The sequence below is a fragment of the Hordeum vulgare genome, unplaced genomic scaffold (assembly GCF_904849725.1).
Source record: "Hordeum vulgare subsp. vulgare unplaced genomic scaffold, MorexV3_pseudomolecules_assembly, whole genome shotgun sequence".
In the NCBI taxonomy this organism is placed as follows: domain Eukaryota; kingdom Viridiplantae; phylum Streptophyta; class Magnoliopsida; order Poales; family Poaceae; genus Hordeum; species Hordeum vulgare.
In genome coordinates this window covers 78,367-142,373 of record NW_025422525.1, presented here as the reverse complement: position 1 = coordinate 142,373, position 64,007 = coordinate 78,367, and the positions used below count along the sequence as shown (strand labels likewise).

General features: G+C 43.9%; 4 protein-coding genes across 4 annotated transcripts; all 4 read left to right on the top strand.

Moving 5' to 3' along the window:
- The first annotated feature begins 10,606 nt into the window (after positions 1-10,606).
- Positions 10,607-12,116, top strand: LOC123418979. The gene is made up of 3 exons (XM_045107101.1): positions 10,607-10,670; positions 10,855-11,499; positions 11,581-12,116. The coding sequence occupies exons 1-3, from the start codon at positions 10,665-10,667 to the stop codon at positions 11,836-11,838; spliced, it is 909 nt and encodes a 302-aa protein (XP_044963036.1). The 5' UTR covers positions 10,607-10,664; the 3' UTR covers positions 11,839-12,116.
- Positions 12,117-25,531: 13,415 nt separating this feature from the next.
- Positions 25,532-27,041, top strand: LOC123418981. The gene is made up of 3 exons (XM_045107104.1): positions 25,532-25,595; positions 25,780-26,424; positions 26,506-27,041. The coding sequence occupies exons 1-3, from the start codon at positions 25,590-25,592 to the stop codon at positions 26,761-26,763; spliced, it is 909 nt and encodes a 302-aa protein (XP_044963039.1). The 5' UTR covers positions 25,532-25,589; the 3' UTR covers positions 26,764-27,041.
- An 11,996-nt stretch (positions 27,042-39,037) lies between these two features.
- Positions 39,038-40,541, top strand: LOC123418975. Its single transcript, XM_045107098.1, has 3 exons — positions 39,038-39,101; positions 39,286-39,930; positions 40,012-40,541. Exons 1-3 carry the CDS (start codon positions 39,096-39,098, stop codon positions 40,267-40,269), a joined length of 909 nt encoding a protein of 302 aa, XP_044963033.1. The 5' UTR covers positions 39,038-39,095; the 3' UTR covers positions 40,270-40,541.
- A 13,046-nt stretch (positions 40,542-53,587) lies between these two features.
- On the top strand, positions 53,588-55,097 carry LOC123418980. The gene is made up of 3 exons (XM_045107103.1): positions 53,588-53,651; positions 53,836-54,480; positions 54,562-55,097. Exons 1-3 carry the CDS (start codon positions 53,646-53,648, stop codon positions 54,817-54,819), a joined length of 909 nt encoding a protein of 302 aa, XP_044963038.1. The 5' UTR covers positions 53,588-53,645; the 3' UTR covers positions 54,820-55,097.
- Positions 55,098-64,007: the final 8,910 nt, after the last annotated feature.

Here is a 64,007-nt window from a genome sequence, read left to right as displayed (position 1 = left end):
CAATACCCTCTGCCCGGAAGATTTGGGACAATATACAACATGTTCTTTGTCCATATCTGCTTGAAGAAAATATATAACGTGATATGTCACATACTTTCTTGTTAAGTTACAAGAATATTTGCAGGCTGCCATCCAATTTGCTACATATTTTTATTTATTTTGCACTGTTATTTTTGTAGTGTGATATAAAAAAGAAGGAATGTACATTGTAGGGGGTTTGCTACGCGCTACATATATCTTACTCACTAGCAGTTAGTCAGCTTATATTCCTGTAATGCGAAATGGCACAATCATCTCATGCCATTTCAGGGGAGCAGTAGACGTAGCATCTATGCTATGGTCTGTAGCAGAACATTTATCAGTTCGATAAATATGCACTTCCAAAGTTCCTCGCAAGAGCATAGTTTTAGTGCCACAAGTATTATCTCCTGACCATACTTGAGAATTTCCTTTGGTCAGATTGAAGGCCTCATTCTTAGCTCAAACATGATGCTCTACTGAAAGTAGAAGAACATGACAAGCTGGGGTCGGCACAATCTCCTGCAAGACCACACCAAGGTTCATTACCTGAAGAAGACCGGCGTAGTAATCGATTGTGTAGATAACCGCAGTGAAGGAGATTCTGAGTCATCAACGTAGTACGGACACGCTGCACATGATGTCATTGTAGTACGGAGCGGCTATGACTGTAAGTGATGGTGGAGGTGTATATGTCAAATGATCTATTATGTAGGCATTTTCTTTAGGTGTGGTGTTTTATTTTAACCAAATGATGCTTGTTGTATAAGTTTCTGTCGGTAATGATTTGCGGTGTTGATCCTGTAGTGCGATTTGTTCCAGATGGCTCGATTGGAGTATTCAATTTTAACGAAGTTGTAGAGCAAATTGCATGAGCAAGCGGTTTTGCTTCATGAGTTAATAAAGGACACGGTAACAATGGCACATGAGACATCTGATCTTCCTTATTGGTTCGCGGGCATCATAGGCGGTGCAAACCTCGGCCTCTTTGATGCCGGTGGTATATCAACATGAATACTAGGGGTGGTGATTAGGAAGGAGAGCGGGATAGCTAGTGGGGGACTCCTCCTTGGCGATGCATGAGGAATTAGGGTGTGAAGGAAATAGGAAGCCATGACGAAGGTGAGATGGGTGTCATCCGATTTTAAAGAAGAGGGCTCCAATGAGAATTGTCCTGCTATGGAGGGAAACCGAGGGACAAGGGGAGAATTCGGCATGAAAATGGAAGAGCGCGTCATGGGGTGACGTTTTTGAGTCGGGATCGCATGTTTGGAGATAACATTGTGGATAGTCTGGACAACCACATTCTCGCTAACACATGGACTCTATTTGAGGGAGCCCGGAGTTTGTAGACAGTGTGCCTGTTTGATGTCTGAACACGCTCGAACGTACGAGTGAGAAATAAACCTCGACCTTGAAGATGACCTTATTTATTTATTTTTTAATTTATTTACATACATTGTAGCCCGTAGCAACGCACGTGCGTTCTAATAGTAATCTATAAATGGTCACTTTTACTTGAGAACCAAAAAATAGGTCATATGATTTGGACAGAAGTGGGTCAGTCACAAACGGGTACTCTCTCACCCCACCAAGCTAAGGCTTCCCTAGCGCCGCCGCCCCTGTCCCCCTCTCCTCTCACGTCTGACAGTCTCGTCGGCGACAAGAGGGGTGGCACGGTGACCCCGTACAACCCTGCATGCGTAGTGCACAATTCATTGACATAACACTCATGGAAGTCCTTCTGCATAAATATTACATCCCTCAGAGTAGTACAACAGAAATATTGCGGTCCACTAATATTACAGAACGCTTAATATTACAAGCCAAAAGTGCATAAACTGTTCAACCTCTTCCTCAGACATCTAATAAAGATCAAACGGTACGTACTCAACTTGAGATAGTTGACCTAACACTTGTAAAAGCTAACTGAGAAACATGATAGCCCAACAATTTAGATACTAGAGCTGCTCGACTAGGTTACCTTGTAATACTAGTCTACTCTCACTTTCAGTTACTCCTCTGATTCATCTTCTCTATTGTCATCAGTTCCGTATGCGATGATGTAGTCGACTCCTTCTACTCCTGCGCATAGATCTGGCGCTTTGTACTAGAATTCCTGGGGCCTTCGGTGCTCTGATCGTTGACATCATTGTTGACCTCCTCAAAATCTAAGCAAAGGGTCAATGGATGGGTTGAGTAACGAGGGTCACACAACAAGTTTAGTCAGCCCTCACGGGTTTGAGAATCAGTTAAGGTTCCTTTTCCACCGCGAACATAGTTTCTTTCGGGAACACGGATGTAACTGTCACAATTTGATACACTCTGCAGAGGTGCGCCACCTTTCCCAAAAGTAGCATTACCCCTGATACAAGTTTCACACTCCAGAGTGTGGTTTGTCATGTCTGAGATTCTTGGATACATTCCGAGTATTCTTCAACCCCACACATTCGCCCTTGTCGTGACAGATCAGATCCCTGGCCTACGTGGGCCCCAATCCATCTTTGTCACCCCACCCGAGACATCACTACCTTCATCGGACCCGTCGGGGAAAGTTCACGGCGTTCCCACGCACGTTGGTTGTATCAATGACCCAACCAGGCAGCGTATCCGGGAATATGTTATAAGGAAGAAGATACTTATGACCCTTCCGGCCCATACCAGAACCTTTGGTTGACGCGTAAATACGGCGCTCTATAAGCCGTGGAACAATTGTTATTAGTCCTAACTTTCCGGTAGGATGTGACCTCCACCACAACAATCAGTCTGTCGTTTCACCAACCAATCAATCAAGCAGAAATAAAATAAAGTTTTTAAAAGTACTGTAGTAAAATACTTTAGTTGATATGCAAGAATGAACTTTCCTTGAGACTGAGATAAAGTGAAGTCTAAATCTTTGAGTGACCCGCGAACTTCGGGTTCTGAAAATCAGCATCATTGTCTGATACGACAATGTTTAATATCCAAATTCATACTATTATGCATATAATGAGATGTCCTTTTTTAATCCCCAAAATTTGAGTTAAAAGTGTTTTTGAGAATTTTTCCTAAGTAAATGTGTATTATTAGGGTTTCATAAACATTTATAATGAGGAATAAACTTGTTATGATTTGAAATTCAAGTAGTTCATATAATTGACCTTTATAAAAAGTTTCCCATATATTTTCCTCAAGAAATTAATTTTAATAAAAATAATTTCAAGTCATTTCCACTTAAGGATCTTTGAATTTTTCATTGAAAGAAAAGTTTTCTTTAAGCACAAAACAAAAGTTATATTAAAATTGCTCATAAATTTAGGAGTGTGTAGCATATTTTTATTTATTTTTGGGTGTGTAGAATTTTGTGAGCAAATCATTGAAGTTTGAACGTTATTTGAATTTAACTAGATTTATCAAATTACCCTTCTGCCCTTCTGACAGTGGGTCCATCCACTTAAGTGGGCTGGTTCGGGTCAACCGACCCTGCCCCATCAGTCAGTCTCTCTCTCTCTCTCTCTATCTATCTATCTCTCTCTCTCTCTCTCCCTCCCTCCCTCCCCCTCTCTCTCTCATGCGCTCCCTCAGATCAGCCTAGACGAACCGGAGCAGGTTCTGCCAGGACCCCTACTAGCATCCCGTCCTACCAACGACTCTTGGCTTGATAGCAGGAGATGAGTTTGCAAGGCGGCTGAGGCTCTGGTCCTCCATCTGTTGCGCCGACGAGTCTCCTCGCCGACAAGATGCATTGCTCGTCTTCTTCGCCCGTGGGAGCGCCGCCGCTGCAACCCTAGTGCGACAAGTTAGATCCAGCCGGGACGGTCCCCCGCTCCACAGGACCCGTGACCTCGGACGCCGCCGGGCCTCTTGTGATAGCCTCAGACGGGACGGTAAAAAGAACCCATCTAAAAAATTGTCCTCATATAGGAAAAACGGCCAAAACTATCAAAGTCCGCAGGCGAACCGGCGAAACCACCCTACCTATCAAAGGCGTGCCTGGCTGCATGAATGGGCATAGCTAGAAGAGAAGGGATTGGATGGGCTTCTTGGGTGCATGCGTCCAACCATGGGGCGCGCGTGCATGGTGATCGATTGACTAGGTCCAATATGAAGAGACCCAGCCGATTGACTGGTCTGGGTGCAGCGTGCATACACATAAGCGCGAGCAAGGAACAAGGGTTGCTGGCTCGTTGCCGTGCCCGTCTATTTATACGATAATTGATAGGATTTTTTAATATATATGGACACATAAAATATATTATACTTGTACAAACATAACCTTATATTAGTCAATAAATATTGAAAGTCACATATATACTAAGATAAAAAAGGAAGGTGAGTTTGGTGCATATGTTCACGTGCCTCTCTACCAACAGGCCACCATGTTCCACAACATAGAAGAATTACGCGAGTTTGGTGCACCTAGACACTTCTTGTATGCAGTGTATCATAGTCACCTAGTTAGGATTTTATAATATATATGGGCACATAAAATATATTATACTTGTACAAATATAACCTTATATTAGTCAATAAATATTGAAAGTCGCATATATACTAAGATAAAAAAAAGTAAGGTTAACATACACAAATTGGCTTGGAATGACAACATACACATCCATGTATTCAGTAAATAAAACCAATCCATAGTGCCAAGACAAATAATAAGCCATGGCAAAAACGAACATGCAACATGGGATATGAATTGTCATTATAGATTGTATACATGGTGCATTAATGAAATGTTCACGTGCCTCTCTACCAACAGGCCACCATGTTCCGCAACATAGAAGAATTACGCGAGTTTGGTGCACCTAGACACTTCTTGTATGCAGTGTATCATAGTCACGGAGAAGAGTGCTAACAAGGATTTCAATTAATTAGGAAATCAAGTAACTGCTATACTAAATACCATAAATGGGATGCCCTTAGGTAAATTGGGTAGAGTAACAAAAATATGATTACATAAGCATAAATGAACATTTTTATTGTCAGTGGAACACTTACTGCTGCTTCATTTCGTATTCTCAAATATGATTATTTGTCGGGTTATCCAAGATTACGGACCGCTGCAATCAAGCGAAGCATGTGCAAATGGCACTTGTCCCCGGCTATGCGACGTGAGGTTTGGGTCACACCCCTCTCACTAGTAGGCAGCGCCAGCCGGAGGGAATCTGGCGTCGACCCGAGCGATTCCCTCCCGTGCATCATCGTGGAGATTTAAGAGGACAACCAAATCGTCGTCCATGATTTCTTTTGTTTTTCATATATCTTGCAAGGGTGTATGACATAAATGGCTCGCCACTCGCATGCTATAGATATTTGTGACGTGCATTGTACGGTCACGCCGCTAGAATTGGTTTTATCAGTGGCGTGCGCAAACGAAAGCACACAACTAATAACTTGTTATCAGTAGCGTGTGATCCCACACACCACCAGTAGCCATTACCTGTCGCATAATCAGTGGCGGTTCTAAATCAGGCCACTAAGGGCCAAATTGCCAGGCCACTGCTAAGATATTTCCTACTAGTGCGGGTGGCCCACTGCAATCATCAGGATAAGAATAAACATGTCATTCAAAGTTGAAACTTAAGAGATAAACATACATGCATTGGCCCCTTCGCAATCTGGTTTTGACACTCGCCTCATGTGCTTGCACCGGAACTTCCGTCGGACAATATATGAAGTTTGCCATCCCTCGAGACACTGCATTCCCCTAGTGTCGCTGGTGATCATGTCACTACTAGAAAAACGGCTATAGCTAATATGGACATTAATGACGCATCATGTATGTGATGCGCCACTGCTATATTGTAGTGGCGCATCACATATAGGTGCACCATTATTTGCCATATTACTAATGACGCACCTGTTGTGCGGTGCTCATTACTAGTTTTTGTCCTCGTCCCACACCCTTTCCAGACTTAGCAGTGGTGAACCAGGGGAAAGTGCGCCGTTACTAGTTTTAACTAGTAATGGCGCACCACACCTACGGTGCGCCACTACTAACAATCTTTGCTCTTATTACATGCAAAATGCCACCGACCCGACCCCAGGCTCCTCCCACACTCGACCCGACCCCAGGCTCCTCACGCACTCGACCAGGCTCCTCTCTCTCCTCTGTCGCTCGCTGCTTCTAGGGTTCGCCCCCCACCGCCGTCGCCGCGGCCGCCGAGGCCATCTCAGGCGATCTTTCCCTCCGCCCAAACCCGACGACTCCTCCCTCTCCACGGGCTCCACCCCTCCCTCGGCCCGATCCCAACGCCTCCTTCCTCCCTACGGGTCCATCCCTCCCTCGCCGCGAGCTCCTAGCCCGGTCCGGCCCCTCCGGCGACCCACTCCGGCGAACGGCGCCCCACCCTCATCCCCCCTCCCCATGGCCCGACTCTGATTTTTTGGAAGTGGTTTTCTCCTGTGAGCAGCTCCTCTGATTTGCTATGATGTGTTCTATAGATGTATTGATTGTATTGTGATGAAATGGCAGACAAAATTTTCATATAGATGTATTGATAGTATTGTGTTGATATGGCAGAAATAATTTTATTATAGGTGTGTTCATATGGCAGAAATGTAAATATAGTTTGTACTACTAGTTACACACATGGATGGTGGATAGATGGATGTATGCTGACGGTAGGTAGTACTCCGTATATGATTTGCTTGATGGATGGATTAGTGGTGCTAGTTGCTTGCTAGATGGATGGATGAATGGTGCAACTACGTAGAATTATTAGTCTAAGTTACTATCTCTATAGTAGATAGTAATATTTTCACCTAAAGTTTGTCCAAAGGTTATTCAATCCATCTAAAGTAATATATGTGGATAGGAGATAGTAGTAGTGTTTATCAGTAATTTTGGTATGAGGGTCTACCAATGCATCTAGGGGTTAAGAGACTTATAATGTTGCTATATCCGAGTGGCCTATGTTTTGGTATAAGAAATTTTGCAATATGGTTAGGCATGAGATGTTGTTCATAATATTCTCTATTTTACAGCATCTTTTGTACTTGTTCATTGTTGCTATATCCGAGTGGCCTATGTTTTGTCAGAATGTTGATTCATTTCCGTTTCGGCAAATTTCAGACGCTCCATATGTCCACTTTTTAGTAAATGTCATGCCCAAATTTTCTCTATTTTAGGAAATGTCCGACGACGAAGAGGAATTCGTTATGTGCGAATACAGCCAAGATAAGCACGGCCTTTGCGACACGCCTTACCTAGTTGATGATAGGCGCTTCAGCATCATGCTGGATGAGGACTTCGAAGTGGATACAGTAAGTCACAATGACAAGTCTTTATTCGTAATTAAGCATGACTTCTTTTGCTTCAACTTATAATTTTTATTTTTTACTATTCTACTAGCATATCCCCTGCGATGCAAGACATTATGTGTTGGATAAAATTGGTTTCAGTACTGAAATAAATATGGAGGTAAAGATAGTTCACTTGAGGACCGAGCATGGTTATACTTTTGCCGTAAAATTGTACAATGTAGACACCTACTCCTTTTTTGAATGCAAAACTTGGGTAGCACTATGCAAGGCTTATGCATTTGAGCCTAATATGCTTATCACCTTTGATATTCGTCCGGAAGATGAAATTGAAGGTAATATCGTCGATGTGCGTACGCCTCCAGTTCTACCATTATGTGAGTTTCTCCACCACATTTATTAAGTAATTTATATTTTTTATTTAAAAATAGTTGACAACTTATTTCCATTGATATCTTATTTTCATTCTTCAAAAAATGAACGGAAAATGGTAGGCAGAACCTATTACTACAATGATGAAGCAGAATTAACTTGTAAGGTGAAACATCTTCTTGTCGCATTTATCAATAATTTTGAGAATTACAATACCTATCAGCAAACTCCCCAACATTATGGTCAATATGTGCCACCAGTGCACGTGGTGAACTACGGTAACATGCATGGAGATTGCATGGTAAGATTTTCTACTATTACGACATCCATGCATATTTTGCATAAATTCTTGTAAAACTAAACTACATTGCTAGCTACAAAGCTAATACTATGTTTTTCAACAGAAAATCCCGCAAGATTGTGTGCCTCATCTGATGTTACCAAGAGGTCGCGTTGATGTTATGATGATACGACCAGCACGGCCAGGTCAGCCTATGTATCTGCATCACTCCTGTCCATACCGGATTTCTAAAACCGATGAAGTCATGACAATCAAAGATTGGAAAAAATGTATGGTCAATCGTAGAGAGCTACTCGGAAGCAACATTGTGCATAGGCCAAGAATTGGAGACAAGATCATCTCCATTCTCCATAATGGAGAGTCAGGGTCTATCTTGTTTTATGATATTCTACCTAAGCAGAGGAGTAGGTCCTAGGTACAATGTGTTATTATGTGCTACAATGTGTTAGAGTTGATGATGATGAGGAGGAGGAGTTGTGATTATGACTAGTGACCAACTTTTGTTATATGATGTCTCATTGACGAAAATGATATTAAATAGTATTGGCGGTAATGACTATGATGATTATTAGCTATTTCCGAGATGATGTGATGATGTGCTACAATGTGTTAGAGTTGACGATGATGATGAGGAGGAGTTGTGGTTATGACTAGTGACCAACTTTTGTTATATGATGTCTCATTGACTATGATGATTACTTCTACATCACTATGTATCACTATTTTCGAGATGATGTCATGATATTTTATGAAACTATTGTATAGAATATGTATAACTTACTTCTACATCACTTATATATGTATCACTATGATGAATTGTATTCGGAGACTAATCTTTTATTGTATTCGATAAATCTGTTGTTTATATGTTGTGCTGTTTATATTCTGTGTTGTAATGTATTTTGTAACCTCTGCAAATATCAGAAAAGCAAAAAAAATAATTCCTAATATTCATAGTAGTGACGCACCATATTGCATTTTAGTGGCCCACATAAATAAACACCTCAGTGGCGCATTATCTAAAAATACGCCATTAGTAACCCACAGCAGTGGCGCACTTGTAGGCCTAGTAATGGCACACCAGGTGATGCGCCACTGTTATGTATATTAACAGTGACGCACCATGCGTGCGCCATTACTATTTATTAGTAGTGGCGTGATAATAGTGGCGCACCTATAGTGCGCCATAAGTATCCAAAACATGTGCGCCACTAACAGCCTTTTTCTAGTAGTGTGTTCTGCGAGGGCTGCGATTCCTCAATATGTGTCCAGCAACCTAGACCCAGCATTTCGAAAATGAGAGGCAACGATAACTTCCGCGAACAGTGAGCCCATCTCGCTAACATCAACCAAGCGTAAATCATCATGCTGATGGAGAAACATGATGGCTTCCACCATATCGCTTCGCACGGAGAAGAAGAAACTTGACTGAGAATATGCAAAACCTAAGAACAAGGCCATGGGAATGTATTTGACTCTCTTTTAGACCAGCAATAAATTCGAATAGTAGAGGCACCATGATCAATTAATCCAGCTGTAGCTAGCTTCATAGGCTAAGTAAACGGGAATGCACGTGACTCATTTTGCAACCAACAACTAAGGCCTTCCGTAATGAGAGTATCTTAGCGCGGTATCATAGGCAATTTGCTTATGTGGCACCATAGTTAATGAAGAAAGAGAGTGTAGTTGTATCTTATATAACATACGGCTCTAGCATGAGATCATAGGCAAAAAAAGATGCTAGCCCAATCACAAGCAAGTATTAGCCCCAAAACATTTAATGCAACTTATTTTAGATACAACCTCTAAGAAACAATGCATTAGGATGGTTGTTTCTTAGATCCTAGTCATACCTAGGATAACACGCTAAGATACAATGCATTACGGAAGGCCTAATTGCAGCACGAGAAATCCAACTATAACTTGATAGGTGTCATGGGAATGCATCTGACTCATTTTGTGACCACCAATTAATTGGAACGGTACAATCAGCAGGCGCCATGGGAATGCATCAGACTCAATCCGTGACCACAAATTAGTTGGAATAGTACAATCACCACTGGCCAACAAGCAGTGTGGTCACCCATGCTCCATCTGGATCATGTTGGTGTGTAAAAGAGGAGGACACCGGATCATCAAGCCGCAAAAGAATTATGTGCTTCTTTTGTTGGCTGTGATTGATGTGAATACACGATAAAAAACTTGGATTAACCTAGCTAGCTTGTGAATTCGGAAATATTTCTCAACTATAATAACCGCAATGAATTGATTTTTTTTGTGAAGAAGTTCACATATTTCTAGCGTCAATGTTTTTAAATATTTCTATGGTCGCTTTGTCAGAATGGATGGGGTGTAACAATGTGATACTTTTTGTTGCCTCCATATAAATTTGTAAGAAAATCCAAACAATCTATTGAAAAAATGGTCCGGCGCCACAACGCGCGCCATCACGATCTAGTCGGTAGCGGGGTGTCATAGGCTTAGGATTCATTGAACCAACGGACTCTATAAGTCTAAGCTATTAATTAGTGACCTACTCACTCCATGCAATTAATAGCCTATGTGACTAATTGATGCCAACTGTAGCATGCAGATAGTATCATTGTTGGGCGCAAACTCGCTATAAATAGGCGGCCATGCCTGATCATACGATCCATCGCAACACACTCTCACACACACATACATTTCAGAGTTGGACTTGCAGTTGAAGTAGCTCCAGAAAAAGATGGCGGTAAGAAATATGGGTAGTATGTGCATGTAACCTCTTTTTCTTTACCGTAGCTGTTTTATATATACAAACATGGCACGCTTAAATACCAATGAATCAATTAGCTAGAGTTGGATGGATGTATACATGTATAGAGAAATGAAATGCATGTGCAGGATGTTGATTAATGAATTTGTGATGCATTTAGGTTGTGATGAAGGTTGGTGCATGGGGTGCACCAGACGGATCCCCTCAGGATATCAACGCCGAAAGCAGGCCCCAACGCCTAGAGAGCATCACCATCTATAGCGTCGAATCTCCTGGGGTATGCGGCATCAAAGGTTTCTCCTTCAAATACGTGGACCAGCAGGGGAGCAGCGTCAAGAGCGCCATCTGGGGCAGCAACAGCGGGAATCCCAACACCATTGAAATGAGGGAAGGCGAGCAGCTCAAGCTCGTGGGCGGCACCTTCGACAATGAGGGCATCGGATCGCTCACGCTAGAAACGAACACGACCAAGCACAAGACCTACGGGTATCCGGTGCAGGGAGGCGAGTTCAGCTTGCCGCTGCCGCAGGGGAAAGGCGAGTTGGTCGCCTTCTTTGGCCGCTCAGACGTGACCCTCAAGGCGTTGGGCGTCTACGTGAAAGGCTCGCCCGCCAAGGTCGGTAAGTGGGGCGCCAAAAGCGGCGCACCACGGGACATCAGGCCAGATGCCGATCCGTGCAAGCTGGAGAGCTTCACCATCCACAGCAGCGAGCGCATCCATGGCTTCTCCTTCACCTACCTTACCAAGAGTGACCAGGCCATTAGTGTCCCCCTCTGGGGCAAGAAAGCTGGAGAGGAGCATACCGTACGTTAATTAATTTCCTTTCTACTTGTCTACTATACAAGTATACTTAGTTAGTTTTTGCATGCTTGTGATGTGGTGCAGATTTTCATGAACCAAAGCGAGTACGTGAGCAGCATCACCGGCGCTTACGACACCTATGGCATCACCTTCCTCAATTTCGACACCAACCAGGGGGCTTCGCACACGTTCGGGCGCAACCCATCTGCAGGGACTAAGACCTTTAGCGTGCCGCTGCCGGACAACGGTGCACTGGATGATGCGGCCGCGGTCGCCTTCTTCGGCAGCTCCGGGGATAGGCTCGTCGCCATCGGCACCTACGTCGGGGTCGCGCCCGAATGAACCATCCACCTTGCTAGCAGCTCTACTCTATCCCATCGATCCCACACGTACGTACCTGCAGATCCTAGCACGTATGTACGTTCCAATTAAACCCCAGCTGCATGCTATGCTAGCTGGCTATGTGTGTGTTTGTACGTGGTGAATAAGGACGATGGGGTCCCACTTTGCGGGCTGCAGCTCGATCTACCTACTTTCAAGGGTAATGTGTGTGTTTGTGTATGTGCATGTAATAATGTGCGCCCATGGCTTGCAATAAAGTTGTACCACCCGTTTCCTTACACACATGTATCTGCTCCGTTGCTTTTACATCCTAAAGTTTTAGCACGGTATCAACATATCAACATTACACTCCCCCACTCCAAGGACCTAAAACTTCCCCGTAACGTTTATGTTATGCACATGGAAAAGAATGTAGGTGAGGCTCTTTTTAGCAACATCATCAACATCCCTCATAAGAAAATGGATAGTGTTAAGACAGATGAAAAGGACGTACACAATAATAATATTGAACCACAGACTGATAGTGATGCCAAGCCTACACCTAAAGTAATTGTTACAAATAATTTGTCACGATAATTTACAAGTAATCTTCCCTGAGCTCCATACACATATGTTTTCAATTGGCTTTTGTAGACTTTACTATATCTGCAATATTATCCCTTGTTATCAATAATAAGAAACGAATTACACCCTCCCATCACACACGGATGTAGCATTCCGTGTGCGTTGTGACATGCACGTCGGTTACACAACAACTTTAAAGCCGTTACCGAATTCTGCAGCCGTGTTCCTTGTATAGAATATCGCACACGATTTTTTTCATGACTAATCGTGTGCGAAATATCGCACACGGTTATTTCAACTTATCCGTCTTCGTAGTTTGACCATATCGTTCACGCCTTCACAATATCATTAACAAGGATCACCTCATGTTCCCGCCATTATATTGTTCTGTCTTCCCGCCTCCTTTTTCCGCCGTTCCGCCACCTTCCCGCTTCTTCTCCCCGCCGTTTCGCTGCTTTCCCGCCTCTCCACTCTTGCCTATTTGTACGAGTGCCGCCGCCAGAGCCGTGCGCTACGTCGCTACAAGTCCAAAAAGTCGATGAGATACCAAATTCTGAGTCCATTCCCTCACCGGCGGAGGCGATGCCCCCCCCCAATAAGATGGTCCAGCACAGGCCAGCAGGATCCCCAACTGCTTACCACATGCTAATGCCAAGCGCGACTCCTCGGTCATTGCCGTCCCCCCGGCTCGTCGTCCAATTTGGTCGAGGACACTGATTCGGCCACATCCGATTCATCGTGGACACTGTGTCTTAGTGATTATGAAGCTGACGATCGGAGGCTTGAGGAGACGTACCATTTGGTTCAGAAGTCTTCGGAGACTCCTCCAAGGCTGGAGGAGGAGCGCCGCCGCAAGGTGGGGCACAAGGGTGCCACTGCCCCACCATCCAAGCATCATAAGACCATCACCAAGAAGTGCAGCGCCTACGATGATGTTGCCGAGGCCTCGGGTACGGGCCAACCATACGCCGCCAACAATGCCGACACCTAGTGCCACGACGACGTCATCTCCTCTGATGAGCGGTTGAAGTACTTAATTATTAGTTCGTCCATTTCAAATTATCTGTCGAATTTTAAGTATCTTGTATATATATGTTTCATGCTACTTGACTATAGCTGTCCGTAGGAAAACCGAGACGACCAAGTTCCAAAAACGGTGATTCGTCCCTGGACAGGCTAGATGCTATGCATTTAATTTGGACTTTATTTGCGAGGTTTTTGCTGCCACGAGAACACAATATTTTCACCGTGCAGAGATTTGCTGAAGGAAAAAAAATTATGAGATGCTGAACAATTTGTAACATGGCACTGGAGGCTTTTACGTTCTTGTAAGAAAAAAAGACTTAGCGGCGATCTTGTCTTTGAAATGTTGAAAATCAATCCTTATGACACCTAGGGCTTAATCCACTTACATCAGTGTAAGGTAGTATGATCGCGAGGAACTGGTAACAATGATTTTTGAGATTGGTATCTCTATTCCTAATTTGGGAGTTGGTAGCTACCGCTCCCGGCTTATTTTCGTCCTTTTTTTATCCCACCTCTGACTCCATCCCCCCCACATAAAACCGATGGTGAAAAAAAGAACACGATGAAACCTAAGCACGTCCTTCGCCCCCGCACCCCAATCACCACATCTTTCCTTCCCAGCCTCCCCTTCCTACCGCCGCTCCTCCGCTTCGGCCCGGCCATCCAGGTGCCGCCGCGCCCCCACCAACCCCGTCGCCATGGCCTCACACATCGCCCCGTCCCGCCCGATGCCGACGCCGACACCGACGCCACGCCTCGCTCGCCTTCGTCGAGGTCACCTTGAGATCTCGCTCGGCCACGACTGCAACAACTCATGAAGCGCTTGGGGGCATGGGCTGCTGCCGAACTGCGGCAGCGTCGTAGGGGCCCATGTGGAAGCCGGGACGAGGACTGACACATCCAGATCATGGTCCGACTACCTACTAATCTTGATTCGTGTGGCCGTGGCATTTGAAAATTCAGCATTGGCCGGATGTATCCAGATCAGGTGCGAGCTGGCCGTGGCCCATGTTCTTCTCTTGATTCGGGTTGCCATGGTGAAGTACATGTCTATTCTCTTGTCATTACTCTGCTCTGACATGTCCTGCATGGCCGAGCGAGATCGAGGCTGGTCGCCGGTCATGTTCTCCTCATGTGCAGCCTCCTCACTAAAGCATCCAACACATGGTGGGATGTATTTTTAGCGTTTAAAAAACGTGCACTATCCTTTCTCATGCAACATATTTTCACCGCTGATTTGTGACCTCTCAATGAACATGAGGAGACCACATGCTAGCCAGAACAGAGTATATTTCAAAACAATATTTCTTTATGTACTCTCTCATGAAATTTTATTTTCAAAGACGTTCATTCATATTTTTTATGACCTCTTCATTCATGTCAATAGTAGTTACTTTGACAGAACAAATATGGTCTTGAGTACTTTTCAGAAAGGCAATACCCTCTGACCGGAAGATTTGGGACAATATACAACATGTTCTTTGTCCATATCTGCTTGAAGAAAATATATAAGCGTGATATGTCACATACTTTCTTGTTAAGTTACAAGAATATTTGCAGGCTGCCATCCAATTTGCTACATATTTTTATTTATTTTGCACTGTTATTTTTGTAGTGTGATATGAAAAAGAAGGAATGTACATTGTAGGGGGTTTGCTACGCGCTACATATATCTTACTCACTAGCAGTTAGTCAGCTTATATTCCTGTAATGCGAAATGGCACAATCATCTCATGCCATTTCAGGGGAGCAGTAGACGTAGCATCTATGCTATGGTCTGTAGCAGAACAGTTATCAGTTCGATAAATATGCACTTCCAAAGTTCCTCGCAAGAGCATAGTTTTAGTGCCACAAGTATTATCTCCTGACCATACTTGAGAATTTCCTTTGGTCAGATTGAAGGCCTCATTCTTAGCTCAAACATGATGCTCTACTGAAAGTAGAAGAACATGACAAGCTGGGGTCGGCACAATCTCCTGCAAGACCACACCAAGGTTCATTACCTGAAGAAGACCGGCGTAGTAATCGATTGTGTAGATAACCGCAGTGAAGGAGATTCTGAGTCATCAGCGTAGTACGGACACGCTGCACATGATGTCATTGTAGTACGGAGCGGCTATGACTGTAAGTGATGGTGGAGGTGTATATGTCAAATGATCTATTATGTAGGCATTTTCTTTAGGTGTGGTGTTTTATTTTAACCAAATGATGCTTGTTGTATAAGTTTCTGTCGGTAATGATTTGCGGTGTTGATCCTGTAGTGCGATTTGTTCCAGATGGCTCGATTGGAGTATTCAATTTTAACGAAGTTGTAGAGCAAATTGCATGAGCAAGCGGTTTTGCTTCATGAGTTAATAAAGGACACGGTAACAATGGCACATGAGACATCGGATCTTCCTTATTGGTTCGCGGGCATCATAGGCGGCGCAAACCTCGGCCTCTTTGATGCCGGTGGTATATCAACATGAATACTAGGGGTGGTGATTAGGAAGGAGAGCGGGATAGCTAGTGGGGGACTCCTCCTTGGCGATGCATGCGGAATTAGGGTGTGAAGGAAATAGGAAGCCATGACGAAGGTGAGATGGGTGTCATCCGATTTTAAAGAAGAGGGCTCCAATGAGAATTGTCCTGCTACGGAGGGAAACCGAGGGACAAGGGGAGAATTCGGCATGAAAATGGAAGAGCGCGTCATGGGGTGACGTTTTTGAGTCGGGATCGCATGTTTGGAGATAACATTGTGCATAGTCTGGACAACCACATTCTCCCTAACACATGCACTCTATTTGAGGGAGCCCGGAGTTTGTAGACAGTGTGCCTGTTTGATGTCTGAACACGCTCGAACGTACGAGTGAGAAATAAACCTCGACCTTGAAGATGACCTTATTTATTTATTTTTTAATTTATTTACATACATTGTAGCCCGTAGCAACGCACGTGCATTCTAATAGTAATCTATAAATGGTCACTTTTACTTGAGAACCAAAAAATAGGTCATATGATTTGGACAGAAGTGGGTCAGTCACAAACGGGTACTCTCTCACCCCACCAAGCTAAGGCTTCCCTAGCGCCGCCGCCCCTGTCCCCCTCTCCTCTCACGTCTGACAGTCTCGTCGGCGACAAGAGGGGTGGCACGGTGACCCCGTACAACCCTGCATGCGTAGTGCACAATTCATTGACATAACACTCATGGAAGTCCTTCTGCATAAATATTACATCCCTCAGAGTAGTACAACAGAAATATTGCGGTCCACTAATATTACAGAACGCTTAATATTACAAGCCAAAAGTGCATAAACTGTTCAACCTCTTCCTCAGACATCAAATAAAGATCAAACGGTACGTACTCAACTTGAGATAGTTGACCTAACACTTGTAAAAGCTAACTGAGAAACATGATAGCCCAACAATTTAGATACTAGAGCTGCTCGACTAGGTTACCTTCTAATACTAGTCTAGTCTCACTTTCAGTTACTCCTCTGATTCATCTTCTCTATTGTCATCAGTTCCGTATGCGATGATGTAGTCGACTCCTTCTACTCCTGCGCATAGATCTGGCGCTTCGTACTAGAATTCCTGGGGCCTTTGGTGCTCTTATCGTTGACATCATTGTTGACCTCCTCAAAATCTAAGCAAAGGGTCAATGGATGGGTTGAGTAACGAGGGTCACACAACAAGTTTAGTCAGCCCTCACGGGTTTGAGAATCAGTTAAGGTTCCTTTTCCACCGCGAACATAGTTTCTTTCGGGAACACGGATGTAACTGTCACAATTTGATACACTCTGCACAGGTGCGCCACCTTTCCCAAAAGTAGCATTACCCCTGATACAAGTTTCACACTCCAGAGTGTGGTTTGTCATGTCTGAGATTCTTGGATACATTCCGAGTATTCTTCAACCCCACACATTCGCCCTTGTCGTGACAGATCAGATCCCTGGCCTACGTGGGCCCCAATCCATCTCTGTCACCCCACTCGAGACATCACTACCTTCATCGGACCCGTCGGGGAAAGTTCACGGCGTTCCCACGCACGTTGGTTGTATCAACGACCCAACCAGGCAGCGTATCCGAGAATATGTTATAAGGAAGAAGATACTTATGACCCCTCCGGCCCATACCAGAACCTTTGGTTGACGCGTAAATACGGCGCTCTATAAGCCGTGGAACAATTGTTATTAGTCCTAACTTTCCGGTACGATGTAACCTCCACCACAACAATCAGTCTGTCGTTTCACCAACCAATCAATCATGCAGAAATAAAATAAAGTTTTTAAAAGTACTGTAGTAAAATACTTTAGTTGATATGCAAGAATGAACTTTCCTTGAGACTGAGATAAAGTGAAGTCTAAATCTTTGAGTGACCCGCGAACTTCGGGTTCTGAAAATCAGCATCATTGTCTGATACGACAATGTTTAATATCCAAATTCATACTATTATGCATATAATGAGATGCCCTTTTTTAATCCCCAAAATTTGATTTAAAAGTGTTTTTGAGAATTTTTCCTAAGTAAATGTGTATTATTAGGGTTTCATAAACATTTATAATGAGGAATAAACTTGTTATGATTTGAAATTCAAGTAGTTCATATAATTGACCTTTATAAAAAGTTTCCCATATATTTTCCTCAAGAAATTAATTTTAATAAAAATAATTTCAAATCATTTCCACTTAAGGATCTTTGAATTTTTCATTGAAAGAAAAGTTTTCTTTAAGCACAAAACAAAAGTTATATTAAAATTGCTCATAAATTTAGGAGTGTGTAGCATATTTTTATTTATTTTTGGGTGTGTAGAATTTTGTGAGCAAATCATTGAAGTTTGAACGTTATTTGAATTTAACTAGATTTATCAAATTACCCTTCTGCCCTTCTGACAGTGGGTCCATCCACTTAAGTGGGCTGGCTCGGGTCAACCGACCCTGCCCCATCAGTCAGTCTCTCTCTCTCTCTCTCTCTCTCTCTCTCTCTCTCTCTCTCTCTATTTATCTATCTATCTATCTATCTCTCTCTCTCCCTCCCTCCCTCCCCCTCTCTCTCTCATGCGCTCCCTCAGATCAGCCTAGACGAACCGGAGCAGGTTCTGCCAGGACCCCTACTAGCATCCCGTCCTACCAACGACTCTTGGCTTGATAGCAGGAGATGAGTTTGCAAGGCGGTTGAGGCTCTGGTCCTCCATCTGTTGCGCCGACGAGTCTCCTCGCCGACAAGATGCATCGCTCGTCTTCTTCGCCCGTGGGAGCGCCGCCGCTGCAACCCTAGTGCGACAAGTTAGATCCAGCCGGGACGGTCCCCCGCTCCACAGGACCCATGACCTCGGATGCCGCCGGGCCTCTTGTGATAGCCTCAGACGGGACGGTAAAAAGAACCCATCTAAAAAATTGTCCTCATATAGGAAAAACGGCCAAAACTATCAAAGTCCGCAGGCGAACCGGCGAAACCACCCTACCTATCAAAGGCGTGCCTGGCTGCATGAATGGGCATAGCTAGAAGAGAAGGGATTGGATGGGCTTCTTGGGTGCATGCGTCCAACCATGGGGCGCGCGTGCATGGTGATCGATTGACTAGGTCCAATATGAAGAGACCCAGCCGATTGACTGGTCTGGGTGCAGCGTGCATACACATAAGCGCGAGCAAGGAACAAGGGTTGCTGGCTCGTTGCCGTGCCCGTCTATTTATACGATAATTGATAGGATTTTTTAATATATATGGACACATAAAATATATTATACTTGTACAAACATAGCCTTATATTAGTCAATAAATATTGAAAGTCACATATATACTAAGATAAAAAAGGAAGGTGAGTTTGGTGCATATGTTCACGTGCCTCTCTACCAACAGGCCACCATGTTCCACAACATAGAAGAATTACGCGAGTTTGGTGCACCTAGACACTTCTTGTATGCAGTGTATCATAGTCACCTAGTTAGGATTTTATAATATATATGGGCACATAAAATATATTATACTTGTACAAATATAACCTTATATTAGTCAATAAATATTGAAAGTCGCATATATACTAAGATAAAAAAGTAAGGTTAACATACACAAATTGGCTTGGAATGACAACATACACATCCATGTATTCAGTAAATAAAACCAATCCATAGTGCCAAGACAAATAATAAGCCATGGCAAAAACAAACATGCAACATGGGATATGAATTGTCATTATAGATTGTATACATGGTGCATTAATGAAATGTTCACGTGCCTCTCTACCAACAGGCCACCATGTTCCGCAACATAGAAGAATTACGCGAGTTTGGTGCACCTAGACACTTCTTGTATGCAGTGTATCATAGTCATGGAGAAGAGTGCTAACAAGGATTTCAATTAATTAGGAAATCAAGTAACTGATATACTAAATACCATAAATGGGATGCCCTTAGGTAAATTGGGTAGAATAACAAAAATATGATTACATAAGCATAAATGAACATTTTTATTATCAGTGGAACACTTACTGCTGCTTCATTTCGTATTCTCAAATATGATTATTTGTCGGGTTATCCAAGATTACGGACCGCTGCAATCAAGCGAAGCATGTGCAAATGGCACTTGTCCCCGGCTATGCGACGTGAGGTCTGGGTCACACCCCTCTCACTAGTAGGCAGCGCCAGCCGGAGGGAATCTGGCGTCGACCCGAGCGATTCCCTCCCGTGCATCATCGTGAAGATTTAAGAGGACAACCAAATCGTCGTCCATGATTTTTTTTGTTTTTCATATATCTTGCAAGGGTGTATGACATAAATGGCTCGCCACTCGCTTGCTATAGATATTTGTGACGTGCGTTGTACGGTCACGCCGCTAGAATTGGTTTTATCAGTGGCGTGCGCAAACGAAAGCACACAACTAATAACTTGTTATCAGTAGCGTGTGATCCCACACACCACCAGTAGCCATTACCTGTCGCATAATCAGTGGCGGTTCTGAATCAGCCCACTAAGGGCCAAATTGCCAGGCCACTGCTAAGATATTTCCTACTAGTGCGGGTGGCCCACTGCAATCATCAGGATAAGAATAAACATGTCATTCAAAGTTGAAACTTAAGAGATAAACATACATGCATTGGCCCCTTCGCAATCTGGTTTTGACACTCGCCTCATGTGCTTGCACCGGAACTTCCCTCGGACAATATATGAAGTTTGCCATCCCTCGAGACACTGCATTCCCAAGCTTATGCTAGTGTCGCTGGTGATCATGTCACTACTAGAAAAACGGCTATAGCTAATATGGACATTAATGACGCATCATGTATGTGATGCGCCACTGCTATATTGTAGTGGCGCATCACATATAGGTGCACCATTATTTGCCATATTACTAATGACGCACCTGTTGTGCGGTGCTCATTACTAGTTTTTGTCCTCGTCCCACACCCTTTCCAGACTTAGCAGTGGTGAACCAGGGGAAAGTGCGCCGTTACTAGTTTTAACTAGTAATGGCGCACCACACCTACGGTGCGCCACTACTAACAATCTTTGCTCTTATTACATGCAAAATGCCACCGACCCGACCCCAGGCTCCTCCCACACTCGACCCGACCCCAGGCTCCTCACGCACTCGACCAGGCTCCTCTCTCTCCTCTGTCGCTCGCTGCTTCTAGGGTTCGCCCCCCACCGCCGTCGCCGCGGCCGCCGAGGCCATCTCAGGCGATCTTTCCCTCGGCCCAAACCCGACGACTCCTCCCTCTCCACGGGCTCCACCCCTCCCTCGGCCCGATCCCAACGCCTCCTTCCTCCCTACGGGTCCATCCCTCCCTCGCCGCGAGCTCCTGGCCCGGTCCGGCCCCTCCGGCGACCCACTCCGGCGAACGGCGCCCCACCCTCATCCCCCCTCCCCATGGCCCGGCTCTGATTTTTTGGAAGTGGTTTTCTCCTGTGAGCAGATCCTCTGATTTGCTATGATGTGTTCTATAGATGTATTGATTGTATTGTGATGAAATGGCAGACAAAATTTTCATATAGATGTATTGATAGTATTGTGTTGATATGGCAGAAATAATTTTATTATAGATGTGTTCATATGGCAGAAATGTAAATATAGTTTGTACTACTAGTTACACACATGGATGGTGGATAGATGGATGTATGCTGACGGTAGGTAGTACTCCCTATATGATTTGCTTGATGGATGGATTAGTGGTGCTAGTTGCTTGCTAGATGGATGGATGAATGGTGCAACTACGTAGAATTATTAGTCTAAGTTACTAACTCTATAGTAGATAGTAATATTTTCACCTAAAGTTTGTCCAAAGGTTATTCAATCCATCTAAAGTAATATATGTGGATAGGAGATAGTAGTAGTGTTTATCAGTAATTTTGGTATGAGGGTCTACCAATGCATCTAGGGGTTAAGAGACTTATAATGTTGCTATATCCGAGTGGCCTATGTTTTGGTATAAGAAATTTTGCAATATGGTTAGGCATGAGATGTTGTTCATAATATTCTCTATTTTACAGCATCTTTTGTACTTGTTCATTGTTGCTATATCCGAGTGGCCTATGTTTTGTCAGAATGTTGATTCATTTCCGTTTCGGCAAATTTCAGACGCTCCATATGTCCACTTTTTAGTAAATGTCATGCCGAAATTTTCTCTATTTTAGGAAATGTCCGACGACGAAGAGGAATTCGTGATGTGCGAATACAACCAAGATAAGCACGGCCTTTGCGACACGCCTTACCTAGTTGATGATAGGCGCTTCAGCATCATGCTGGATGAGGACTTTAAAGTGGATATAGTAAGTCACAATGACAAGTCTTTATTCGTAATTAAGCATGACTTCTTTTGCTTCAACTTATAATTTTTATTTTTTACTATTCTACTAGCGTATCCCCTGCGATGCAAGACATTATGTGTTGGATAAAATTGGTTTCAGTACTGAAATAAATATGGAGGTAAAGATAGTTCACTTGAGGACCGAGCATGGTTATACTTTTGCCGTAAAATTGTACAATGTAGACACCTACTCCTTTTTTGAATGCAAAACTTGGGTAGCACTATGCAAGGCTTATGCATTTGAGCCTAATATGCTTATCACCTTTGATATTCGTCCGGAAGATGAAATTGAAGGTAATATCGTCGATGTGCGTACGCCTCCAGTTCTACCATTATGTGAGTTTCTCGACCACATTTATTAAGTAATTTATATTGTTTATTTAAAAATAGTTGACAACTTATTTCCATTGATATCTTATTTTCATTCTTCAAAAAATGAACGGAAAATGGTAGGCAGAACCTATTACTACAATGATGAAGCAGAATTAACTTGTAAGGTGAAACATCTTCTTGTCGCATTTATCAATAATTTTGAGAATTACAATACCTATCAGCAAACTCCCCAACATTATGGTCAATATGTGCCGCCAGTGCACGTGGTGAACTACGGTAACATGCATGGAGATTGCATGGTAAGATTTTCTACTATTACGACATCCATGCATATTTTGCATAAATTCTTGTAAAACTAAACTACATTGCTAGCTACAAAGCTAATACTATGTTTTTCAACAGAAAATCCCGCAAGATTGTGTGCCTCATCTGATGTTACCAAGAGGTCGCGTTGATGCTATGATGATACGACCAGCACGGCCAGGTCAGCCTATGTATCTGCATCACTCCTGTCCATACCGGAATTCTAAAACCGATGAAGTCATGACAATCAAAGATTGGAAAAAATGTATGGTCAATCGTAGAGAGCTACTCGGAAGCAACATTGTGCATAGGCCAAGAATTGGAGACAAGATCATCTCCATTCTCCATAATGGAGAGTCAGGGTCTATCTTGTTTTATGATATTCTACCTAAGCAGAGGAGTAGGTCCTAGGTACAATGTGTTATTATGTGCTACGATTTGTTAGAGTTGATGATGATGAGGAGGAGGAGTTGTGATTATGACTAGTGACCAACTTTTGTTATATGATGTCTCATTGACGAAAATGATATTAAATAGTATTGGCGGTAATGACTATGACGATTATTAGCTATTTCCGAGATGATGTGATGATGTGCTACAATGTGTTAGAGTTGACGATGATGATGAGGAGGAGTTGTGGTTATGACTAGTGACCAACTTTTGTTATATGATGTCTCATTGACTATGATGATTACTTCTACATCACTATGTATCGCTATTTTCGAGATGATGTCATGATATTTTATGAAACTATTGTATAGAATATGTATAACTTACTTCTACATCACTTATATATGTATCACTATGATGAATTGTATTCGGAGACTAATCTTTTATTGTATTCGATAAATCTGTTGTTTATATGTTGTGCTGTTTATATTCTGTGTTGTAATGTATTTTGTAACCTGTGCAAATATCAGAAAAGCAAAAAAAAAATTCCTAATATTCATAGTAGTGACGCACCATATTGCATTTTAGTGGCCCACATAAATAAACACCTCAGTGGCGCATTATCTAAAAATACGCCATTAGTAAACCACAGCAGTGGCGCACTTGTGGGCCTAGTAATGGCACACCAGGTGATGCGCCACTGTTATGTATATTAACAGTGACGCACCATGCGTGCGCCATTACTATTTATTAGTAGTGGCGTGATAATAGTGGCGCACCTATAGTGCGCCATAAGTATCCAAAACATGTGCGCCACTAACAGCCTTTTTTCTAGTAGTGTGTTCTGCGAGGGCTGCGATTCCTCAATATGTGTCCGGCAACCTAGACCCAGCATTTCGAAAATGAGAGGCAACGATAACTTCCGCGAACAGTGAGCCCATCTCGCTAACATTAACCAAGCGTAAATCATCATGCTGATGGAGAAACATGATGGCTTCCACCATATCGCTTCGCACGGAGAAGAAGAAACTTGACTGAGAATATGCAAAACCTAAGAACAAGGCCATGGGAATGTATTTGACTCTCTTTTAGACCAGCAATAAATTCGAATAGTAGAGGCACCATGATCAATTAATCCAGCTGTAGCTAGCTTCATAGGCTAAGTAAACGGGAATGCACGTGACTCATTTTGCAACCAACAACTAAGGCCTTCCGTAATGAGAGTATCTTAGCGCGGTATCATAGGCAATTTGCTTATGTGGCACCATAGTTAATGAAGAAAGAGAGTGTAGTTGTATCTTATATAACATACGGCTCTAGCACGAGATCATAGGCAAAAAAAGATGCTAGCCCAATCACAAGCAAGTATTAGCCCCAAAACATTTAATGCAACTTATTTTAGATACAACCTCTAAGAAACAATGCATTAGGATGGTTGTTTCTTAGATCCTAGTCATACCTAGGATAACACGCTAAGATACAATGCATTACGCAAGGCCTTGCAGCACGAGAAATCCAACTATAACTTGATAGGTGTCATGGGAATGCATCTGACTCATTTTGTGACCACCAATTAATTGGAACGGTACAATCAGCACGGTTCATCCACCTGTAGCTTGATAGGCGCCATGGGAATGCATCAGACTCAATCCGTGACCACAAATTAGTTGGAATAGTACAATCACCACTGGCCAACAAGCAGTGTGGTCACCCATGCTCCAACTGGATCATGTTGGTGTGTAAAAGAGGAGGACACCGGATCATCAAGCCGCACAAGAATTATGTGCTTCTTTTGTTGGCTGTGATTGATGTGAATACATGATAAAAAACTTGGATTAACCTAGCTAGCTTGTGAATTCGAAAATATTTCTCAACTATAATAACCGCAATGAATTGATTTTTTTTGTGAAGAAGTTCACATATTTCTAGCGTCAATGTTTTTAAATATTTCTATGGTCGCTTTGTCAGAATGGATGGGGTGTAACAATGTGATACTTTTTGTTGCCTCCATATAAATTTGTAAGAAAATCCAAACAATCTATTGAAAAAATGGTCCGGCGCCACAACGCGCGCCATCACGATCTAGTCGGTAGCGGGGTGTCATAGGCTTAGGATTCATTGAACCAACGGACTCTATAAGTCTAAGCTATTAATTAGTAACCTACTCACTCCATGCAATTAATAGCCTATGTGACTAATTGATGCCAACTGTAGCATGCAGATAGTATCATTGTTGGGCGCAAACTCGCTATAAATAGGCGGCCATGCCTGATCATACGATCCATCGCAACACACTCTCACACACACATACATTTCAGAGTTGGACTTGCAGTTGAAGTAGCTCCAGAAAAAGATGGCGGTAAGAAATATGGGTAGTATGTGCATGTAACCTCTTTTTCTTTACCGTAGCTGTTTTATATATACAAACATGGCACGCTTAAATACCAATGAATCAATTAGCTAGAGTTGGATGGATGTATACATGTATAGAGAAATGAAATGCATGTGCAGGATGTTGATTAATGAATTTGTGATGCATTTAGGTTGTGATGAAGGTTGGTGCATGGGGTGCACCAGACGGATCCCCTCAGGATATCAACGCCGAAAGCAGGCCCCAACGCCTAGAGAGCATCACCATCTATAGCGTCGAATCTCCTGGGGTATGCGGCATCAAAGGTTTCTCCTTCAAATACGTGGACCAGCAGGGGAGCAGCGTCAAGAGCGCCATCTGGGGCAGCAACAGCGGGAATCCCAACACCATTGAAATGAGGGAAGGCGAGCAGCTCAAGCTCGTGGGCGGCACCTTCGACAATGAGGGCATCGGATCGCTCACGCTAGAAACGAACACGACCAAGCACAAGACCTACGGGTATCCGGTGCAGGGAGGCGAGTTCAGCTTGCCGCTGCCGCAGGGGAAAGGCGAGTTGGTCGCCTTCTTTGGCCGCTCAGACGTGACCCTCAAGGCGTTGGGCGTCTACGTGAAAGGCTCGCCCGCCAAGGTCGGTAAGTGGGGCGCCAAAAGCGGCGCACCACGGGACATCAGGCCAGATGCCGATCCGTGCAAGCTGGAGAGCTTCACCATCCACAGCAGCGAGCGCATCCATGGCTTCTCCTTCACCTACCTTACCAAGAGTGACCAGGCCATTAGTGTCCCCCTCTGGGGCAAGAAAGCTGGAGAGGAGCATACCGTACGTTAATTAATTTCCTTTCTACTTGTCTACTATACAAGTATACTTAGTTAGTTTTTGCATGCTTGTGATGTGGTGCAGATTTTCATGAACCAAAGCGAGTACGTGAGCAGCATCACCGGCGCTTACGACACCTATGGCATCACCTTCCTCAATTTCGACACCAACCAGGGGGCTTCGCACACGTTCGGGCGCAACCCATCTGCAGGGACTAAGACCTTTAGCGTGCCGCTGCCGGACAACGGTGCACTGGATGATGCGGCCGCGGTCGCCTTCTTCGGCAGCTCCGGGGATAGGCTCGTCGCCATCGGCACCTACGTCGGGGTCGCGCCCGAATGAACCATCCACCTTGCTAGCAGCTCTACTCTATCCCATCGATCCCACACGTACGTACCTGCAGATCCTAGCACGTATGTACGTTCCAATTAAACCCCAGCTGCATGCTATGCTAGCTGGCTATGTGTGTGTTTGTACGTGGTGAATAAGGACGATGGGGTCCCACTTTGCGGGCTGCAGCTCGATCTACCTACTTTCAAGGGTAATGTGTGTGTTTGTGTATGTGCATGTAATAATGTGCGCCCATGGCTTGCAATAAAGTTGTACCACCCGTTTCCTTACACACATGTATCTGCTCCGTTGCTTTTACATCCTAAAGTTTTAGCACGGTATCAACATATCAACATTACACTCCCCCACTCCAAGGACCTAAAACTTCCCCGTAACGTTTATGTTATGCACATGGAAAAGAATGTAGGCGAGGCTCTTTTTAGCAACATCATCAACATCCCTCATAAGAAAATGGATAGTGTTAAGACAGATGAAAAGGACGTACACAATAATAATATTGAACCACAGACTGATAGTGATGCCAAGCCTACACCTAAAGTAATTGTTACAAATAATTTGTCACGATAATAAAGGAACTGGTAACAATGATTTTTGAGATTGGTATCTCTATTCCTAATTTGGGAGTTGGTAGCTACCGCTCCCGGCTTATTTTCGTCCTTTTTTTATCCCACCTCTGACTCCATCCCCCCCACATAAAACCGATGGTGAAAAAAAGAACACGATGAAACCTAAGCACGTCCTTCGCCCCCGCACCCCAATCACCACATCTTTCCTTCCCAGCCTCCCCTTCCTACCGCCGCTCCTCCGCTTCGGCCCGGCCATCCAGGTGCCGCCGCGCCCCCACCAACCCCGTCGCCATGGCCTCACACATCGCCCCGTCCCGCCCGACGCCGACGCCGACACCGACGCCACGCCTCGCTCGCCTTCGTCGAGGTCACCTTGAGATCTCGCTCGGCCACGACTGCAACAACTCATGAAGCGCTTGGGGGCATGGGCTGCTGCCGAACTGCGGCAGCGTCGTAGGGGCCCATGTGGAAGCCGGGACGAGGACTGACACATCCAGATCATGGTCCGACTACCTACTAATCTTGATTCGTGTGGCCGTGGCATTTGAAAATTCAGCATTGGCCGGATGTATCCAGATCAGGTGCGAGCTGGCCGTGGCCCATGTTCTTCTCTTGATTCGGGTTGCCATGGTGAAGTACATGTCTATTCTCTTGTCATTACTCTGCTCTGACATGTCCTGCATGGCCGAGCGAGATCGAGGCTGGTCGCCGGTCATGTTCTCCTCATGTGCAGCCTCCTCACTAAAGCATCCAACACATGGTGGGATGTATTTTTAGCGTTTAAAAAACGTGCACTATCCTTTCTCATGCAACATATTTTCACCGCTGATTTGTGACCTCTCAATGAACATGAGGAGACCACATGCTAGCCAGAACAGAGTATATTTCAAAACAATATTTCTTTATGTACTCTCTCATGAAATTTTATTTTCAAAGACGTTCATTCATATTTTTTATGACCTCTTCATTCATGTCAATAGTAGTTACTTTGACAGAACAAATATGGTCTTGAGTACTTTTCAGAAAGGCAATACCCTCTGACCGGAAGATTTGGGACAATATACAACATGTTCTTTGTCCATATCTGCTTGAAGAAAATATATAAGCGTGATATGTCACATACTTTCTTGTTAAGTTACAAGAATATTTGCAGGCTGCCATCCAATTTGCTACATATTTTTATTTATTTTGCACTGTTATTTTTGTAGTGTGATATGAAAAAGAAGGAATGTACATTGTAGGGGGTTTGCTACGCGCTACATATATCTTACTCACTAGCAGTTAGTCAGCTTATATTCCTGTAATGCGAAATGGCACAATCATCTCATGCCATTTCAGGGGAGCAGTAGACGTAGCATCTATGCTATGGTCTGTAGCAGAACAGTTATCAGTTCGATAAATATGCACTTCCAAAGTTCCTCGCAAGAGCATAGTTTTAGTGCCACAAGTATTATCTCCTGACCATACTTGAGAATTTCCTTTGGTCAGATTGAAGGCCTCATTCTTAGCTCAAACATGATGCTCTACTGAAAGTAGAAGAACATGACAAGCTGGGGTCGGCACAATCTCCTGCAAGACCACACCAAGGTTCATTACCTGAAGAAGACCGGCGTAGTAATCGATTGTGTAGATAACCGCAGTGAAGGAGATTCTGAGTCATCAGCGTAGTACGGACACGCTGCACATGATGTCATTGTAGTATGGAGCGGCTATGACTGTAAGTGATGGTGGAGGTGTATATGTCAAATGATCGCATTTTCTTTAGGTGTGGTGTTTTATTTTAACCAAATGATGCTTGTTGTATAAGTTTCTGTCGGTAATGATTTGCGGTGTTGATCCTGTAGTGCGATTTGTTCCAGATGGCTCGATTGGAGTATTCAATTTTAACGAAGTTGTAGAGCAAATTGCATGAGCAAGCGGTTTTGCTTCATGAGTTAATAAAGGACACGGTAACAATGGCACATGAGACATCGGATCTTCCTTATTGGTTCGCGGGCATCATAGGCGGCGCAAACCTCGGCCTCTTTGATGCCGGTGGTATATCAACATGAATACTAGGGGTGGTGATTAGGAAGGAGAGCGGGATAGCTAGTGGGGGACTCCTCCTTGGCGATGCATGAGGAATTAGGGTGTGAAGGAAATAGGAAGCCATGACGAAGGTGAGATGGGTGTCATCCGATTTTAAAGAAGAGGGCTCCAATGAGAATTGTCCTGCTACGGAGGGAAACCGAGGGACAAGGGGAGAATTCGGCATGAAAATGGAAGAGCGCGTCATGGGGTGACGTTTTTGAGTCGGGATCGCATGTTTGGAGATAACATTGTGCATAGTCTGGACAACCACATTCTCCCTAACACATGGACTCTATTTGAGGGAGCCCGGAGTTTGTAGACAGTGTGCCTGTTTGATGTCTGAACACGCTCGAACGTACGAGTGAGAAATAAACCTCGACCTTGAAGATGACCTTATTTATTTATTTTTTAATTTATTTACATACATTGTAGCCCGTAGCAACGCACGTGCATTCTAATAGTAATCTATAAATGGTCACTTTTACTTGAGAACCAAAAAATAGGTCATATGATTTGGACAGAAGTGGGTCGGTCACAAACGGGTACTCTCTCACCCCACCAAGCTAAGGCTTCCCTAGCGCCGCCGCCCCTGTCCCCCTCTCCTCTCACGTCTGACAGTCTCGTCGGCGACAAGAGATGTGGCACGGTGACCCCGTACAAACCTGCATGCGTAGTGCACAATTCATTGACATAACACTCATGGAAGTCCTTCTGCATAAATATTACATCCCTCAGAGTAGTACAACAGAAATATTGCGGTCCACTAATATTACAGAACGCTTAATATTACAAGCCAAAAGTGCATAAACTGTTCAACCTCTTCCTCAGACATCAAATAAAGATCAAACGGTACGTACTCAACTTGAGATAGTTGACCTAACACTTGTAAAAGCTAACTGAGAAACATGATAGCCCAACAATTTAGATACTAGAGCTGCTCGACTAGGTTACCTTCTAATACTAGTCTAGTCTCACTTTCAGTTACTCCTCTGATTCATCTTCTCTATTGTCATCAGTTCCGTATGCGATGATGTAGTCGACTCCTTCTACTCCTGCGCATAGATCTGGCGCTTCGTACTAGAATTCCTGGGGCCTTCGGTGCTCTTATCGTTGACATCATTGTTGACCTCCTCAAAATCTAAGCAAAGGGTCAATGGATGGGTTGAGTAACGAGGGTCACACAACAAGTTTAGTCAGCCCTCACGGGTTTGAGAATCAGTTAAGGTTCCTTTTCCACCGCGAACATAGTTTCTTTCGGGAACACGGATGTAACTGTCACAATTTGATACACTCTGCACAGGTGCGCCACCTTTCCCAAAAGTAGCATTACCCCTGATACAAGTTTCACACTCCAGAGTGTGGTTTGTCATGTCTGAGATTCTTGGATACATTCCGAGTATTCTTCAACCCCACACATTCGCCCTTGTCGTGACAGATCAGATCCCTGGCCTACGTGGGCCCCAATCCATCTCTGTCACCCCACCCGAGACATCACTACCTTCATCGGACCCGTCGGGGAAAGTTCACGGCGTTCCCACGCACGTTGGTTGTATCAACGACCCAACCAGGCAGTGTATCCGAGAATATGTTATAAGGAAGAAGATACTTATGACCCCTCCGGCCCATACCTGAACCTTTGGTTGACGCGTAAATACGGCGCTCTATAAGCCGTGGAACAATTGTTATTAGTCCTAACTTTCCGGTACGATGTAACCTCCACCACAACAATCAGTCTGTCGTTTCACCAACCAATCAATCATGCAGAAATAAAATAAAGTTTTTAAAAGTACTGTAGTAAAATACTTTAGTTGATATGCAAGAATGAACTTTCCTTGAGACTGAGATAAAGTGAAGTCTAAATCTTTGAGTGACCCGCGAACTTCGGGTTCTGAAAATCAGCATCATTGTCTGATACGACAATGTTTAATATCCAAATTCATACTATTATGCATATAATGAGATGCCCTTTTTTAATCCCCAAAATTTGATTTAAAAGTGTTTTTGAGAATTTTTCCTAAGTAAATGTGTATTATTAGGGTTTCATAAACATTTATAATGAGGAATAAACTTGTTATGATTTGAAATTCAAGTAGTTCATATAATTGACCTTTATAAAAAGTTTCCCATATATTTTCCTCAAGAAATTAATTTTAATAAAAATAATTTCAAATCATTTCCACTTAAGGATCTTTGAATTTTTCATTGAAAGAAAAGTTTTCTTTAAGCACAAAACAAAAGTTATATTAAATTTGCTCATAAATTTAGGAGTGTGTAGCATATTTTTATTTATTTTTGGGTGTGTAGAATTTTGTGAGCAAATCATTGAAGTTTGAACGTTATTTGAATTTAACTAGATTTATCAAATTACCCTTCTGCCCTTCTGACAGTGGGTCCATCCACTTAAGTGGGCTGGCTCGGGTCAACCGACCCTGCCCCATCAGTCAGTCTCTCTCTCTCTCTCTCTCTCTCTCTCTCTCTCTCTCTCTCTCTCTCTCTCTCTCTATTTATCTATCTATCTATCTATCTCTCTCTCTCCCTCCCTCCCTCCCCCTCTCTCTCTCATGCGCTCCCTCAGATCAGCCTAGACGAACCGGAGCAGGTTCTGCCAGGACCCCTACTAGCATCCCGTCCTACCAACGACTCTTGGCTTGATAGCAGGAGATGAGTTTGCAAGGCGGTTGAGGCTCTGGTCCTCCATCTGTTGCGCCGACGAGTCTCCTCGCCGACAAGATGCATCGCTCGTCTTCTTCGCCCGTGGGAGCGCCGCCGCTGCAACCCTAGTGCGACAAGTTAGATCCAGCCGGGACGGTCCCCCGCTCCACAGGACCCATGACCTCGGATGCCGCCGGGCCTCTTGTGATAGCCTCAGACGGGACGGTAAAAAGAACCCATCTAAAAAATTGTCCTCATATAGGAAAAACGGCCAAAACTATCAAAGTCCGCAGGCGAACCGGCGAAACCACCCTACCTATCAAAGGCGTGCCTGGCTGCATGAATGGGCATAGCTAGAAGAGAAGGGATTGGATGGGCTTCTTGGGTGCATGCGTCCAACCATGGGGCGCGCGTGCATGGTGATCGATTGACTAGGTCCAATATGAAGAGACCCAGCCGATTGACTGGTCTGGGTGCAGCGTGCATACACATAAGCGCGAGCAAGGAACAAGGGTTGCTGGCTCGTTGCCGTGCCCGTCTATTTATACGATAATTGATAGGATTTTTTAATATATATGGACACATAAAATATATTATACTTGTACAAACATAGCCTTATATTAGTCAATAAATATTGAAAGTCACATATATACTAAGATAAAAAATGAAGGTGAGTTTGGTGCATATGTTCACGTGCCTCTCTACCAACAGGCCACCATGTTCCACAACATAGAAGAATTACGCGAGTTTGGTGCACCTAGACACTTCTTGTATGCAGTGTATCATAGTCACCTAGTTAGGATTTTATAATATATATAGGCACATAAAATATATTATACTTGTACAAATATAACCTTATATTAGTCAATAAATATTGAAAGTCGCATATATACTAAGATAAAAAAGTAAGGTTAACATACACAAATTGGCTTGGAATGACAACATACACATCCATGTATTCAGTAAATAAAACCAATCCATAGTGCCAAGACAAATAATAAGCCATGGCAAAAACAAACATGCAACATGGGATATGAATTGTCATTATAGATTGTATACATGGTGCATTAATGAAATGTTCACGTGCCTCTCTACCAACAGGCCACCATGTTCCGCAACATAGAAGAATTACGCGAGTTTGGTGCACCTAGACACTTCTTGTATGCAGTGTATCATAGTCATGGAGAAGAGTGCTAACAAGGATTTCAATTAATTAGGAAATCAAGTAACTGATATACTAAATACCATAAATGGGATGCCCTTAGGTAAATTGGGTAGAATAACAAAAATATGATTACATAAGCATAAATGAACATTTTTATTATCAGTGGAACACTTACTGCTGCTTCATTTCGTATTCTCAAATATGATTATTTGTCGGGTTATCCAAGATTACGGACCGCTGCAATCAAGCGAAGCATGTGCAAATGGCACTTGTCCCCGGCTATGCGACGTGAGGTCTGGGTCACACCCCTCTCACTAGTAGGCAGCGCCAGCCGGAGGGAATCTGGCATCGACCCGAGCGATTCCCTCCCGTGCATCATCGTGAAGATTTAAGAGGACAACCAAATCGTCGTCCATGATTTTTTTTGTTTTTCATATATCTTGCAAGGGTGTATGACATAAATGGCTCGCCACTCGCTTGCTATAGATATTTGTGACGTGCGTTGTACGGTCACGCCGCTAGAATTGGTTTTATCAGTGGCGTGCGCAAACGAAAGCACACAACTAATAACTTGTTATCAGTAGCGTGTGATCCCACACACCACCAGTAGCCATTACCTGTCGCATAATCAGTGGCGGTTCTGAATCAGCCCACTAAGGGCCAAATTGCCAGGCCACTGCTAAGATATTTCCTACTAGTGCGGGTGGCCCACTGCAATCATCAGGATAAGAATAAACATGTCATTCAAAGTTGAAACTTAAGAGATAAACATACATGCATTGGCCCCTTCGCAATCTGGTTTTGACACTCGCCTCATGTGCTTGCACCGGAACTTCCCTCGGACAATATATGAAGTTTGCCATCCCTCGAGACACTGCATTCCCAAGCTTATGCTAGTGTCGCTGGTGATCATGTCACTACTAGAAAAACGGCTATAGCTAATATGGACATTAATGACGCATCATGTATGTGATGCGCCACTGCTATATTGTAGTGGCGCATCACATATAGGTGCACCATTATTTGCCATATTACTAATGACGCACCTGTTGTGCGGTGCTCATTACTAGTTTTTGTCCTCGTCCCACACCCTTTCCAGACTTAGCAGTGGTGAACCAGGGGAAAGTGCGCCGTTACTAGTTTTAACTAGTAATGGCGCACCACACCTACGGTGCGCCACTACTAACAATCTTTGCTCTTATTACATGCAAAATGCCACCGACCCGACCCCAGGCTCCTCCCACACTCGACCCGACCCCAGGCTCCTCACGCACTCGACCAGGCTCCTCTCTCTCCTCTGTCGCTCGCTGCTTCTAGGGTTCGCCCCCCACCGCCGTCGCCGCGGCCGCCGAGGCCATCTCAGGCGATCTTTCCCTCGGCCCAAACCCGACGACTCCTCCCTCTCCACGGGCTCCACCCCTCCCTCGGCCCGATCCCAACGCCTCCTTCCTCCCTACGGGTCCATCCCTCCCTCGCCGCGAGCTCCTGGCCCGGTCCGGCCCCTCCGGCGACCCACTCCGGCGAACGGCGCCCCACCCTCATCCCCCCTCCCCATGGCCCGGCTCTGATTTTTTGGAAGTGGTTTTCTCCTGTGAGCAGCTCCTCTGATTTGCTATGATGTGTTCTATAGATGTATTGATTGTATTGTGATGAAATGGCAGACAAAATTTTCATATAGATGTATTGATAGTATTGTGTTGATATGGCAGAAATAATTTTATTATAGATGTGTTCATATGGCAGAAATGTAAATATAGTTTGTACTACTAGTTACACACATGGATGGTGGATAGATGGATGTATGCTGACGGTAGGTAGTACTCCCTATATGATTTGCTTGATGGATGGATTAGTGGTGCTAGTTGCTTGCTAGATGGATGGATGAATGGTGCAACTACGTAGAATTATTAGTCTAAGTTACTAACTCTATAGTAGATAGTAATATTTTCACCTAAAGTTTGTCCAAAGGTTATTCAATCCATCTAAAGTAATATATGTGGATAGGAGATAGTAGTAGTGTTTATCAGTAATTTTGGTATGAGGGTCTACCAATGCATCTAGGGGTTAAGAGACTTATAATGTTGCTATATCCGAGTGGCCTATGTTTTGGTATAAGAAATTTTGCAATATGGTTAGGCATGAGATGTTGTTCATAATATTCTCTATTTTACAGCATCTTTTGTACTTGTTCATTGTTGCTATATCCGAGTGGCCTATGTTTTGTCAGAATGTTGATTCATTTCCGTTTCGGCAAATTTCAGACGCTCCATATGTCCACTTTTTAGTAAATGTCATGCCGAAATTTTCTCTATTTTAGGAAATGTCCGACGACGAAGAGGAATTCGTTATGTGCGAATACAACCAAGATAAGCACGGCCTTTGCGACACGCCTTACCTAGTTGATGATAGGCGCTTCAGCATCATGCTGGATGAGGACTTTAAAGTGGATACAGTAAGTCACAATGACAAGTCTTTATTCGTAATTAAGCATGACTTCTTTTGCTTCAACTTATAATTTTTACTTTTTACTATTCTACTAGCGTATCCCCTGCGATGCAAGACATTATGTGTTGGATAAAATTGGTTTCAGTACTGAAATAAATATGGAGGTAAAGATAGTTCACTTGAGGACCGAGCATGGTTATACTTTTGCCGTAAAATTGTACAATGTAGACACCTACTCCTTTTTTGAATGCAAAACTTGGGTAGCACTATGCAAGGCTTATGCATTTGAGCCTAATATGCTTATCACCTTTGATATTCGTCCGGAAGATGAAATTGAAGGTAATATCGTCGATGTGCGTACGCCTCCAGTTCTACCATTATGTGAGTTTCTCGACCACATTTATTAAGTAATTTATATTGTTTATTTAAAAATAGTTGACAACTTATTTCCATTGATATCTTATTTTCATTCTTCAAAAAATGAACGGAAAATGGTAGGCAGAACCTATTACTACAATGATGAAGCAGAATTAACTTGTAAGGTGAAACATCTTCTTGTCGCATTTATCAATAATTTTGAGAATTACAATACCTATCAGCAAACTCCCCAACATTATGGTCAATATGTGCCGCCAGTGCACGTGGTGAACTACGGTAACATGCATGGAGATTGCATGGTAAGATTTTCTACTATTACGACATCCATGCATATTTTGCATAAATTCTTGTAAAACTAAACTACATTGCTAGCTACAAAGCTAATACTATGTTTTTCAACAGAAAATCCCGCAAGATTGTGTGCCTCATCTGATGTTACCAAGAGGTCGCGTTGATGTTATGATGATACGACCAGCACGGCCAGGTCAGCCTATGTATCTGCATCACTCCTGTCCATACCGGAATTCTAAAACCGATGAAGTCATGACAATCAAAGATTGGAAAAAATGTATGGTCAATCGTAGAGAGCTACTCGGAAGCAACATTGTGCATAGGCCAAGAATTGGAGACAAGATCATCTCCATTCTCCATAATGGAGAGTCAGGGTCTATCTTGTTTTATGATATTCTACCTAAGCAGAGGAGTAGGTCCTAGGTACAATGTGTTATTATGTGCTACGATTTGTTAGAGTTGATGATGATGAGGAGGAGGAGTTGTGATTATGACTAGTGACCAACTTTTGTTATATGATGTCTCATTGACGAAAATGATATTAAATACTATTGGCGGTAATGACTATGACGATTATTAGCTATTTCCGAGATGATGTGATGATGTGCTACAATGTGTTAGAGTTGACGATGATGATGAGGAGGAGTTGTGGTTATGACTAGTGACCAACTTTTGTTATATGATGTCTCATTGACTATGATGATTACTTCTACATCACTATGTATCGCTATTTTCGAGATGATGTCATGATATTTTATGAAACTATTGTATAGAATATGTATAACTTACTTCTACATCACTTATATATGTATCACTATGATGAATTGTATTCGGAGACTAATCTTTTATTGTATTCGATAAATCTGTTGTTTATATGTTGTGCTGTTTATATTCTGTGTTGTAATGTATTTTGTAACCTGTGCAAATATCAGAAAAGCAAAAAAAAAAATTCCTAATATTCATAGTAGTGGCGCACCATATTGCATTTTAGTGGCCCACATAAATAAACACCTCAGTGGCGCATTATCTAAAAATACGCCATTAGTAAACCACAGCAGTGGCGCACTTGTGGGCCTAGTAATGGCACACCAGGTGATGCGCCACTGTTATGTATATTAACAGTGACGCACCATGCGTGCGCCATTACTATTTATTAGTAGTGGCGTGATAATAGTGGCGCACCTATAGTGCGCCATAAGTATCCAAAACATGTGCGCCACTAACAGCCTTTTTTCTAGTAGTGTGTTCTGCGAGGGCTGCGATTCCTCAATATGTGTCCGGCAACCTAGACCCAGCATTTCGAAAATGAGAGGCAACGATAACTTCCGCGAACAGTGAGCCCATCTCGCTAACATTAACCAAGCGTAAATCATCATGCTGATGGAGAAACATGATGGCTTCCACCATATCGCTTCGCACGGAGAAGAAGAAACTTGACTGAGAATATGCAAAACCTAAGAACAAGGCCATGGGAATGTATTTGACTCTCTTTTAGACCAGCAATAAATTCGAATAGTAGAGGCACCATGATCAATTAATCCAGCTGTAGCTAGCTTCATAGGCTAAGTAAACGGGAATGCACGTGACTCATTTTGCAACCAACAACTAAGGCCTTCCGTAATGAGAGTATCTTAGCGCGGTATCATAGGCAATTTGCTTATGTGGCACCATAGTTAATGAAGAAAGAGAGTGTAGTTGTATCTTATATAACATACGGCTCTAGCACGAGATCATAGGCAAAAAAAGATGCTAGCCCAATCACAAGCAAGTATTAGCCCCAAAACATTTAATGCAACTTATTTTAGATACAACCTCTAAGAAACAATGCATTAGGATGGTTGTTTCTTAGATCCTAGTCATACCTAGGATAACACGCTAAGATACAATGCATTACGGAAGGCCTTGCAGCACGAGAAATCCAACTATAACTTGATAGGTGTCATGGGAATGCATCTGACTCATTTTGTGACCACCAATTAATTGGAACGGTACAATCAGCACGGTTCATCCACCTGTAGCTTGATAGGCGCCATGGGAATGCATCAGACTCAATCCGTGACCACAAATTAGTTGGAATAGTACAATCACCACTGGCCAACAAGCAGTGTGGTCACCCATGCTCCAACTGGATCATGTTGGTGTGTAAAAGAGGAGGACACCGGATCATCAAGCCGCACAAGAATTATGTGCTTCTTTTGTTGGCTGTGATTGATGTGAATACACGATAAAAAACTTGGATTAACCTAGCTAGCTTGTGAATTCGAAAATATTTCTCAACTATAATAACCGCAATGAATTGATTTTTTTTGTGAAGAAGTTCACATATTTCTAGCGTCAATGTTTTTAAATATTTCTATGGTCGCTTTGTCAGAATGGATGGGGTGTAACAATGTGATACTTTTTGTTGCCTCCATATAAATTTGTAAGAAAATCCAAACAATCTATTGAAAAAATGGTCCGACGCCACAACGCGCGCCATCACGATCTAGTCGGTAGCGGGGTGTCATAGGCTTAGGATTCATTGAACCAATGGACTCTATAAGTCTAAGCTATTAATTAGTAACCTACTCACTCCATGCAATTAATAGCCTATGTGACTAATTGATGCCAACTGTAGCATGCAGATAGTATCATTGTTGGGCGCAAACTCGCTATAAATAGGCGGCCATGCCTGATCATACGATCCATCGCAACACACTCTCACACACACATACATTTCAGAGTTGGACTTGCAGTTGAAGTAGCTCCAGAAAAAGATGGCGGTAAGAAATATGGGTAGTATGTGCATGTAACCTCTTTTTCTTTACCGTAGCTGTTTTATATATACAAACATGGCACGCTTAAATACCAATGAATCAATTAGCTAGAGTTGGATGGATGTATACATGTATAGAGAAATGAAATGCATGTGCAGGATGTTGATTAATGAATTTGTGATGCATTTAGGTTGTGATGAAGGTTGGTGCATGGGGTGCACCAGACGGATCCCCTCAGGATATCAACGCCGAAAGCAGGCCCCAACGCCTAGAGAGCATCACCATCTATAGCGTCGAATCTCCTGGGGTATGCGGCATCAAAGGTTTCTCCTTCAAATACGTGGACCAGCAGGGGAGCAGCGTCAAGAGCGCCATCTGGGGCAGCAACAGCGGGAATCCCAACACCATTGAAATGAGGGAAGGCGAGCAGCTCAAGCTCGTGGGCGGCACCTTCGACAATGAGGGCATCGGATCGCTCACGCTAGAAACGAACACGACCAAGCACAAGACCTACGGGTATCCGGTGCAGGGAGGCGAGTTCAGCTTGCCGCTGCCGCAGGGGAAAGGCGAGTTGGTCGCCTTCTTTGGCCGCTCAGACGTGACCCTCAAGGCGTTGGGCGTCTACGTGAAAGGCTCGCCCGCCAAGGTCGGTAAGTGGGGCGCCAAAAGCGGCGCACCACGGGACATCAGGCCAGATGCCGATCCGTGCAAGCTGGAGAGCTTCACCATCCACAGCAGCGAGCGCATCCATGGCTTCTCCTTCACCTACCTTACCAAGAGTGACCAGGCCATTAGTGTCCCCCTCTGGGGCAAGAAAGCTGGAGAGGAGCATACCGTACGTTAATTAATTTCCTTTCTACTTGTCTACTATACAAGTATACTTAGTTAGTTTTTGCATGCTTGTGATGTGGTGCAGATTTTCATGAACCAAAGCGAGTACGTGAGCAGCATCACCGGCGCTTACGACACCTATGGCATCACCTTCCTCAATTTCGACACCAACCAGGGGGCTTCGCACACGTTCGGGCGCAACCCATCTGCAGGGACTAAGACCTTTAGCGTGCCGCTGCCGGACAACGGTGCACTGGATGATGCGGCCGCGGTCGCCTTCTTCGGCAGCTCCGGGGATAGCCTCGTCGCCATCGGCGCCTACGTCGGGGTCGCGCCCGAATGAACCATCCACCTTGCTAGCAGCTCTACTCTATCCCATCGATCCCACACGTACGTACCTGCAGATCCTAGCACGTATGTACGTTCCAATTAAACCCCAGCTGCATGCTATGCTAGCTGGCTATGTGTGTGTTTGTACGTGGTGAATAAGGACGATGGGGTCCCACTTTGCGGGCTGCAGCTCGATCTACCTACTTTCAAGGGTAATGTGTGTGTTTGTGTATGTGCATGTAATAATGTGCGCCCATGGCTTGCAATAAAGTTGTACCACCCGTTTCCTTACACACATGTATCTGCTCCGTTGCTTTTACATCCTAAAGTTTTAGCACGGTATCAACATATCAACATTACACTCCCCCACTCCAAGGACCTAAAACTTCCCCGTAACGTTTATGTTATGCACATGGAAAAGAATGTAGGCGAGGCTCTTTTTAGCAACATCATCAACATCCCTCATAAGAAAATGGATAGTGTTAAGACAGATGAAAAGGACGTACACAATAATAATATTGAACCACAGACTGATAGTGATGCCAAGCCTACACCTAAAGTAATTGTTACAAATAATTTGTCACGATAATTTACAAGTAATCTTCTCTGAGCTCCATACACATATGTTTTCAATTGGCTTTTGTAGACTTTACTATATCTGCAATATTATCCCTTGTTATCAATAATAAGAAACGAATTACACCCTCCCATCACACACGGATGTAGCATTCCGTGTGCGTTGTGACATGCACGTCGGTTACACAACAACTTTAAAGCCGTTACCGAATTCTGCAGCCGTGTTCCTTGTATAGAATATCGCACACGATTTTTTTCATAACTAATCGTGTGCGAAATATCGCACACGGTTATTTCAACTTATCCGTCTTCGTAGTTTGACCATATCGTTCACGCCTTCACAATATCATTAACAAGGATCACCTCATGTTCCCGCCATTATATTGTTCTGTCTTCCTGCCTCCTTTTTCCGCCGTTCCGCCACCTTCCCGCTTCTTCTTCCCGCCGTTTCGCTGCTTTCCCGCCTCTCCACTCTTGCCTATTTGTACGAGTGCCGCCGCCAGAGCCGTGCGCTACGTCGCTACAAGTCCAAAAAGTCGATGAGATACCAAATTCTGAGTCCATTCCCTCACCGGCGGAGGCAACGCCCCCACCCCCCCCCCCCCCAATAAGATGGTCCAGCATAGGCCAGCAGGATCCCCAACTGCTTACCACATGCTAATGCCAAGCGCGACTCCTCGGTCATTGCCGTCCCCCCGGCTCGTCATCCAATTCGGTCGAGGACACTGATTCGGCCACATCCGATTCATCGTGGACACTGTGTCTTAGTGATTATGAAGCTGACGATCGGAGGCTTGAGGAGACGTACCATTTGGTTCAGAAGTCTTCGGAGACTCCTCCAAGGCTGGAGGAGGAGCGCCGCCGCAAGGTGGGGCACAAGGGTGCCACTGCCCCACCATCCAAGCATCATAAGACCATCACCAAGAAGTGCAGCGCCTACGATGATGTTGCCGAGGCCTCGGGTACGGGCCAACCATACGCCGCCAACAATGCCGACACCCAGTGCCACGACGACGTCATCTCTTCTGATGAGCGGTTGAATTACTTAATTATTAGTCCGTCTGTTCCAAATTATCTGTCGATTTTGGAGTATCTTGTATATATATGTTTCATGCTACTTGACTATAGCTGTCCGTAGGAAAACGGAGACGTCGAACTTCCAAAAACGGTGATTCGTCCATGGACAGGCTAGATGCTATACATTTAATTTGGACTTTCTTTGCGAGGTTTTTGCTGCCAAGAGAACACAATATTTTCACCGTGAAGAGATTTGCTGAAGGAAAAAAAATTATGAGGTGCTGAACATTTTGTAACATGGCACTGGAGGCTTTTACGTTCTTGTAAGAAAAAAAAGTCTTAGTGGCGATCTTGTCTTTCAAATGTTGAAAATCAATCCTTATGACACCTAGGGCTTAATCCACTTACATCAGCGGTGTAAGCTAATATGATCGCGTGGAACTGGTAACAATGATTTTTGAGATTGGTATCTCTATTCCTAATTGGGGAGTTGGTAGCTACCGCTCCCGGCTTATCTTCGTTCTTTTTTTATCCCACCTCTGACTCCATCCCCCCCCCCCCCCCCCACAAAACCGATGGAGAAAAAAAGAACAGGATGAAACCTAAGCACGTCCTTCGCCGTCGCACCCCAATCACCACCTCTTTCCTTCCCTGCCTCCCCTTCCTACCGCCGCTCCTCCGCTTCGGCCCGGCCATCCAGGTGCTGCCGCGCCCCCACCAACCCCGTCGCCATGGCCTCACGCATCGCCCCGTCCCGCCCGACGCCGACGCCGACATGTCCTGCATGGCCGAGCGAGATCGAGGCTGGTCGCCGGTCATGTTCTCCTCATGTGCAACCTCCTCAATAAAGCATCCAACACATGGTGGGATGTATTTTTAGCGTTTAAAAAACGTGCACTATCCTTTCTCATGCAACATATTTTCACCGCTGATTTGTGACCTCTCAATGAACATGAGGAGACCATATGCTAGCCAGAACAGAGTATATTTCAAAACAATATTTCTTTATGTACTATCTGATGAAATTTTATTTTCAAAGACGTTCATTCATATTTTTGATGACCTCTTCATTCATGTCAATAGTAGTTACTTTGACAGAACAAATATGGTCTTGAGTACTTTTCAGAAAGGCAATACCCTCTGCCCGGAAGATTTGGGACAATATACAACATGTTCTTTGTCCATATCTGCTTGAAGAAAATATATAACGTGATATGTCACATACTTTCTTGTTAAGTTACAAGAATATTTGCAGGCTGCCATCCAATTTGCTACATATTTTTATTTATTTTGCACTGTTATTTTTGTAGTGTGATATAAAAAAGAAGGAATGTACATTGTAGGGGGTTTGCTACGCGCTACATATATCTTACTCACTAGCAGTTAGTCAGCTTATATTCCTGTAATGCGAAATGGCACAATCATCTCATGCCATTTCAGGGGAGCAGTAGACGTAGCATCTATGCTATGGTCTGTAGCAGAACATTTATCAGTTCGATAAATATGCACTTCCAAAGTTCCTCGCAAGAGCATAGTTTTAGTGCCACAAGTATTATCTCCTGACCATACTTGAGAATTTCCTTTGGTCAGATTGAAGGCCTCATTCTTAGCTCAAACATGATGCTCTACTGAAAGTAGAAGAACATGACAAGCTGGGGTCGGCACAATCTCCTGCAAGACCACACCAAGGTTCATTACCTGAAGAAGACCGGCGTAGTAATCGATTGTGTAGATAACCGCAGTGAAGGAGATTCTGAGTCATCAACGTAGTACGGACACGCTGCACATGATGTCATTGTAGTACGGAGCGGCTATGACTGTAAGTGATGGTGGAGGTGTATATGTCAAATGATCTATTATGTAGGCATTTTCTTTAGGTGTGGTGTTTTATTTTAACCAAATGATGCTTGTTGTATAAGTTTCTGTCGGTAATGATTTGCGGTGTTGATCCTGTAGTGCGATTTGTTCCAGATGGCTCGATTGGAGTATTCAATTTTAACGAAGTTGTAGAGCAAATTGCATGAGCAAGCGGTTTTGCTTCATGAGTTAATAAAGGACACGGTAACAATGGCACATGAGACATCTGATCTTCCTTATTGGTTCGCGGGCATCATAGGCGGTGCAAACCTCGGCCTCTTTGATGCCGGTGGTATATCAACATGAATACTAGGGGTGGTGATTAGGAAGGAGAGCGGGATAGCTAGTGGGGGACTCCTCCTTGGCGATGCATGAGGAATTAGGGTGTGAAGGAAATAGGAAGCCATGACGAAGGTGAGATGGGTGTCATCCGATTTTAAAGAAGAGGGCTCCAATGAGAATTGTCCTGCTATGGAGGGAAACCGAGGGACAAGGGGAGAATTCGGCATGAAAATGGAAGAGCGCGTCATGGGGTGACGTTTTTGAGTCGGGATCGCATGTTTGGAGATAACATTGTGGATAGTCTGGACAACCACATTCTCGCTAACACATGGACTCTATTTGAGGGAGCCCGGAGTTTGTAGACAGTGTGCCTGTTTGATGTCTGAACACGCTCGAACGTACGAGTGAGAAATAAACCTCGACCTTGAAGATGACCTTATTTATTTATTTTTTAATTTATTTACATACATTGTAGCCCGTAGCAACGCACGTGCGTTCTAATAGTAATCTATAAATGGTCACTTTTACTTGAGAACCAAAAAATAGGTCATATGATTTGGACAGAAGTGGGTCAGTCACAAACGGGTACTCTCTCACCCCACCAAGCTAAGGCTTCCCTAGCGCCGCCGCCCCTGTCCCCCTCTCCTCTCACGTCTGACAGTCTCGTCGGCGACAAGAGGGGTGGCACGGTGACCCCGTACAACCCTGCATGCGTAGTGCACAATTCATTGACATAACACTCATGGAAGTCCTTCTGCATAAATATTACATCCCTCAGAGTAGTACAACAGAAATATTGCGGTCCACTAATATTACAGAACGCTTAATATTACAAGCCAAAAGTGCATAAACTGTTCAACCTCTTCCTCAGACATCTAATAAAGATCAAACGGTACGTACTCAACTTGAGATAGTTGACCTAACACTTGTAAAAGCTAACTGAGAAACATGATAGCCCAACAATTTAGATACTAGAGCTGCTCGACTAGGTTACCTTGTAATACTAGTCTACTCTCACTTTCAGTTACTCCTCTGATTCATCTTCTCTATTGTCATCAGTTCCGTATGCGATGATGTAGTCGACTCCTTCTACTCCTGCGCATAGATCTGGCGCTTTGTACTAGAATTCCTGGGGCCTTCGGTGCTCTGATCGTTGACATCATTGTTGACCTCCTCAAAATCTAAGCAAAGGGTCAATGGATGGGTTGAGTAACGAGGGTCACACAACAAGTTTAGTCAGCCCTCACGGGTTTGAGAATCAGTTAAGGTTCCTTTTCCACCGCGAACATAGTTTCTTTCGGGAACACGGATGTAACTGTCACAATTTGATACACTCTGCAGAGGTGCGCCACCTTTCCCAAAAGTAGCATTACCCCTGATACAAGTTTCACACTCCAGAGTGTGGTTTGTCATGTCTGAGATTCTTGGATACATTCCGAGTATTCTTCAACCCCACACATTCGCCCTTGTCGTGACAGATCAGATCCCTGGCCTACGTGGGCCCCAATCCATCTTTGTCACCCCACCCGAGACATCACTACCTTCATCGGACCCGTCGGGGAAAGTTCACGGCGTTCCCACGCACGTTGGTTGTATCAATGACCCAACCAGGCAGCGTATCCGGGAATATGTTATAAGGAAGAAGATACTTATGACCCTTCCGGCCCATACCAGAACCTTTGGTTGACGCGTAAATACGGCGCTCTATAAGCCGTGGAACAATTGTTATTAGTCCTAACTTTCCGGTAGGATGTGACCTCCACCACAACAATCAGTCTGTCGTTTCACCAACCAATCAATCAAGCAGAAATAAAATAAAGTTTTTAAAAGTACTGTAGTAAAATACTTTAGTTGATATGCAAGAATGAACTTTCCTTGAGACTGAGATAAAGTGAAGTCTAAATCTTTGAGTGACCCGCGAACTTCGGGTTCTGAAAATCAGCATCATTGTCTGATACGACAATGTTTAATATCCAAATTCATACTATTATGCATATAATGAGATGTCCTTTTTTAATCCCCAAAATTTGAGTTAAAAGTGTTTTTGAGAATTTTTCCTAAGTAAATGTGTATTATTAGGGTTTCATAAACATTTATAATGAGGAATAAACTTGTTATGATTTGAAATTCAAGTAGTTCATATAATTGACCTTTATAAAAAGTTTCCCATATATTTTCCTCAAGAAATTAATTTTAATAAAAATAATTTCAAGTCATTTCCACTTAAGGATCTTTGAATTTTTCATTGAAAGAAAAGTTTTCTTTAAGCACAAAACAAAAGTTATATTAAAATTGCTCATAAATTTAGGAGTGTGTAGCATATTTTTATTTATTTTTGGGTGTGTAGAATTTTGTGAGCAAATCATTGAAGTTTGAACGTTATTTGAATTTAACTAGATTTATCAAATTACCCTTCTGCCCTTCTGACAGTGGGTCCATCCACTTAAGTGGGCTGGTTCGGGTCAACCGACCCTGCCCCATCAGTCAGTCTCTCTCTCTCTCTCTCTATCTATCTATCTCTCTCTCTCTCTCTCCCTCCCTCCCTCCCCCTCTCTCTCTCATGCGCTCCCTCAGATCAGCCTAGACGAACCGGAGCAGGTTCTGCCAGGACCCCTACTAGCATCCCGTCCTACCAACGACTCTTGGCTTGATAGCAGGAGATGAGTTTGCAAGGCGGCTGAGGCTCTGGTCCTCCATCTGTTGCGCCGACGAGTCTCCTCGCCGACAAGATGCATTGCTCGTCTTCTTCGCCCGTGGGAGCGCCGCCGCTGCAACCCTAGTGCGACAAGTTAGATCCAGCCGGGACGGTCCCCCGCTCCACAGGACCCGTGACCTCGGACGCCGCCGGGCCTCTTGTGATAGCCTCAGACGGGACGGTAAAAAGAACCCATCTAAAAAATTGTCCTCATATAGGAAAAACGGCCAAAACTATCAAAGTCCGCAGGCGAACCGGCGAAACCACCCTACCTATCAAAGGCGTGCCTGGCTGCATGAATGGGCATAGCTAGAAGAGAAGGGATTGGATGGGCTTCTTGGGTGCATGCGTCCAACCATGGGGCGCGCGTGCATGGTGATCGATTGACTAGGTCCAATATGAAGAGACCCAGCCGATTGACTGGTCTGGGTGCAGCGTGCATACACATAAGCGCGAGCAAGGAACAAGGGTTGCTGGCTCGTTGCCGTGCCCGTCTATTTATACGATAATTGATAGGATTTTTTAATATATATGGACACATAAAATATATTATACTTGTACAAACATAACCTTATATTAGTCAATAAATATTGAAAGTCACATATATACTAAGATAAAAAAGGAAGGTGAGTTTGGTGCATATGTTCACGTGCCTCTCTACCAACAGGCCACCATGTTCCACAACATAGAAGAATTACGCGAGTTTGGTGCACCTAGACACTTCTTGTATGCAGTGTATCATAGTCACCTAGTTAGGATTTTATAATATATATGGGCACATAAAATATATTATACTTGTACAAATATAACCTTATATTAGTCAATAAATATTGAAAGTCGCATATATACTAAGATAAAAAAAAGTAAGGTTAACATACACAAATTGGCTTGGAATGACAACATACACATCCATGTATTCAGTAAATAAAACCAATCCATAGTGCCAAGACAAATAATAAGCCATGGCAAAAACGAACATGCAACATGGGATATGAATTGTCATTATAGATTGTATACATGGTGCATTAATGAAATGTTCACGTGCCTCTCTACCAACAGGCCACCATGTTCCGCAACATAGAAGAATTACGCGAGTTTGGTGCACCTAGACACTTCTTGTATGCAGTGTATCATAGTCACGGAGAAGAGTGCTAACAAGGATTTCAATTAATTAGGAAATCAAGTAACTGCTATACTAAATACCATAAATGGGATGCCCTTAGGTAAATTGGGTAGAGTAACAAAAATATGATTACATAAGCATAAATGAACATTTTTATTGTCAGTGGAACACTTACTGCTGCTTCATTTCGTATTCTCAAATATGATTATTTGTCGGGTTATCCAAGATTACGGACCGCTGCAATCAAGCGAAGCATGTGCAAATGGCACTTGTCCCCGGCTATGCGACGTGAGGTTTGGGTCACACCCCTCTCACTAGTAGGCAGCGCCAGCCGGAGGGAATCTGGCGTCGACCCGAGCGATTCCCTCCCGTGCATCATCGTGGAGATTTAAGAGGACAACCAAATCGTCGTCCATGATTTCTTTTGTTTTTCATATATCTTGCAAGGGTGTATGACATAAATGGCTCGCCACTCGCATGCTATAGATATTTGTGACGTGCATTGTACGGTCACGCCGCTAGAATTGGTTTTATCAGTGGCGTGCGCAAACGAAAGCACACAACTAATAACTTGTTATCAGTAGCGTGTGATCCCACACACCACCAGTAGCCATTACCTGTCGCATAATCAGTGGCGGTTCTAAATCAGGCCACTAAGGGCCAAATTGCCAGGCCACTGCTAAGATATTTCCTACTAGTGCGGGTGGCCCACTGCAATCATCAGGATAAGAATAAACATGTCATTCAAAGTTGAAACTTAAGAGATAAACATACATGCATTGGCCCCTTCGCAATCTGGTTTTGACACTCGCCTCATGTGCTTGCACCGGAACTTCCGTCGGACAATATATGAAGTTTGCCATCCCTCGAGACACTGCATTCCCCTAGTGTCGCTGGTGATCATGTCACTACTAGAAAAACGGCTATAGCTAATATGGACATTAATGACGCATCATGTATGTGATGCGCCACTGCTATATTGTAGTGGCGCATCACATATAGGTGCACCATTATTTGCCATATTACTAATGACGCACCTGTTGTGCGGTGCTCATTACTAGTTTTTGTCCTCGTCCCACACCCTTTCCAGACTTAGCAGTGGTGAACCAGGGGAAAGTGCGCCGTTACTAGTTTTAACTAGTAATGGCGCACCACACCTACGGTGCGCCACTACTAACAATCTTTGCTCTTATTACATGCAAAATGCCACCGACCCGACCCCAGGCTCCTCCCACACTCGACCCGACCCCAGGCTCCTCACGCACTCGACCAGGCTCCTCTCTCTCCTCTGTCGCTCGCTGCTTCTAGGGTTCGCCCCCCACCGCCGTCGCCGCGGCCGCCGAGGCCATCTCAGGCGATCTTTCCCTCCGCCCAAACCCGACGACTCCTCCCTCTCCACGGGCTCCACCCCTCCCTCGGCCCGATCCCAACGCCTCCTTCCTCCCTACGGGTCCATCCCTCCCTCGCCGCGAGCTCCTAGCCCGGTCCGGCCCCTCCGGCGACCCACTCCGGCGAACGGCGCCCCACCCTCATCCCCCCTCCCCATGGCCCGACTCTGATTTTTTGGAAGTGGTTTTCTCCTGTGAGCAGCTCCTCTGATTTGCTATGATGTGTTCTATAGATGTATTGATTGTATTGTGATGAAATGGCAGACAAAATTTTCATATAGATGTATTGATAGTATTGTGTTGATATGGCAGAAATAATTTTATTATAGGTGTGTTCATATGGCAGAAATGTAAATATAGTTTGTACTACTAGTTACACACATGGATGGTGGATAGATGGATGTATGCTGACGGTAGGTAGTACTCCGTATATGATTTGCTTGATGGATGGATTAGTGGTGCTAGTTGCTTGCTAGATGGATGGATGAATGGTGCAACTACGTAGAATTATTAGTCTAAGTTACTATCTCTATAGTAGATAGTAATATTTTCACCTAAAGTTTGTCCAAAGGTTATTCAATCCATCTAAAGTAATATATGTGGATAGGAGATAGTAGTAGTGTTTATCAGTAATTTTGGTATGAGGGTCTACCAATGCATCTAGGGGTTAAGAGACTTATAATGTTGCTATATCCGAGTGGCCTATGTTTTGGTATAAGAAATTTTGCAATATGGTTAGGCATGAGATGTTGTTCATAATATTCTCTATTTTACAGCATCTTTTGTACTTGTTCATTGTTGCTATATCCGAGTGGCCTATGTTTTGTCAGAATGTTGATTCATTTCCGTTTCGGCAAATTTCAGACGCTCCATATGTCCACTTTTTAGTAAATGTCATGCCCAAATTTTCTCTATTTTAGGAAATGTCCGACGACGAAGAGGAATTCGTTATGTGCGAATACAGCCAAGATAAGCACGGCCTTTGCGACACGCCTTACCTAGTTGATGATAGGCGCTTCAGCATCATGCTGGATGAGGACTTCGAAGTGGATACAGTAAGTCACAATGACAAGTCTTTATTCGTAATTAAGCATGACTTCTTTTGCTTCAACTTATAATTTTTATTTTTTACTATTCTACTAGCATATCCCCTGCGATGCAAGACATTATGTGTTGGATAAAATTGGTTTCAGTACTGAAATAAATATGGAGGTAAAGATAGTTCACTTGAGGACCGAGCATGGTTATACTTTTGCCGTAAAATTGTACAATGTAGACACCTACTCCTTTTTTGAATGCAAAACTTGGGTAGCACTATGCAAGGCTTATGCATTTGAGCCTAATATGCTTATCACCTTTGATATTCGTCCGGAAGATGAAATTGAAGGTAATATCGTCGATGTGCGTACGCCTCCAGTTCTACCATTATGTGAGTTTCTCCACCACATTTATTAAGTAATTTATATTTTTTATTTAAAAATAGTTGACAACTTATTTCCATTGATATCTTATTTTCATTCTTCAAAAAATGAACGGAAAATGGTAGGCAGAACCTATTACTACAATGATGAAGCAGAATTAACTTGTAAGGTGAAACATCTTCTTGTCGCATTTATCAATAATTTTGAGAATTACAATACCTATCAGCAAACTCCCCAACATTATGGTCAATATGTGCCACCAGTGCACGTGGTGAACTACGGTAACATGCATGGAGATTGCATGGTAAGATTTTCTACTATTACGACATCCATGCATATTTTGCATAAATTCTTGTAAAACTAAACTACATTGCTAGCTACAAAGCTAATACTATGTTTTTCAACAGAAAATCCCGCAAGATTGTGTGCCTCATCTGATGTTACCAAGAGGTCGCGTTGATGTTATGATGATACGACCAGCACGGCCAGGTCAGCCTATGTATCTGCATCACTCCTGTCCATACCGGATTTCTAAAACCGATGAAGTCATGACAATCAAAGATTGGAAAAAATGTATGGTCAATCGTAGAGAGCTACTCGGAAGCAACATTGTGCATAGGCCAAGAATTGGAGACAAGATCATCTCCATTCTCCATAATGGAGAGTCAGGGTCTATCTTGTTTTATGATATTCTACCTAAGCAGAGGAGTAGGTCCTAGGTACAATGTGTTATTATGTGCTACAATGTGTTAGAGTTGATGATGATGAGGAGGAGGAGTTGTGATTATGACTAGTGACCAACTTTTGTTATATGATGTCTCATTGACGAAAATGATATTAAATAGTATTGGCGGTAATGACTATGATGATTATTAGCTATTTCCGAGATGATGTGATGATGTGCTACAATGTGTTAGAGTTGACGATGATGATGAGGAGGAGTTGTGGTTATGACTAGTGACCAACTTTTGTTATATGATGTCTCATTGACTATGATGATTACTTCTACATCACTATGTATCACTATTTTCGAGATGATGTCATGATATTTTATGAAACTATTGTATAGAATATGTATAACTTACTTCTACATCACTTATATATGTATCACTATGATGAATTGTATTCGGAGACTAATCTTTTATTGTATTCGATAAATCTGTTGTTTATATGTTGTGCTGTTTATATTCTGTGTTGTAATGTATTTTGTAACCTCTGCAAATATCAGAAAAGCAAAAAAAATAATTCCTAATATTCATAGTAGTGACGCACCATATTGCATTTTAGTGGCCCACATAAATAAACACCTCAGTGGCGCATTATCTAAAAATACGCCATTAGTAACCCACAGCAGTGGCGCACTTGTAGGCCTAGTAATGGCACACCAGGTGATGCGCCACTGTTATGTATATTAACAGTGACGCACCATGCGTGCGCCATTACTATTTATTAGTAGTGGCGTGATAATAGTGGCGCACCTATAGTGCGCCATAAGTATCCAAAACATGTGCGCCACTAACAGCCTTTTTTCTAGTAGTGTGTTCTGCGAGGGCTGCGATTCCTCAATATGTGTCCAGCAACCTAGACCCAGCATTTCGAAAATGAGAGGCAACGATAACTTCCGCGAACAGTGAGCCCATCTCGCTAACATCAACCAAGCGTAAATCATCATGCTGATGGAGAAACATGATGGCTTCCACCATATCGCTTCGCACGGAGAAGAAGAAACTTGACTGAGAATATGCAAAACCTAAGAACAAGGCCATGGGAATGTATTTGACTCTCTTTTAGACCAGCAATAAATTCGAATAGTAGAGGCACCATGATCAATTAATCCAGCTGTAGCTAGCTTCATAGGCTAAGTAAACGGGAATGCACGTGACTCATTTTGCAACCAACAACTAAGGCCTTCCGTAATGAGAGTATCTTAGCGCGGTATCATAGGCAATTTGCTTATGTGGCACCATAGTTAATGAAGAAAGAGAGTGTAGTTGTATCTTATATAACATACGGCTCTAGCACGAGATCATAGGCAAAAAAAGATGCTAGCCCAATCACAAGCAAGTATTAGCCCCAAAACATTTAATGCAACTTATTTTAGATACAACCTCTAAGAAACAATGCATTAGGATGGTTGTTTCTTAGATCCTAGTCATACCTAGGATAACACGCTAAGATACAATGCATTACGGAAGGCCTAATTGCAGCACGAGAAATCCAACTATAACTTGATAGGTGTCATGGGAATGCATCTGACTCATTTTGTGACCACCAATTAATTGGAACGGTACAATCAGCAGGCGCCATGGGAATGCATCAGACTCAATCCGTGACCACAAATTAGTTGGAATAGTACAATCACCACTGGCCAACAAGCAGTGTGGTCACCCATGCTCCATCTGGATCATGTTGGTGTGTAAAAGAGGAGGACACCGGATCATCAAGCCGCAAAAGAATTATGTGCTTCTTTTGTTGGCTGTGATTGATGTGAATACACGATAAAAAACTTGGATTAACCTAGCTAGCTTGTGAATTCGGAAATATTTCTCAACTATAATAACCGCAATGAATTGATTTTTTTTGTGAAGAAGTTCACATATTTCTAGCGTCAATGTTTTTAAATATTTCTATGGTCGCTTTGTCAGAATGGATGGGGTGTAACAATGTGATACTTTTTGTTGCCTCCATATAAATTTGTAAGAAAATCCAAACAATCTATTGAAAAAATGGTCCGGCGCCACAACGCGCGCCATCACGATCTAGTCGGTAGCGGGGTGTCATAGGCTTAGGATTCATTGAACCAACGGACTCTATAAGTCTAAGCTATTAATTAGTGACCTACTCACTCCATGCAATTAATAGCCTATGTGACTAATTGATGCCAACTGTAGCATGCAGATAGTATCATTGTTGGGCGCAAACTCGCTATAAATAGGCGGCCATGCCTGATCATACGATCCATCGCAACACACTCTCACACACACATACATTTCAGAGTTGGACTTGCAGTTGAAGTAGCTCCAGAAAAAGATGGCGGTAAGAAATATGGGTAGTATGTGCATGTAACCTCTTTTTCTTTACCGTAGCTGTTTTATATATACAAACATGGCACGCTTAAATACCAATGAATCAATTAGCTAGAGTTGGATGGATGTATACATGTATAGAGAAATGAAATGCATGTGCAGGATGTTGATTAATGAATTTGTGATGCATTTAGGTTGTGATGAAGGTTGGTGCATGGGGTGCACCAGACGGATCCCCTCAGGATATCAACGCCGAAAGCAGGCCCCAACGCCTAGAGAGCATCACCATCTATAGCGTCGAATCTCCTGGGGTATGCGGCATCAAAGGTTTCTCCTTCAAATACGTGGACCAGCAGGGGAGCAGCGTCAAGAGCGCCATCTGGGGCAGCAACAGCGGGAATCCCAACACCATTGAAATGAGGGAAGGCGAGCAGCTCAAGCTCGTGGGCGGCACCTTCGACAATGAGGGCATCGGATCGCTCACGCTAGAAACGAACACGACCAAGCACAAGACCTACGGGTATCCGGTGCAGGGAGGCGAGTTCAGCTTGCCGCTGCCGCAGGGGAAAGGCGAGTTGGTCGCCTTCTTTGGCCGCTCAGACGTGACCCTCAAGGCGTTGGGCGTCTACGTGAAAGGCTCGCCCGCCAAGGTCGGTAAGTGGGGCGCCAAAAGCGGCGCACCACGGGACATCAGGCCAGATGCCGATCCGTGCAAGCTGGAGAGCTTCACCATCCACAGCAGCGAGCGCATCCATGGCTTCTCCTTCACCTACCTTACCAAGAGTGACCAGGCCATTAGTGTCCCCCTCTGGGGCAAGAAAGCTGGAGAGGAGCATACCGTACGTTAATTAATTTCCTTTCTACTTGTCTACTATACAAGTATACTTAGTTAGTTTTTGCATGCTTGTGATGTGGTGCAGATTTTCATGAACCAAAGCGAGTACGTGAGCAGCATCACCGGCGCTTACGACACCTATGGCATCACCTTCCTCAATTTCGACACCAACCAGGGGGCTTCGCACACGTTCGGGCGCAACCCATCTGCAGGGACTAAGACCTTTAGCGTGCCGCTGCCGGACAACGGTGCACTGGATGATGCGGCCGCGGTCGCCTTCTTCGGCAGCTCCGGGGATAGGCTCGTCGCCATCGGCACCTACGTCGGGGTCGCGCCCGAATGAACCATCCACCTTGCTAGCAGCTCTACTCTATCCCATCGATCCCACACGTACGTACCTGCAGATCCTAGCACGTATGTACGTTCCAATTAAACCCCAGCTGCATGCTATGCTAGCTGGCTATGTGTGTGTTTGTACGTGGTGAATAAGGACGATGGGGTCCCACTTTGCGGGCTGCAGCTCGATCTACCTACTTTCAAGGGTAATGTGTGTGTTTGTGTATGTGCATGTAATAATGTGCGCCCATGGCTTGCAATAAAGTTGTACCACCCGTTTCCTTACACACATGTATCTGCTCCGTTGCTTTTACATCCAAAAGTTTTAGCACGGTATCAACATATCAACATTACACTCCCCCACTCCAAGGACCTAAAACTTCCCCGTAACGTTTATGTTATGCACATGGAAAAGAATGTAGGTGAGGCTCTTTTTAGCAACATCATCAACATCCCTCATAAGAAAATGGATAGTGTTAAGACAGATGAAAAGGACGTACACAATAATAATATTGAACCACAGACTGATAGTGATGCCAAGCCTACACCTAAAGTAATTGTTACAAATAATTTGTCACGATAATTTACAAGTAATCTTCCCTGAGCTCCATACACATATGTTTTCAATTGGCTTTTGTAGACTTTACTATATCTGCAATATTATCCCTTGTTATCAATAATAAGAAACGAATTACACCCTCCCATCACACACGGATGTAGCATTCCGTGTGCGTTGTGACATGCACGTCGGTTACACAACAACTTTAAAGCCGTTACCGAATTCTGCAGCCGTGTTCCTTGTATAGAATATCGCACACGATTTTTTTCATGACTAATCGTGTGCGAAATATCGCACACGGTTATTTCAACTTATCCGTCTTCGTAGTTTGACCATATCGTTCACGCCTTCACAATATCATTAACAAGGATCACCTCATGTTCCCGCCATTATATTGTTCTGTCTTCCCGCCTCCTTTTTCCGCCGTTCCGCCACCTTCCCGCTTCTTCTCCCCGCCGTTTCGCTGCTTTCCCGCCTCTCCACTCTTGCCTATTTGTACGAGTGCCGCCGCCAGAGCCGTGCGCTACGTCGCTACAAGTCCAAAAAGTCGATGAGATACCAAATTCTGAGTCCATTCCCTCACCGGCGGAGGCGATGCCCCCCCCCCCAATAAGATGGTCCAGCACAGGCCAGCAGGATCCCCAACTGCTTACCACATGCTAATGCCAAGCGCGACTCCTCGGTCATTGCCGTCCCCCCGGCTCGTCGTCCAATTTGGTCGAGGACACTGATTCGGCCACATCCGATTCATCGTGGACACTGTGTCTTAGTGATTATGAAGCTGACGATCGGAGGCTTGAGGAGACGTACCATTTGGTTCAGAAGTCTTCGGAGACTCCTCCAAGGCTGGAGGAGGAGCGCCGCCGCAAGGTGGGGCACAAGGGTGCCACTGCCCCACCATCCAAGCATCATAAGACCATCACCAAGAAGTGCAGCGCCTACGATGATGTTGCCGAGGCCTCGGGTACGGGCCAACCATACGCCGCCAACAATGCCGACACCTAGTGCCACGACGACGTCATCTCCTCTGATGAGCGGTTGAAGTACTTAATTATTAGTTCGTCCATTTCAAATTATCTGTCGAATTTTAAGTATCTTGTATATATATGTTTCATGCTACTTGACTATAGCTGTCCGTAGGAAAACCGAGACGACCAAGTTCCAAAAACGGTGATTCGTCCCTGGACAGGCTAGATGCTATGCATTTAATTTGGACTTTATTTGCGAGGTTTTTGCTGCCACGAGAACACAATATTTTCACCGTGCAGAGATTTGCTGAAGGAAAAAAAATTATGAGATGCTGAACAATTTGTAACATGGCACTGGAGGCTTTTACGTTCTTGTAAGAAAAAAAGACTTAGCGGCGATCTTGTCTTTGAAATGTTGAAAATCAATCCTTATGACACCTAGGGCTTAATCCACTTACATCAGTGTAAGGTAGTATGATCGCGAGGAACTGGTAACAATGATTTTTGAGATTGGTATCTCTATTCCTAATTTGGGAGTTGGTAGCTACCGCTCCCGGCTTATTTTCGTCCTTTTTTTATCCCACCTCTGACTCCATCCCCCCCACATAAAACCGATGGTGAAAAAAAGAACACGATGAAACCTAAGCACGTCCTTCGCCCCCGCACCCCAATCACCACATCTTTCCTTCCCAGCCTCCCCTTCCTACCGCCGCTCCTCCGCTTCGGCCCGGCCATCCAGGTGCCGCCGCGCCCCCACCAACCCCGTCGCCATGGCCTCACACATCGCCCCGTCCCGCCCGATGCCGACGCCGACACCGACGCCACGCCTCGCTCGCCTTCGTCGAGGTCACCTTGAGATCTCGCTCGGCCACGACTGCAACAACTCATGAAGCGCTTGGGGGCATGGGCTGCTGCCGAACTGCGGCAGCGTCGTAGGGGCCCATGTGGAAGCCGGGACGAGGACTGACACATCCAGATCATGGTCCGACTACCTACTAATCTTGATTCGTGTGGCCGTGGCATTTGAAAATTCAGCATTGGCCGGATGTATCCAGATCAGGTGCGAGCTGGCCGTGGCCCATGTTCTTCTCTTGATTCGGGTTGCCATGGTGAAGTACATGTCTATTCTCTTGTCATTACTCTGCTCTGACATGTCCTGCATGGCCGAGCGAGATCGAGGCTGGTCGCCGGTCATGTTCTCCTCATGTGCAGCCTCCTCACTAAAGCATCCAACACATGGTGGGATGTATTTTTAGCGTTTAAAAAACGTGCACTATCCTTTCTCATGCAACATATTTTCACCGCTGATTTGTGACCTCTCAATGAACATGAGGAGACCACATGCTAGCCAGAACAGAGTATATTTCAAAACAATATTTCTTTATGTACTCTCTCATGAAATTTTATTTTCAAAGACGTTCATTCATATTTTTTATGACCTCTTCATTCATGTCAATAGTAGTTACTTTGACAGAACAAATATGGTCTTGAGTACTTTTCAGAAAGGCAATACCCTCTGACCGGAAGATTTGGGACAATATACAACATGTTCTTTGTCCATATCTGCTTGAAGAAAATATATAAGCGTGATATGTCACATACTTTCTTGTTAAGTTACAAGAATATTTGCAGGCTGCCATCCAATTTGCTACATATTTTTATTTATTTTGCACTGTTATTTTTGTAGTGTGATATGAAAAAGAAGGAATGTACATTGTAGGGGGTTTGCTACGCGCTACATATATCTTACTCACTAGCAGTTAGTCAGCTTATATTCCTGTAATGCGAAATGGCACAATCATCTCATGCCATTTCAGGGGAGCAGTAGACGTAGCATCTATGCTATGGTCTGTAGCACAACAGTTATCAGTTCGATAAATATGCACTTCCAAAGTTCCTCGCAAGAGCATAGTTTTAGTGCCACAAGTATTATCTCCTGACCATACTTGAGAATTTCCTTTGGTCAGATTGAAGGCCTCATTCTTAGCTCAAACATGATGCTCTACTGAAAGTAGAAGAACATGACAAGCTGGGGTCGGCACAATCTCCTGCAAGACCACACCAAGGTTCATTACCTGAAGAAGACCGGCGTAGTAATCGATTGTGTAGATAACCGCAGTGAAGGAGATTCTGAGTCATCAGCGTAGTACGGACACGCTGCACATGATGTCATTGTAGTACGGAGCGGCTATGACTGTAAGTGATGGTGGAGGTGTATATGTCAAATGATCTATTATGTAGGCATTTTCTTTAGGTGTGGTGTTTTATTTTAACCAAATGATGCTTGTTGTATAAGTTTCTGTCGGTAATGATTTGCGGTGTTGATCCTGTAGTGCGATTTGTTCCAGATGGCTCGATTGGAGTATTCAATTTTAACGAAGTTGTAGAGCAAATTGCATGAGCAAGCGGTTTTGCTTCATGAGTTAATAAAGGACACGGTAACAATGGCACATGAGACATCGGATCTTCCTTATTGGTTCGCGGGCATCATAGGCGGCGCAAACCTCGGCCTCTTTGATGCCGGTGGTATATCAACATGAATACTAGGGGTGGTGATTAGGAAGGAGAGCGGGATAGCTAGTGGGGGACTCCTCCTTGGCGATGCATGCGGAATTAGGGTGTGAAGGAAATAGGAAGCCATGACGAAGGTGAGATGGGTGTCATCCGATTTTAAAGAAGAGGGCTCCAATGAGAATTGTCCTGCTACGGAGGGAAACCGAGGGACAAGGGGAGAATTCGGCATGAAAATGGAAGAGCGCGTCATGGGGTGACGTTTTTGAGTCGGGATCGCATGTTTGGAGATAACATTGTGCATAGTCTGGACAACCACATTCTCCCTAACACATGGACTCTATTTGAGGGAGCCCGGAGTTTGTAGACAGTGTGCCTGTTTGATGTCTGAACACGCTCGAACGTACGAGTGAGAAATAAACCTCGACCTTGAAGATGACCTTATTTATTTATTTTTTAATTTATTTACATACATTGTAGCCCGTAGCAACGCACGTGCATTCTAATAGTAATCTATAAATGGTCACTTTTACTTGAGAACCAAAAAATAGGTCATATGATTTGGACAGAAGTGGGTCAGTCACAAACGGGTACTCTCTCACCCCACCAAGCTAAGGCTTCCCTAGCGCCGCCGCCCCTGTCCCCCTCTCCTCTCACGTCTGACAGTCTCGTCGGCGACAAGAGGGGTGGCACGGTGACCCCGTACAACCCTGCATGCGTAGTGCACAATTCATTGACATAACACTCATGGAAGTCCTTCTGCATAAATATTACATCCCTCAGAGTAGTACAACAGAAATATTGCGGTCCACTAATATTACAGAACGCTTAATATTACAAGCCAAAAGTGCATAAACTGTTCAACCTCTTCCTCAGACATCAAATAAAGATCAAACGGTACGTACTCAACTTGAGATAGTTGACCTAACACTTGTAAAAGCTAACTGAGAAACATGATAGCCCAACAATTTAGATACTAGAGCTGCTCGACTAGGTTACCTTCTAATACTAGTCTAGTCTCACTTTCAGTTACTCCTCTGATTCATCTTCTCTATTGTCATCAGTTCCGTATGCGATGATGTAGTCGACTCCTTCTACTCCTGCGCATAGATCTGGCGCTTCGTACTAGAATTCCTGGGGCCTTTGGTGCTCTTATCGTTGACATCATTGTTGACCTCCTCAAAATCTAAGCAAAGGGTCAATGGATGGGTTGAGTAACGAGGGTCACACAACAAGTTTAGTCAGCCCTCACGGGTTTGAGAATCAGTTAAGGTTCCTTTTCCACCGCGAACATAGTTTCTTTCGGGAACACGGATGTAACTGTCACAATTTGATACACTCTGCACAGGTGCGCCACCTTTCCCAAAAGTAGCATTACCCCTGATACAAGTTTCACACTCCAGAGTGTGGTTTGTCATGTCTGAGATTCTTGGATACATTCCGAGTATTCTTCAACCCCACACATTCGCCCTTGTCGTGACAGATCAGATCCCTGGCCTACGTGGGCCCCAATCCATCTCTGTCACCCCACTCGAGACATCACTACCTTCATCGGACCCGTCGGGGAAAGTTCACGGCGTTCCCACGCACGTTGGTTGTATCAACGACCCAACCAGGCAGCGTATCCGAGAATATGTTATAAGGAAGAAGATACTTATGACCCCTCCGGCCCATACCAGAACCTTTGGTTGACGCGTAAATACGGCGCTCTATAAGCCGTGGAACAATTGTTATTAGTCCTAACTTTCCGGTACGATGTAACCTCCACCACAACAATCAGTCTGTCGTTTCACCAACCAATCAATCATGCAGAAATAAAATAAAGTTTTTAAAAGTACTGTAGTAAAATACTTTAGTTGATATGCAAGAATGAACTTTCCTTGAGACTGAGATAAAGTGAAGTCTAAATCTTTGAGTGACCCGCGAACTTCGGGTTCTGAAAATCAGCATCATTGTCTGATACGACAATGTTTAATATCCAAATTCATACTATTATGCATATAATGAGATGCCCTTTTTTAATCCCCAAAATTTGATTTAAAAGTGTTTTTGAGAATTTTTCCTAAGTAAATGTGTATTATTAGGGTTTCATAAACATTTATAATGAGGAATAAACTTGTTATGATTTGAAATTCAAGTAGTTCATATAATTGACCTTTATAAAAAGTTTCCCATATATTTTCCTCAAGAAATTAATTTTAATAAAAATAATTTCAAATCATTTCCACTTAAGGATCTTTGAATTTTTCATTGAAAGAAAAGTTTTCTTTAAGCACAAAACAAAAGTTATATTAAAATTGCTCATAAATTTAGGAGTGTGTAGCATATTTTTATTTATTTTTGGGTGTGTAGAATTTTGTGAGCAAATCATTGAAGTTTGAACGTTATTTGAATTTAACTAGATTTATCAAATTACCCTTCTGCCCTTCTGACAGTGGGTCCATCCACTTAAGTGGGCTGGCTCGGGTCAACCGACCCTGCCCCATCAGTCAGTCTCTCTCTCTCTCTCTCTCTCTCTCTCTCTCTCTCTCTATTTATCTATCTATCTATCTATCTCTCTCTCTCCCTCCCTCCCTCCCCCTCTCTCTCTCATGCGCTCCCTCAGATCAGCCTAGACGAACCGGAGCAGGTTCTGCCAGGACCCCTACTAGCATCCCGTCCTACCAACGACTCTTGGCTTGATAGCAGGAGATGAGTTTGCAAGGCGGTTGAGGCTCTGGTCCTCCATCTGTTGCGCCGACGAGTCTCCTCGCCGACAAGATGCATCGCTCGTCTTCTTCGCCCGTGGGAGCGCCGCCGCTGCAACCCTAGTGCGACAAGTTAGATCCAGCCGGGACGGTCCCCCGCTCCACAGGACCCATGACCTCGGATGCCGCCGGGCCTCTTGTGATAGCCTCAGACGGGACGGTAAAAAGAACCCATCTAAAAAATTGTCCTCATATAGGAAAAACGGCCAAAACTATCAAAGTCCGCAGGCGAACCGGCCAAACCACCCTACCTATCAAAGGCGTGCCTGGCTGCATGAATGGGCATAGCTAGAAGAGAAGGGATTGGATGGGCTTCTTGGGTGCATGCGTCCAACCATGGGGCGCGCGTGCATGGCGATCGATTGACTAGGTCCAATATGAAGAGACCCAGCCGATTGACTGGTCTGGGTGCAGCGTGCATACACATAAGCGCGAGCAAGGAACAAGGGTTGCTGGCTCGTTGCCGTGCCCGTCTATTTATACGATAATTGATAGGATTTTTTAATATATATGGACACATAAAATATATTATACTTGTACAAACATAGCCTTATATTAGTCAATAAATATTGAAAGTCACATATATACTAAGATAAAAAAGGAAGGTGAGTTTGGTGCATATGTTCACGTGCCTCTCTACCAACAGGCCACCATGTTCCACAACATAGAAGAATTACGCGAGTTTGGTGCACCTAGACACTTCTTGTATGCAGTGTATCATAGTCACCTAGTTAGGATTTTATAATATATATGGGCACATAAAATATATTATACTTGTACAAATATAACCTTATATTAGTCAATAAATATTGAAAGTCGCATATATACTAAGATAAAAAAGTAAGGTTAACATACACAAATTGGCTTGGAATGACAACATACACATCCATGTATTCAGTAAATAAAACCAATCCATAGTGCCAAGACAAATAATAAGCCATGGCAAAAACAAACATGCAACATGGGATATGAATTGTCATTATAGATTGTATACATGGTGCATTAATGAAATGTTCACGTGCCTCTCTACCAACAGGCCACCATGTTCCGCAACATAGAAGAATTACGCGAGTTTGGTGCACCTAGACACTTCTTGTATGCAGTGTATCATAGTCATGGAGAAGAGTGCTAACAAGGATTTCAATTAATTAGGAAATCAAGTAACTGATATACTAAATACCATAAATGGGATGCCCTTAGGTAAATTGGGTAGAATAACAAAAATATGATTACATAAGCATAAATGAACATTTTTATTATCAGTGGAACACTTACTGCTGCTTCATTTCGTATTCTCAAATATGATTATTTGTCGGGTTATCCAAGATTACGGACCGCTGCAATCAAGCGAAGCATGTGCAAATGGCACTTGTCCCCGGCTATGCGACGTGAGGTCTGGGTCACACCCCTCTCACTAGTAGGCAGCGCCAGCCGGAGGGAATCTGGCGTCGACCCGAGCGATTCCCTCCCGTGCATCATCGTGAAGATTTAAGAGGACAACCAAATCGTCGTCCATGATTTTTTTTGTTTTTCATATATCTTGCAAGGGTGTATGACATAAATGGCTCGCCACTCGCTTGCTATAGATATTTGTGACGTGCGTTGTACGGTCACGCCGCTAGAATTGGTTTTATCAGTGGCGTGCGCAAACGAAAGCACACAACTAATAACTTGTTATCAGTAGCGTGTGATCCCACACACCACCAGTAGCCATTACCTGTCGCATAATCAGTGGCGGTTCTGAATCAGCCCACTAAGGGCCAAATTGCCAGGCCACTGCTAAGATATTTCCTACTAGTGCGGGTGGCCCACTGCAATCATCAGGATAAGAATAAACATGTCATTCAAAGTTGAAACTTAAGAGATAAACATACATGCATTGGCCCCTTCGCAATCTGGTTTTGACACTCGCCTCATGTGCTTGCACCGGAACTTCCCTCGGACAATATATGAAGTTTGCCATCCCTCGAGACACTGCATTCCCAAGCTTATGCTAGTGTCGCTGGTGATCATGTCACTACTAGAAAAACGGCTATAGCTAATATGGACATTAATGACGCATCATGTATGTGATGCGCCACTGCTATATTGTAGTGGCGCATCACATATAGGTGCACCATTATTTGCCATATTACTAATGACGCACCTGTTGTGCGGTGCTCATTACTAGTTTTTGTCCTCGTCCCACACCCTTTCCAGACTTAGCAGTGGTGAACCAGGGGAAAGTGCGCCGTTACTAGTTTTAACTAGTAATGGCGCACCACACCTACGGTGCGCCACTACTAACAATCTTTGCTCTTATTACATGCAAAATGCCACCGACCCGACCCCAGGCTCCTCCCACACTCGACCCGACCCCAGGCTCCTCACGCACTCGACCAGGCTCCTCTCTCTCCTCTGTCGCTCGCTG

Excerpts from the sequence above, each read along its gene's own strand:
- LOC123418979 (XM_045107101.1), top strand. Across the intron at positions 11,500-11,580 it reads AAGCTGGAGAGGAGCATACC|ATTTTCATGAACCAAAGCGA; the intron begins GTACGTTAATTA and ends GATGTGGTGCAG.
- LOC123418981 (XM_045107104.1), top strand. Across the intron at positions 26,425-26,505 it reads AAGCTGGAGAGGAGCATACC|ATTTTCATGAACCAAAGCGA; the intron begins GTACGTTAATTA and ends GATGTGGTGCAG.
- LOC123418975 (XM_045107098.1), top strand. Across the intron at positions 39,931-40,011 it reads AAGCTGGAGAGGAGCATACC|ATTTTCATGAACCAAAGCGA; the intron begins GTACGTTAATTA and ends GATGTGGTGCAG.
- LOC123418980 (XM_045107103.1), top strand. Across the intron at positions 54,481-54,561 it reads AAGCTGGAGAGGAGCATACC|ATTTTCATGAACCAAAGCGA; the intron begins GTACGTTAATTA and ends GATGTGGTGCAG.